Source organism: Haliotis rubra, unplaced genomic scaffold (assembly GCF_003918875.1).
Source record: "Haliotis rubra isolate DU_JTF1 unplaced genomic scaffold, ASM391887v1 Scf58, whole genome shotgun sequence".
Lineage (NCBI taxonomy): Eukaryota > Metazoa > Mollusca > Gastropoda > Lepetellida > Haliotidae > Haliotis > Haliotis rubra.
In genome coordinates, this window is record NW_025767279.1 from 35,529 (window position 1) to 107,617 (window position 72,089).

Genomic DNA, 72,089 nt, shown 5'->3' on the forward strand with positions numbered 1-72,089 from the left:
CCTTTATCCAGATGTCTGCTTTCTGCGTGATCTGGAACAACTGGAATGTGAGCTGCAATAGGCTTGGCGATCTTGTGGATCCTTGCCGATTTATGGAGAACGCCACTGTGGAGTTGTCTGTGTGGATCATCAACATCTTGTTGTTCAGCAAGCTCGACCATAGTTGTACGGCGTTGATCACTGCTTTCATCTCTAGTAGATTGATGTGGAGCTTTTGTTCTGTATGGGACCACTTTCCCGACGCTACTTGATCGTTGAGATGCGCCCCCCATCCTTGCAACGAGGCATCTGCGTAGAGGTGTGTCTCGAAGGCCGGCTCTTGTAAATAGACTCCTTCGCAGACGTTCGACCTGTGACCAGATGCTTTATGACGAACCGTTGTAGCGGTCTTAGCTGTAACCTTCCTATGTGCGTCAGGACTTGCGCCGAGGTTAGTAGACCGAGTAGAACTTGCCATGATCGTAGTGTTAACGGAGAGGTGACTGCTGGCGGAATCATGGCTTGTATCTTGACCCAGCGATCCTCTGGGATGACGATTCGATTCTCTGTAGTGATGAATCTTATCCCCAGGAATTGTAGATCTTGTTTTGGTTCCAATTCTGACTTCCTTAGGTTCACCAACCATCCTAGTTGAGTAAGCAACTTGATCGTGAAGTTCAGTTGTAGTCTGAGTAGACTGGCATCTTGGTGGACCTGAATCCCGTCGTCCAAGTAGAAGGCATTGCGTAGACCTCGTTGATGAAGGTATGCGACTATTGGCTTGGTTATTCGTGTGAATAGCCACGGGGCCGAAGATATTCTAAGCGGTAGAACGTTCTATTGGTAGTGCTGCCCTCTGAACAGGAATCGTAGATATTTTCTTGATTCTTGATGTATCGGGATGTGCAGGTACGCATCCTGTAAGTCTATGCTGGCCATGTAATCTGCTGGACGGACGAGTTGTTTCAGTTGAGGTAGGTGGATCATGCTTAACCTCTCTGGTTTCAGTAAGTAGTCTCTGTTGAATTTGTGCATGTTGTAAATCTGTCTGAACTTCTCTAAGGAGTTCTTCTTTGGTACTAGAAATTGGGGAATAGAAGCCTGGGGTGAGATGATTCTGGTCTGTTATCTCTACTGCATCTTTCGAGAGTAGTGCTGTCTGCCTGTTCCTCTGCATACTTGAAGACCATCGGGCTGAGGGTTAGCGGAGGAGCAGCTTTCCGTTGTACTTTGTATCCTTCTCTTAGTACCTGAGAGGCGTAGTCGTCTTCTAGAATTCCCCAATTCTTCCAGTACCCTTGTAGACGTCCACCCACTGTCGATAGTTTTACAGGAACGGCTGGGGGTGGAAGACTCAGTCGTTCCGAACTCTGGCATCAATGTCTGGTACCTCTGGAAGCTCTGGGGCCGCGGCCTCTTCCTGAGTTTCCTCTGTAGTTGCCCGAAGGGCGACGAAAATAGTCCTTCCCGCCTCTGGAACTGGAGTACTTCTTGTCTTTAGCTCTCTGTATTCCGGCGTATTTAGACTTCTTGTTGTATCTCTGGGATGTATGGTGGATGACGTTGGCCAGGGTGTCTATGGTCTTGATCATCATGACCTCTCTGGAGTCTTGTGTAGCTTGTTTAGCTGCATCATCCAATAGACCTCCGAAGATGGTAGGCGCCTCCCACGGAGCTCGTAGTAGAGGCTGCGTAAATCTGTCATTCCAGGAGCAGGACGCCAGTAGACCCTGTCTGCGTATTAAGGTGATTCCCGCCGAGATCGATGTGAGGTGGTCCGACAGGAAGAACTGATCCTTCTTTTGCGTGACGAGGGCCGAGTAGATCGTGGTGGAATCTTGGAATTTCTGTATCAACGCTTCGTTGATGGCTCTAGATCTAGCCAGTCCGAAGAAGGATCTTCTAGAAGCTGTATTCAGTTGTGATATCTTCTTATCATCCACCTTATACACCTTACTCCTGGCGTCGTTTACCAGCTTGATGTTGTCATCACAAATGGTTCCATGTGATGTAGGGGAATTTCCTCTTATTAAAAGATGGTAGTTGCTGCGTCTGGTACTTGGAAGCCTTCGCGAAGGCTGTGCGAAGGTTGTCCAGTATGCTGGATATAGGCTGAGCTGTGTCTTCACTGTGTGGTGAGCTGTGTCTTCGCAAACGTCTGCGTTGAGGTTATCTTGACCTGGAGCGGCTAGACGTAGAGGCAGGCTTTTTAGAGGTTCGCAAACATGGACAACGTATCATCTGGACTATCTCATAGTATGACGGAGTCGTCCGGTTGTGGAGCCCTTCGCGGAGGAGTGTGCGTTCGCCAACGTCAACTGCAGGTGTAGCTCTGATGGGTGTAGATTCGCGCAGGCCTGGGGGTTTGCGAACAGTGTCGGTAGACTGGAGGGTCTTCCTTGATTCTTGCTGGAATCTCTGCTCCATCATAGCCATCATCTTGTTGGTGAACTGCGTCATGAACTCCCCGGGTCGAAGTTCTGCATCTGTTGACGCTGCTGCGATGCTGTTTTCTGTGCCTCAACTTCTGTCCTCGAAGTAAGAGGTCTTATGTCCGACAGCTGGCCTGCTGTGACATTCATAGGGGACGATCTCGTAGTAGTTGAGGTCGACTGCGTCATTGATGTCATCGATACCTCAGGTAGAAGTATAGGGGGGTCGTCAAACATGTCTTTCTCATTAGGCGGTACGATCTCATCGTTGAAGGATCTCTGCGTAGCAGCGGTAGCACGTGTAGATTTGCCCTCAGATCTAGTACTCGTAGACTTTTTCTGCGTAGTAGAAAAGGACACCATCTTCTTCTTAGACTGGGACGGCGTAGGCTGTGAGGTAGACGACCTTTTCTTAGCCCCCTTTGCCGCAGACTGGCTCTGTAACGTACTAGGCAACATATCACTATTATGAACATCAGCAGCAAGTAACATACGGTTTTTGGGCTGATCTCCAGATTTATCACATGTGACTAGAGATGACTTTTTCACCCGATCCATGGCATGTCTATAAACATAAGACAAATACTGATTAAACTGTAGGTCAGTTAAATCAATACAATATATACAACGCAAGGTGGATGAACATGGATCTGTACACGAAGGACATTGGGGGTGAGGATCAGCCACGGACAACCTGTGCCTACACACACAGCAGGATTTCATGAATTGTAAACAAGTTTACAACACGATGAAAACACGACTCAAAGTCAATAAATTCAAACAAATTTGTACAAATACTACATAATAATTATAGCCAAAACCATACACAGCTTAATTTAGAAGAATAGGCCTAAATAGAAACGATAAAATTGCCGTATACAGGACTCCAGTGCTCGCCCAACCATCCGCTTGGGCGAAAAGGGAGAGAGTGACAAGTCTGGGCACATCACATGGTACGTTTGCGCGGGAAAGAGGAAGGGAGGTAACTCGTGGGTGAGTATTGTACGTCCACTTCGGCAACTTCAAGGGATTCAAGTGTTCCAGTACCATTCGAAAGGGAGATAAGCAAAGATCAGTCAGGATAAGGAAACATTTTTTGTTTTACATTACAATAATTTCGTACTTTGAAGTTTACACAGATTACCGAACATTGGTTGGTTGAAAGAGCGGTCATGTGATCTAAATTTCACGGTTCATTTACCTTGAACCCTTCAAATCGTTCATATGTGTGTAAACATCGTTCATACGTGTGTGAACATTTTCGAGCCGATCTGGGTCATGTGAACTTTTGCCGGAACTACTTTCCGGGTTTTCCCCAGGATACTCGCTGTCCAGCTTGACGTAAACAAAGAAATAATTTGCATTCACACCTCCTTTTAATTTATACATATCACTTACTTGTTTTGTATGTAAACAAAAGCACCAACTGAGCACCGTTTTGCAAAAATCTGACCGACAAAGCGTCCCAGCCAGTGCGACCTACTTTTAAAATTTCTGCTACGGTTTCAAGGAATCCCAATGATCTTGCTGCATTTGGTGATGACAATTTAGCGAGCAATCCTGTTTCAAGTCACCCCAATTTTGGCAATGTCGTTTCTTCACGACCAAACGGATTTCAATTGCCGCACATTGTTCCTTATCATAAGAGCTTAATCTCTCGCGGTTTGCGGGTTCTGCCCCGTGATCTGTTTAAAACTGCTCATTAAATTTCACAATAAACAATCACAAATAAATAGAATACACCAACGAAATATGCTTCCAATTCGCCACGCCGCACAACTTCGAAGTCGGTCAGTGTATTATTACGCGGTCAAACGAATCCGTCATTGTTTTATAGGTACAATGACAGTTTGTTAAAATGATATTGTTATTGATATTTGTTTCTGTTTGATAATTTTATTGATGTTATGCTTATTAAAGCAGTAAGCTCGCTTGTTCACACGAGTTTGAACAACGCTTTGACATCGTTCATTTTTTCAGTGCAAACACACAAAGTGACATTCAATTCTTAATTGAATGTGCTTCATAATTTGAACTAAATATGTTTATACATTTCCCAAACTGTTAACAGTTTGACAATTGTACTGAAAAATAGAACAAAAAGTACACATGTTTTCGACTGTATAGTAGTGATTGGAATCGGTTAAAATCTCATAATTGATGATTAGTTCTTTAATCATCGAACATAATTGGTTATTGTCTGTTATCAGATTTTCCTGTTATGGTTGTTAATGCACAAAGAAATAAACATGTATTTCAGGGTATTTCTTTTGCAAACTGCACAAAATGCCTTTGCAAATTCCACATCTTTATAGGATAGCTAGTGTGTTAGGAGTGAGTGAGGGAGTATGGCTTAACGCCACTTTTAGCAATATTCCAGCAATATCACGGCGGGGACACCAGAAATGGATTATGTTAGGAACATATATTTCCTTAAGTCTTTAAGACAAACTGAATCATGACTTGGAACAAGCTTGTAGTGCTTATGAAATGTAAATTTAATTACAGACAAAATCAACCTTGACAAAAATATTGTTTGCAAACAAGTGTTCCAAAATTGTTTGTGTTTGATTATGAGAAAAGAGGATTATAATTGCTTGGTCGTTTAGTCACTGCAGCCAATCATCGATTATTTAAATTAATCATACCAACACTACTGCTTAGATGATATTACTGTGAAGATATGTACCAGTTCTAAAGATGCAGATTTTGTGGCGTATTTCCAGTACAGATCTGTGGCAGTTATATTCATTCACTTCCCAGTTTGCGATTGTTTCATCATCAGACTGGCATTTTGAAACACTCGTAAAATGAAAACGAGTTTATATATTTACTTGCCGAGGATATTTTCACTTTTAGCAACGCGTGTTGATATATTTGATATCAGAAGACATGACGGTGAGATTCTATTTATCATAAAAAAATCACTCTTCTTTAGTTCTCAGTGAAAATGTACATCTCTGAACACGGTTCTGCCATTAGACTTGCAGTGCAGTGATGCCATAGCATTGTGACATCATCAAGTTGATGACATTGTCAGGGCATTGTACAAAATCTACTGTCAAAATTATATCTCCTTGGAGATATCGTTTGATCTCACACAAGAAATATTTTCTGTGGAACACAGTTTGTCTACAGGCTGATATTCGAAGATAGGTGGAAAATCAAAGGAGCTAGGGTTAGAGGTAAAAGAATTAGTAGCAAAGTTATACGAAGAAGGCAAAAGTCACTATTTAATAGCAGAATTCTTAGTTAAATAATTACACAAAACCTGATCAGTTGAAAACATCACGCGAAAGACCAAATGAAAATCCTTATCTGACCATGATCAAACATCTTGGCTTAGACTGACTGACTGACTGACTGAGTTTGGTTTTACGCCGCTTTTAGCAATATTCCAGCAATATCACGGCGGGGACACCAGAAATGGGCTTCACACATACATTGTACCCATGTGGGGATTCGAACCCGGGTCTTAGGCGTGACGATTGCTTAGACTGACTCAGAGCAATCCATAGGAACCTTTGAAGGATCCCACCTCAAAATTGAATGAAAATAGTTACTCAAAAGTGTCCAAACAGAGGGAATAACATGATGAGGGATTTTCTACAAATATTGGTGATAAGATATGTTGTGATAGAGAAAAGTAGTTGTGGTTTTATTTGGAGGAAAGGCGACGAGAAATTTCAACCCAAATGCGTTTGTTCACCTCAGAACAAGACACTATCAATTATGGTTTGGGGATGTGTAATATACCATGGTATTGGAACTTTAAGGGAATATAATGTTGCTCAGTACACTGGCACACAAGACACACGTCAGGAGCCTGTTACAGTGCAGCATTTGGCTGGTCACAAAGTCCACTGGGCAAATGTTGTGAATGTATGCTCATGAAAATGAAATCAACATCATGGAGTGACCAGCACAATCTCCCAACCTCAATGTCATTGGAAAAATATGGTTGAAAATTAAAAGGGACATGGAAAACACAATCGTAAACACAACTACCAATGGCGATCTTTTCAAACAGGTATCATAACTCATGAGGACTGTGTTGGAAAACATCAGCGTAGATAACATCAAGGATTGTAAATACGTATTCCAAGACGTTTACGAGAATTACGTAGTATCTGTATAAGACAACTTGTGTAACCTTAATGCACTAGAAGTCATGAGGGTTTGGGATTCCTGAACGTAACATCCATTCCAGTAGTAAACCCCATATTGCTGAGGTCACATTTCATACTCTGTGTCAATGATTACGGTCGTAAGAGAAGAAAAATCCCAAGATACTACAGATTACATGCTTAGTTTACATCATTGCACAGTAGTGTTGGGAATTGGTTAAAATCTCATAACTGATGATTGTTTCATTACAGCCGATCAATCATCGAAAAAATTGGTTAGCATCATTTTTCAGATGTTTCTATTCGGGTTGTTATTGCAGATATGTATAACATGATGCAACTTGCTACTTTAATATGATAACTGATATATCATGAAGAAAAACTTCCTGGAGTCTTCAAGAAATATTCAGTCATTACTTTTCAGTTAGTCAAGTGAGTTTTCTAACAATTAAACGCATTTTTAGATGTTCCGTCGTCAAGTGTTTCAAACATTAAACGAGTAGTTGCAAAATCATTTGTGTTCGATTTTGAGAAAATGTGATCGATTGCTTGGTCGTTTGGTCACTGCGACCAATCTTCGATTATTTCAATTAATCGGAACACCACTATCGCACAGAATGCAATGTTAAGATGTTAAAAAATCTCTGAATAAAAAAATATGCACTGTAAATTACATCTCAATTTTAAATAAAACTACAGATTTGACTATTTTGCCACCCAAATGCATTCAGTTTGAAATCCTAGATACATATCTGGGTGGCAACATAAAACTGAAGGCATACCTCAAGGACCAGAGTATTAGAGGAAAAAAATGCCAAAATTCAGACAGAATATTTTGTTATATGATTGACAGTTCAATCATAATGAGTAGCTTAATATACAGGAAAATCACAGAAATAATCAATTTCATTCTCTTCAGACAAATTTTTTATGCAATAATCTACAAGTACCACATCATGGATAACAGACTTCTGTCATCAGAATTTTCTTCCTTTTCAACTTCTCACAGACATATTTCCAGCCAGTATTTGACTGACACAGAGGTCATCTCAACTGGACTAACATTCTATAATGGCATCAACACTGAGAGAGTTTTAATTTTTATTGGATACAGTCAGCTCTCGTTAATAAGACACTCATTACTCCGACAATCACGTTAATCCGACAAAAAATTAGGGAACCATTTAAAACAGTGATAATTACTCTCGTTAATCCGACATTCTCGCATTCCGACTCCGACGCAACTGATTATTGTAAATACATTGTAAAACATTCGTTAATCCGAAATCAATACAGCCGGTTGGATGATCCGACTGTATACAAACAATGTGTGTGCCTTACTGGCTGCTTGACACTGACGTCGGTGAACATCACACTTGTTAATTAGGAACACAGGATAATTAATTGAGACGATTTAATCAAGAAATAACAGTAGAGCGAGCTGTATAAAATGTTTACAACCGACATGAGTTTTCATGTCTGTCACGAGTACACCACCTGCTGAGCGACCCCTTGTAGAAGTTACACCATTGATAACAAGGATGTATAGTTAGTATTTTTTTATTTCTGTGAATATTTTTACATACGATGAAGATAACTAGATCTACCTGATATGCATGCAACAGTATGACGATCATGACATTTAGCAAACATTGATATTTTCACACAAATACATTAATCCGACAATTTCATTAATCCGACATTTTCTTTAATCCAACATATTTCTCTGCAACAACAAGTGTCGGATTAACGAGAGTTGACTGTACTTCATTACCTTAACCCACCTGCATACATGACCTGTCTGAATTGTTCTATAATGCTACATTCCCTATTTGTCGTTATTTTTTAGACACTGGGAATTCCCCTACAGCAGCTTGATTGACAAGATCATGTGACATGCTGACACAATCAGTATATGAATGACAGTTACCGTGACAACAAGGTCATGTGACATGCTGACACAATCAGTATATGAACGACAGTTACCATGACAACATTAGGTCATGTGACATGCTGACACAATCAGTATATGAATGACAGTTACCGTGACAAGGTCATGTGACATGCTGACACAAACAGTATATGAACGACAGTTACCGTGACAAGAAGGTCATGTGACATGCTGACACAATCAGTATATGAATGACAGTTACCGTGACAACAAGGTCATGTGACATGCTGACACAATCAGTATATGAACGACAGTTAACGTGACAGTGTTCGTCATTGTGGTGTCACTCTTTGCTGTCAGTATCACAGCACATGTGTCTGGAGTCATTTTGGCATGACAATAGGTACAGACAAAACATTATATTTTAGTACAGCAAATGTACTGAGAACAATAAATGGTCATCATGGCTGTCCAAAGTGCACAAGATCAAGAAAGAAATTATAGATATTTATATATTAACATTGCACAGAATTTGTTGTGAGTCAATATCATCTTTATATCAACAACCAATGAAATAACTCCACATAAACGTACATTCCATCTGAGACCTTGCTTAGCAAATGAAGGAATTTTAAGAATGATGAAACTTAACGTTTACCTGAAAAGAAGCTGTCTGTGATTCTGTGTCATTAAATGCAACACAATCAGCTGTGTTCTTGTGATCTCATCACACAAAAATATCATGAAAAAGCAGTGGAATAAGATAGGAATGCACTATTTTAGCATGGTTAAACACAATTGTTGAACCATATGTGTGCAAAGCCTTTGGCCTAACTATTTCTCTGCTGGTTTATGAAAGTACAAACAAAAGATTACACTACTGAAAGTAATAAATAAATTGATTTTTTACAATTTTATTTTGGTTAACAGTGTTATACAATTAGGTGAAACATAAAAAGAAAGGTGTTCTCATCTTGCTAATAAGAATAAAAAAGCATTATACAAAGGGAAAAAAACAAGCATTTGTCTTTGAGTTTCGTTTTGTAATTGTACTTCTGTAATAGCCTGACCTATGAGTTAGTTTTCCATTCAGTGCTGGCAGTACTCATCTGAAAGCTGAAAGTTTCCATCACCGACACTCAATATAAAGCAAAACCTTTGGTAAAACAACAAATGCAAGGCCTTATGTCAGTAAACATGGACAGAAGAGCTGCTAACTGACGTATCAAACAAGGTGCATGTGATGTTCGAGGTTATGAAGATCTGAGGCCTACCTGATGGCAGCAAACGTTCTTTGGCTCTGGCAAGTGACGGCATGAACCATTCAGGTCGCAGGTCACCAAGGCCTAAACCATTCCACAATACAGTGCCAGCTGAAAACACAAAGAGGATTCATCAGTTACAGTCAGTGAGTGAGTGGAAGCTGCTTTACGCGACAATTTCGCGACATCATGAGTTACAAGCACTGTAGGTATTACTAGAGTGAGTGAGTTTAGTTTTACATTGCACTCAGCAATATTCCAGCTATATGGCGGTGGTGTGTAAATAAGAGAGTCTGGACCAGACAATCCAGTGATCAACAGCATGAGCATCGATCTACGTATTTGGGAACCGATGACATGTGTCAACCAAGTCATCGAGCCTGACCACCCGATCCCGTTAGTCGCCTCTTACGACAAGCATGGTTACTGAAGACCACGAGACGCTTCAGTTACAGCATGCTGGAGTCAAAACCGCACATATATCAAAATGTTTGTCAGTTTTAGTTACATGCTTTTTCAAAATAAGGTATGAGTCTATCACCACACATGAAGTAAAACTGATAGCACTGTGCTGCCAAATAGACTTGCAGGAAGATATTTGATAAAAATTCAATGTTGAAGTGAGAGACTGAGTGAGCAAGGTTTTAGAACACTCCTAGCAATAATTAGGGGATAACTGTACTGTGTTTGACGAATTGGGGACGTATACCGGTGTATATACGTCCCCAATTCGTCAAACACAATTACTCTGAATATCCCCATTCTAATTCAACTCGTTTTACGCTGTGTTTTCGTGAAAGAAATTCATTATTTAAACCAGGTCAAAGTTCCTCTAGGTCAAAGGTTAATCATATCACTCCTTCAACTTACACCATCGCCAGAGAAAGTAGTTCCCTTTTCAAACTACACACGTTTATTATGTGCACACAGACTAAATTTGACAATGATGAATAGATCATAGTATTATAGATAAAATGGACGGAATTATGATGAAACCGCCCTCTAGTTACAGAAATGAGCGGCCCGCTGATTCCTCAACTACGGGCCATTATCAGTTCTGTTGTCAAATGAATGACATAATGACGTCATAAACCTTGTTTCATGATCTAACAGTGTTGGGTCAACAGCCCGTTGCGAATAAGTTGTTCGAACTTAAAATTAAATTTATGATACTGTTTTGTCTTTTTTAACACAAATTCCACCCATTTTAGCTGGATAGGGGAGTTAATTGACCAATGGCTTCTGCAAATGACAATGTCCTGCGAAACAGCATTACCCCAATAGTGTGGGATACATTCAAAGGTATCGGTGAATCGGTTTTCAAATTGCGACCGTATATGCTGATTATACGGTCGGAAATTTATAGCATTGACCAATCAGAACTTGTGTTACATACTAAGTTGAATTAGAATCCAGCAATATCCAGAAGGAACGGGGAAATTTGTGGATGTCAACTTCTAAGTGAAGGAAGACAAGATTTGGGAGTATATTCTTACTCCATCAGGTAAATGGAGTAATAAGTATATTCTCCAAAACAACATCCGAAACCTTATAATAAAGAAGTTGACATCTAGAAATCTCCCTCTTTATGTGTGTCACTTATAATCGCCATTAAAGGGCTTTCAGCAATATCAAGTCAGTGACATCGGGAATGGGCGTCGGTTTTTGGACATGTTGAGCAATGATCCACTCAGTTGTGAATCAAACCAGGGACTTTGGTGTAACAAACAAACACTTTACCATTAAGCTATCTACCACACCCAAATCACATCAGGACAAACTGGACAGAGAACCATGTCTGAGAATCATGTCTACCTGACATCAGACTGAAAGTACAGCGAGTATAAAGGGAAATAACTCTGTAGAAAAATCTTGTTAGCTTGAGGTGAGCCAGGCAGAGTGATATCAATCCATTTTTTTTTAAAACAGAGGTATGGTTTTAAGTTTCAAGATAACAAGTTTTCCTCTACTGGAAGAAATAGTGTTCTGGTGCTGGAAGGTGAGCCAAGGTCAGAACACCCCAAAACAGGTCTATACGTGTGCCTACTCATACCGAAGATCACATACCAGTCAGTTCCACAAATGTCAAACCAGACTTAAGCTCTTGTGATGAAAGTGATGTTCTAACAAGACACAAAAGAATTCTCATTCTTATTTGCTTTGGTACTTTCTTCCAAAATTTCTTAAATCAGCATTCATGATTTTCTGACCTGCATAAGAAGATGTTGAATATGTATCCATTTCAGGTGCAGAAAGTAAGAGAAATATATTTTCTCATGAAAACCTTGATTACTGCAAACTCAAATCTCCCTCATTGCAAATTTGGTGGTTGAAAGCCCTCAGGTCATCTTGTGAGAAGAGCCTGTATATGATATTGTCTTTTTCCTGAACAAAATGTGAAATTTATCATCATTATCATTCCCACTTTACAAGAGGTTATTTCCATAGATACCACAGCTGATAGAAGAATCTGGAGACTAGAAGAGGAACAGACCGTCTTTGTCTTGTCCGATATGAGCCAACAGCATCCCTGTGATGTTGTGTTGATCATTGGCAAGGCTCCGATTGAGGGAAGTCTGGACATCCGTGACGCACTGAGGATGATAAAGATTTAGTTTGATAACTTGTATTATGATTCAAGACCATCTTATCCATTAGGTTGCCAACAACTACAAGCAGATGGTGCAATATTCCAGCTATATGGCAGCAGTCTGTAAATAATCGAGTCTTGACCAGACAATCCAGTGATCAACAGCATGAACATCAATCTATGCACCTGGGACACAATGGCATGTCAACCAAGTCAGCAAGCCTTACCACCTGATTCCATTAGTCGCCTCTTAAGACAAGCATTGGTTACTGAAGATCAATATTCTAATCCGGATCTTCACGGGTGCCTTGATGGAATAGCATTCTCATTGTACCAACATGTATTACTGTGACCTTGTTATCTAGGTGTGGTGTTATCTAGATAACATATCTGTCAGTTTCACTAAGTTCAAATTAGACTTATGCTTCTGTGATAAAAGTGACGTTCCCAAAGGTCAAAAAATGAATTCTTATTTCTATTTGCAATGTCATCTTGAGGAAATGCAGATTATTCCTGAACCAAATGTGAAATCTATCTTCATGATCATTCCCTTTTTGCAAGAGGTTATTTCCTTAGACACAGCAGCTTATCGAAGAATTTGGAGACTAGAAGAGGAAAAGACAGTCTTTGTCTTGTTCGCATTCTCACTGTACTAACATATATTACTGTGACCTCGTTATCTAGGTATGGTATCCTGATTGCTGCAGCAACAGAGAATGTTGGATAATGAACTGACCTGCTGCAGGAGATACTGCACCATCTTCTCATCTCCGTTTTCAACAGCATGGTACAGTGGTGTGCCTTGACCTTGACCTGTGTTGACGTCTGCTCCAATCACCATCAGACATTCCACACCCTGGATTCAATGTAAATATAACAAACATGCTGTTCAGCTCTGTCTTTCATTGAAAACACATCTCCATTTCTTTAAAAGTGCAAGAATTGTGAAATTGCTACAAACTATAGATGTTTCTCCATGTGCATCTTGCATTGTGAACAAGAGAGAGAATTTCTCACATGTGAATCATTAACAAGGATGATTCTTGGTCCCAATCTTATTTACAAAAGTACAAAACTATCTTGGATTCTTCAGACTGGGAGAGTCTTACATTTGTATTTTGAAATCAGACTTACAGCTAGGAAGCCATTTTTGCAAGCACACAGCAACATTCTTGACTTGAAGTTCTGGACACAGCCAATGACATACAGGCACTCACTGGCCAGATCATGTAGACCTGTAAGTACAATGTCAAAAGCTTCCACTTGTCAAAGCATACAAATAAGTCACAAGAGTATAATTACAACTCAGAACGTCTCAGGAGTTTCTCAAAGAGAGCTTTAGGTCAACCAGAAGAGTACTCCAATAGAGGAATAAGTGTGTGAGTGACTATGGTTTTATGCTGCTTTCAGCAATATTCCAACAATATCACAGCAGGGGATACCAGAAATGGGCTTCACACATTGTACCCATGTAGGGAATCGAACCTGGGTCTTCGGCGTGACGAGCGACCACTTTAACTATTAGGCTACCTCGCCACCCCATAGGAACAAGAGTTGGACCAAAGGCATTGAGAATCATGATAATAGAAGTAAAGCTCCAAACATACTGCTGCATAATATAAGTGTGTTGGTTTACTTTTGCACAACTTTTAGCAATATTCCAGCAATATCACCACGGGGACACCAGAAATGGGCTTTGTGCCCATGAGAGGAATCAAACAGGGATCTTCGTTGGAAAAGCTTTAACCACTAGACTACCCACTAGACTACCCAATGTCGCTCAAATCCAGACAAATCACTGGTGCAGGCAGAGCTCACTGTATGATTCTGACCACCTTCATCTTTCTGTTTCTTACTGTTATATAGGAAGTGCAGAAGTTGTTACATGGCCTAATACTATGCCTCATCTTGGTATATTTCAGAATCTTAGATACTGAATCTCTTATGATTGGGGGACTCATTTCTTATATTGGTCATTTGTGAATATTTTGAAAAAAAGAAAGTTCTCCGAAAGGCTGAAATAAAACAAATTATAGCTGTCACTAAACATGATGCGCTGGAAAAATAATGAGTCTCTCCAAAACATGTTTGACTTCTTTCAGCACTGGCATTATTTCAGCTTTCATAAAAATATATTTGAATGTCTCATAGCTGGGGCTGAGCAAGAACATAAACATTGTGTTTGTTTCTTACCTTGGTCAGCATCAAAGTTCTCGAGAATGCAAAATAGCACTTCATGACAGTCTTTGTTGACAAGGACTTCACTCATACGCTGGCTTTTCTCTGCCAGAATGTGCATGGCAACCACAGCCTGTGGAACACAGGATACGGATTAGTAACAAGCATCGGTACAAGGAACATGTTCCATTGTTCTCATTGTGTTATACAATAAACAAGAAGTTGCCACCCATATACTTGTCTTGTATGTTCCACACCTGTTGCCATGAAGTAAATAGAGTTGGGTGGGTATGATTTAACATTTATTTCTAATTAGTTATTTTGCCTTTTCTTTATATACTGGACAAAAATAGTTAGGGATATATGTAAATTTTGAATTATGAATAATGATCTATTTATTCATTGACACACTAATAAAATATCAATCATAAAAACACCAATATCCCTAACTTATTTTGTCCAGTATATATATATTTTTTAGTTGCATCTGAAATGTTCTGAGCCCAAACTTGTTGCCATGGAGACAAAAAAATATTTTATTCAGAATTCCAAATCTACCAAAAGGCCCCAATTCACCACGAGACCTATCTATGTGCCAAGTTTGGTGAATAAATATTGAACGTTTTTAAAGTTCTGCTCTGGAAAAGACGAATGTGCACGGACGGACGCACGGAACGAGTCAGTTTAAATACCCCCCGCAAAATGAGTTCCATATTAAATCATTTGAAAATACACTGTCATAGGGTCTGATAGTCAACAAATTCTAGGGCGCCATTTTAAAACCAATTTTCCAATACATTTACAAGTTACTTTCTGTGGTAGATGTTCAAGGTGGTCACCAATACAGGATTCACCATGAGGCCTAACTGATGTGGACATCTAAGGATAACACTTATCTCGCTGTCTCATCACACCTATCAGCCAGGAATTTTACTAATATCAAAGATTTTCATACTACACATTTGACTATTTACAGGTTGACAAGCTTCATCTGCAATATTGTAGACTACAAATTAAAAACAACCCAGACAAATCAGGGTTACAGAAATTTACCCTCATGAAGATATATATTCGAATTTATCTTCAGTAACCCATGCTTGTCATAAGATTCGACTAACATGATCAGGTGGTAAGGCTTGCTGACTTTGTATAAGATATGTCATTGTTTCCAAATTGCACAGATCAAAGCTCATGATGTTAATCATTGGAATGTTCGGTCCACACTAAAATGGTTACAGACAGCTGACTGCAATGTGCGAAGATACACAACAAACTAAACTAGTATGAATATTGAGCAGTTGTAGCCCAACTAATCAGGTTGTAAGGGTACCTCTCTCTGGATGCTGATGTTGTTTGGGTGTCCTGCCATAACGTTGCTGATGGCGTCCGCCAACATGTCGCACGTCACTAGGGATGACACCAGTTTGGTGTCCGCCAAGATCTGAACCAAGATGAGCGCCTTCTTCTGGATATCTGGAACCATGGATAAGGAAGGTCACATCATCCTCATTTATCCAGGGTATTTTCCCAGTCTGTTAGGATAAATACCCTCCACCCTAGACTTACTCTTAGATTCTGAATAGACATAGTTTTGACAGAAAGGCGCCCAAATGGTGAAAGAAGACAAAGTCATCAAAATCCCCCACAATGGCAAAATACTCTTCATGATAATGTCTACGAGTTATGATTATGTCAAATATTTAGGTGTGTATATAGAAAAGTGGAAGGAGAGTATTGAAAGGTTTTTAAAGTTCTGCTCCAGAAGGAGCACAATCACCAATTTCAGTCTATGTCAAACCTGTTGCCATGGAAATGCCAAAAATATTTTATTCAGAAATCCAAAACTACCAAAAGGCACCAGTACACCACCAAATCTATGTATGTGCCAAGTTTGGTGAAGAAACTTTGAACAGTTTTAGAGTTCTGCTCCGGAAAAGTGCACTACCACTAATTTCTGTTTTAGTCAAACTTGTTGCCATGGAAACGCCAAATATATTTTATTCAGAATTCCAAAACTACCAAAAAGGAACCAGTATACCACCAGACAAATCTATGTGTCAAGTTTGGGGAAGAAATACAGAACGGTTTTAGAGTTCTGCTCCGGAAAAGAGCACTACCACTAATTTCAGGCTAAGTCAAACTTGTTGCCATGGAAATGCCAAAAATATTTTATTCAGAATTCCAAAACAACCAAAAGGCACCAGTACATCACCAGACCAATCTATGTGCCAAGTTTGGTGAAGAAATATAGAACGGTTTTAGAGTTCTGCTCCGGAAAAGACAAATGTGCACGGACGGAGTCCATTTTAATACCCCCCGCAAAACGCATTGCAGGGGATAAAAAGAGATACTGATTCTGAGGAAATCTAGACTTGCTTCATTTAGGGCTTAAGCACTCCAGAAAGGGCTGGGTGGAATGGAAAATAATACGGTTCTGGGACTGTGAGACAGATTACCTCATCCATGGATGAGGTCACATCATCCTTATTTATGCAGGGTATTTTCTCCAGTCCACTAGGATAAATATCCTCAACCAATGGATGAGGAAGATCACGGCATGCAACTCCTCATCATCCTCGATTAACAAGGGTAGTTTTTCTCCAATGTAATAGGAAATACCATGGACTCATGAATCACTATGCTCTTTGATATCCAAAATAGTCATCCAATCAAAAAAGCCTCAGGATGCTTATAACATTATTACTGTAGAAGTTAGTCAGGGTTGTACAACGAAGGAGACTGACTGAGTTGGGTTTCACGCCGCATCAAGAAATACTTAAGCAAGGGGACACAAGGAATTGGTTTCACATATTGTACCCATGTGGGGAATCGAACCTGGGTCATGGGCATGACAAGTAGACACTTTGACCACTTAGGACCCTAATTGACTGATTAATATGGAGAATACAGTAACTATGATTTTGGATGTGCTCCAGCTATCGCTGAATTCCTGGATTAAAACAATGGACATCCTGATCACAAGCTGGACACTTGTCCAAAACCCCTTACTGATTTACCATTGGAAGTATTTTCCTTTCAAAATATTATGTACATTTCTAAATAAACCATATATTTATATATTATAAAGAAACATGAAGCAAAATATGAACTTACTGTCATTGTTGGAGTATTTCTGGAGGCTGCGGACCACCTTCTGCACGACATCCATAGAATTCAGGATCTCAGCTCCGTTCACTGGAAATGAGAAAACAAACAATACTCACAAACAAATAAACGTAACAAGTACTTACAAACTGAATATACTTCATGGCATTCAAAATATCGGAAACATTTCTTTGTCAGAAATTAAGATTCTTGGGGGTTTATTTTCATTTATTTTTTATATATCTGATATTTGCATAGTGCTGAGTTCCAACTGAACTGCTCAAAGGTGCTTAATTTTTCCCTCGATCGCCGGATGTCAATCTGAACGGTACATCGTATTATCAATCTCAACTCCCTGGGGAGAATACAACTCTTGCAGCCATTTTGGCACACCAATATAATGTGGCTTTCCCATCCTTATGAGGTACCCATTCACAGCTGGGTGGACTGGGACACATAGTCACTGGGGGTTCATAACTTAGATAAAATACTTTCCCTCTGGTTACAGATTGAGGTTTTAAATCTCAATAAACACTTGGGCGTGTTTTGTCCTACACATATGGCTGTATGTTGGCCTTCTTGTCTATGATACCAGTACCAGAACTCCAGAAAACCTCACTACAAACTGCTTCCATCTTGTGTACAAGGAGATGGCTGGGTAGCCTTGTGGTCAAAGCATTCGCTTTTCCTGCAGATGATCTAGGTTCGATTCCCCACATGGGTACAATGTGTGAAGCCCATTTCTGGTGTCCTCTGCCATGATATCGCTGGAATATTGCTAAAAGCAGCGTAAACCATACTCACTCATTCTTGTGTACAAGGAGAGAAATCTAGAGAGAGCATGGCTCCCAGGAGGGTAAGGCCGTTTCCAGACTGTTTAAAGTGGAATGTGTAGAACAGGTGCCTGGTTATGTGACAACATACCTGCTCCACCCAGAACTGCCAGTGCTTCAATGCCAGCCTCTTGGAGGATTTCATTATCAGGAAACACTTCCATGGCAACAAGGATTTTTTTGTGGATTTTTTTTACAAAACAAAGATGTCGAAATACATCTGAAACAAAAACAGAATCACTAATGATTCTCAATAGTATTACAACTACACAAGAAATTTTATTTTTTTTGCCAATTGAGTATTTTCTCTTGAGGTATTCAACATAGTTGTACTCACATTGGTATTTTCAAACCAGAGTAGAAATCTGCTTAAAGAAGTTTCCACTTAAAATTCTGCTTTCACATGACTCACATCAATTAAGCACATGAGAGCAATGTGTACTACTCCAAGCATTTAAAGAAAACTCACATATGGAAGGCAATATCAGCTAGCCAAGACATAAACTATAGTGAAAACTTAGGTCTTCGTTAACTTCTTTTGCGTAGCAAAGATGTCTCGATTACAACCGATGTGGTGGGGTAGCCCAGTGGTTAAAGCATTTACTTGTCACACTGAAGACCCGAGATCGATTCCCACATGAGTACAATGTGTGACGCCCATTTCTGGTGTCCTCTACCATGACACTGCAGGAATATCACTCAAAATGGTGTAGAACCTTACCCACTCAATCAGTTACAAGCCAGGGCCATAAAGCTATCGTAGTGCTACGACTGCCGTAAGTCTTTGTTTCAGTATGCTGGTTTATACATTTTCCAAAGTGACCAGTATATAGTCATCAACATAACACCAACCATCAAAATGTCTGGGTATGACTTAATGACTCACAGGACATATACAACAGCTGGAATACTGCCAATTTCTGTTTTTTTTCAACTAACAAAACATGGACAGATAAGTTTGAATACTCACCCACATCTGCTAAACAAGCTACAGTGCTAATTGCTTCACTCTGAACATTTGTGTCATTTTGAAAAGTCCGGAGGATTTCAGTTAAATAAATGAGTGTCTTGTCTTGTTCTGATACGGCTTGTTTGTGCTCATCACTGTAACAAATATTCACAACCAATATGAATAAAGTACTTTAGGCCAGACCAATTTTATTTCTTGTTTTACGTATTTTGGTCCTCAGAAAACCTAAAGGCAGGAGGGAAAAAATTTAAAAAAAATAAAATCACCTGTCAAAGTAATATTCCTTCCTTCTAAATACTATTTTACTTTTGGCAATTTATGAAGTGTATATGGGGCAAAACACATCTAAAAAACATTTTTCTTGTAAGTTTACATTTTTGGCCAATAAAAACATCAGGATTTTATTTTTTGAGCAGGGAAAATTAATTTTTTATTGTTTTTCATATTCTTGAAAAAATAAGACAGGCCGATCCAGAAAAAAACAAGCAATAAAATTAGTCTGGCCTTATCTTAAAAATACATCCATTCCAAACATATACAATCAACAGAGAGTGAATGAGTACGGTTTTATGCTGCTTTTAGCAATATCCCAGCAACATCACAGAGGGGACACCAGAAATGGGCTTCACTCATTGTACCAATGTGGGGATTTGAACCTGGGTCTTCGACATGACGAATGAACACCTTAACCACTGAGCTATCCACTGCCCTTATATAATCAAGACTGTACTGTAGCACTAACTGAAGGTGTTACTGAACTCATAACAGCAGTGGGGTAGCCTGGTGGTTAAAGCAGTCGCTCGTCATGGGGGGTTCAATTCCCCCATGGGTACAATGAAGCCCATTTCTGGTGTCCCCCACCGTGATATTGCTGGAGTACTACTAAAAGTTGACTAAAACCATACACTCACTTATTTTCTCATAAAACGCAGATGTTAATGCCAACTACCACGTCTGACGTACATTTCAGGAACTCTGACCGACCAATAAAATGACTCACAAGTCGACATTAGCTAATCAGAACGCAGCTTCCTCAACCTTTAAGGCCCCAGTTTCAAGCTGCAACTTCTGTACCAGACTACACTTTGAAGAATATTTTGAAAAAGGTCTCAATTAAATTTGAAAACTGAAAAATATACATTATGGAACGTCTAAAAGATGGATGAGAATGTGTTTCAGTACTTCTCATGGACTACTAAAGTGTCTTCCTTTTCAGATATTTATCCCAGAGAAGCAAGAGACACACAGACATAATGAGGGAATCCATCATATAGCCTGTAGCTGACATTCAAAATGTCTATGTTAATATTTTTAAATTTGAATGATTAGAAAACACATTTGTCCTGTCTCTTCTTTCATCTGAGAAGCAATACTCTGATTGGTCAGAGGAAAGGTCATTCAGATGTGACCTCTAGTGGGATATCCTCAGATCTTGGTGAAATGTTAACAAGCAATAACGTCTGATAATGATGTTCATGGCTAGGGTCGGATAATGATCTTCATGGCTAGGGTGTGATAATGATATTTAATGACTAAGGTCTAATAATGATCTCCATGGCTAGGATCTGATGATCTTCATGACTAGGGTCTGATAATGATCTTCATGGCTAGGGTCTGATAATGATCTTCATAGCTAGGGTCTGATGATGATCTTCATGGCTAGGGACTGAGAATAATCTTCATAGCTAGGGTCTGATGATGATCTTCATGGCTAGGGACTCAGAATGATCTTCATGAATAAGGACAGATAATGATCTTCATGAATAAGGACAGATAATGATGTCAATTGCTAGGGTCTGATAATGATCTTCATTACTTGGGTCTAATAATGATCTTAATGGCTAGGGTCTGATAATGATCTTCATGGCTAGTGTCTGATAATGATCTTCATGGCTAGGGTCTGATAATGATCTTCATGATTAAGGACATAAAATGATGTCAATTGCTAGGATCTGATAATGATCTTCATTACTTGGGTCTAATAATGATCTTAATGGCTAGGGTCTGATAATGATCTTCATGGCTAGTGTTTGATAATGATCTTCATGGCTAGGGTCTGATAATGATCTTCATGATTAAGGACATATAATGATGTCAATTGCTAGGGTCTGATAATGATCTTCATTACTTGGGTCTGATAATGATCTTCATGGCTAGGGTCTGATAATGATGTCAGTGACTAAGGTCTGATAATGATGTCAATGACTATGATCTGATTCTGATGTTAATAACTTGGGTCTCATAACGATCTTTATCACTTGGGTCTGGTCTGATAATGATATTGCTATGTTGCTGACATACTGGAAGATACTGAGTCCACGTAATGCACGACAAGCGGCAGCCATGGCAGCAGCATCTGTGACATGGGCAGCTACACCCTCCAGGACAGCGATGTGGGCGTTCTTCTCCATCAGACACTTGCACAGTCCGTCTGGAAGATAGACCACATATTTCACATATAGACAGCCCTGTACATCTGACAACAAATACGCGGTTGAAGAATAGGATCAGCTGATATTTCCGTTGCAGGATCTACCTACTCTTCCTACAAATCATAACATGCAGTAGGACGTGTTGTTTCATACTGGTAGCACTAACGTAATTATGAGTGAGTTTAGTTTTACGCTGCACTCAGCAATATTCCAGCATTATGGCAGCAGTCTGTAAATAATCCAGTCTGGACCAGACAATCCAGTCATCAACAGCATGAGCATCGATCTACGCAATTGGGTTACGATGACATGTGTCAACCAAGTCAGCGAGCCTGACCACCCGATCCTGTTAGTCGCCTCTTACGACAAGCATAGGTTACTGAAGATCAATTCTAACCGGATCTTCACGGTCAGGTAATTATGTGTAAGGCAGCTGATGGTGTGTCATCACCCAAGGAGAAGACCGTTACTCATTCTATCAGCTAGGACTGCACAGTATTACCGCTATACCGGTATACCACAATATGCTCTTCAAACGATACGTATTGTAATATTTCTTTTCTGAGAACCGGTATACTGGGTAAAAAACATAGGTGAAGTTTTTGTGATGATCATTTAAATTGAAATCTACCCAGACATTCATTCACAACACATGTTTTACTTTGTTTCAATGACCAAACGGCACACTGTAATAAAAAAGAAAACAGAATCCCTGACAATGCAACCTGAGTTTAAGATTGCCCTTATCAGAACCATAACATATATGTTTAGGGACTTATAATATAGAAAATAGGATCGACATGTACAGTTAATGTCACCTACTGTCAAACACCTAAGTTCCATATATAACGCATTGTGTATCACAACACAGGGTACCTGAATCGCAATATATTGCAATACAATCTATTTGCCAATACACAGCCCTACTATCAACCAGTGGAAATTGTCACTTGGTGCAGTGAGGTGAATATTAATAATAATAATCAATGATATGGTAAACATAATCACCATTATCAGCAGTAAGGTGATAGAAGGCGTTACATGCTGCAGTGAAGACAGCCAGCTCCCTCCTCCCCATCAACATGGCTCCCAGACACAGGGTGTGCAGGGGGTCCCTGAAACAGTCAAACACAGTTCACACACCAGCTCCCACCTCCCAATCAACACAGCTCCCAGACACAGGGTGTGCAGGGGGTCCCTGAAACAGTCAAACACAGTTCACACACCAGCTCCCTCCTCCCCATCAACACGGCTCCCAGACACAGGTGTGCAGGGGGTCCCTGAAACAGTCAAACACAGTTCACACACCAGCTCCCTCCTCCCCATCAACACAGCTCCCAGACACAGGGTGTGCAGGGGGTCCCTGAAACAGTCAAACACAGTTCACACACCAGCTCCCTCCTCCCCATCAACACCCTGCTCCCAGACACAGGGTGTGCAGGGGGTCCCTGAAACAGTCAAACACAGTTCACACACCAGCTCCCACCTCCCCATCAACACGGCTCCCAGACACACAGTGGGTGTGCAGGGGTCCCTGAAACAGTCAAACACAGTTCACACACCAGCTCACACCCAGCTCCCCCTCCCCATCAACACAGCTCCCAGACACAGAGTGTGCAGGGGGTCCCTGAAACAGTCAAACACAGTTCACACACCAGCTCCCACCTCCCGATCAACACGGCTCCCAGACACACAGTGTGCAGGGGGTGAAACAGTCAAACACAGTTCACACACCAGCTCCCTCCCTCCCGATCAACACGGCTCCCAGACACACAGTGTGCAGAGGGTCCCTGAAACAGTCAAACTTAGTTCACACACCAGCTCCCACCTCCCGATCAACACGGCTCCCAGACACACAGTGTGCAGGGGGTCCCTGAAACAGTCAAACACAGTTCACACACCAGCTCCCACCTCCCGATCAACACAGCTCCCAGACACAGAGTGTGCAGGGGGTCCCTGAAACAGTCAAACACAGTTCACACACCAGCTCCCTCCTCCCCATCAACACAGCTCCCAGACACAGAGTGTGCAGGGGGTCCCTGAAACAGTCAAACACAGATCACACACCAGCTCCCACCTCCCGATCAACACAGATCCCAGACACAGGGTGTGCAGGGGGTCCCTGAAACAGTCAAACACAGATCACACACCAGCTCCCGCCTCCCCATCAACACAGCTCCCAGACACAGAGTGTGCGGTGGGGTCCCTGAAACAGTCAAACACAGTTCACATCCCACCATCCTCTCTTCACCATCCTCTCACATTCTGAGTTTTGTAAGGCAATACAATGCACTGTACATGTGTATCATCTCATAGGTCTGAACGTGAAACTGCAGATCAGAATCCCAGTTTCAGACTGATAATATTTCTTGGTTTGTTCGCCATTTGATACTGTTTGGGCTACTCACTGTTTGAGTTCCGAGCTCTCTCCAATCCACATGTAGGCTTCTGACTTACACGCCAAGAGCTCACACAGCGCCAGACAACCAGCTTCCTGGAGAAATACACAGGGTGGCATATTTCATGAAAAATCTCTTACACCAAAACTTCAGAAATCTTCCTTCCTTGTTATGTTAGTAGGTAGTGCTATGGTATTTTACATTTTTATTTCTCATGGAATTCGTTTTGACGTTTTTCTCTCTCTCAGAAATCTACAGTCAAGGTCAGCCCAGGGTCAAGTGCTATTTTCTGAGCCATAAGATTTCCATTCATGGATCTATATATGATAGTCATTGAAATATTACTTGGAAAAAAGTTTTTCTTTTAAAAGTGTATATATTATTGACAACAGGTGTAACAATATGGTTCGACCATAATATTAGGGGTGAAATGGTATACTACGGTATTGGTAGAACCGCAGTATTATGCCTTTGCTTTGAGTATCCCAAAATTCTGTATTTTTGGTTTTCATACCGTCATTTAATAAACCTTTTAAAACCTTTTGTAAAATATCTTGAAATCAAATCATTTTGTCAAAATCTATCTAGGTTTGGTTCTTGTCAATTTTCTGCATTATGATCATATCTCACATATCAAACCGAACTGGACCGAACCGAAGGCCTTGTACCGCAATATGTACCATACTGTGGTAAGAGCGTACCGTTTCACCCCTACACAATATCTATGCAATATGATTTGTATCCACATACAGAACTTTCATTTCATAAATTCATATTCTCTCCCGTTTGGCAGGTGAATCACAACCCACAATCAAGTTTCTATAAATTTCACACAGCAAACATGGGATATTGTATGGGAGAAACATAACCTTCGGCGCACTGTGTTAAGATTCTGTTATTTGTAGACAACCAGAAAATACATGTACTAAAGAATCTGCATAAACTGGTTCTTGAACAGTTTCTGTAATTTTCAGATGTTTTACATCCAAATAACTTGTGTGAGAGAGACGGTACTGTGTGCTTCTACTGACCTGAACTGCTGGACAGTCCATGAGTTTGGACATGGCCATATAGATGACCTTCAGCCACTGGAAGGCCATGTCCATCGTGGAGTGGTCCTCGAACAAGGCCATGGCTGAAATTACACATTACCACATTAGAATGTATAACATTTTTATAAAACTAAATTAACTGATAATGCAGATCATATAAATATAAAAGCACCCTTATGATCCATGACCTTTGTTTCTGGTGTCCCCCGCCGTGATGTTGCTGGAATATTGCTAAAAGCGGCGTAAAACCAAACTCAGTCAGTCAGTCCATGACCTTTGTTTCTAGTGTGTCCCCCGCCGTGATGTTGCTGGAATATTGCTAAAAGCGGCGTAAAACCAAACTCAGTCAGTCAGTCCATGACCTTTGTTTCTGGTGTCCCCCGCCGTGATGTTGCTGGAATATTGCTAAAAGCAGCGTAAAACCAAACTCAGTCAGTCAGTCCATGACCTTTGTTTCTGGTGTCCCCCGCCGTGATGTTGCTGGAATATTGCTAAAAGCGGCGTAAAACCAAACTCAGTCAGTCAGTCCATGACCTTTGTTTCTGGTGTCCCACGCCGTGATGTTGCTGGAATATTGCTAAAAGCGGCGTAAAACCAAACTCAGTCAGTCAGTCCATGACCTTTGTTTCTGATTATTATCAATAATTAGTTGCACCCACCTGACATGCTGAACATGTGCAGTCCCGACACCTGGATGGTCTCATTGGCTGGCTTCCCCAGCATCACCGGAACCAGGGAGTCTTTGATGAACCCTGTCTCCACTGCCGACGCCACCACTTTGGCTGGTAAGGAAAAAAACGGTATCTTAGTGACAGAACACTGGTGGTCAGAATACAACAGAGTATGAGCCTGTGCCTTCACAGATTCCCTATTGACACCAGTAAAACAGGGTTTTTTTTGGATATAATTTTCCAGGGTTATTATGGAAATAATTTTCCATACAACATCACTGAGATAAATGACTGTCTACTCTTGGTTTTATGCTTGGAGTTCTGAAAGTGGCGAAATAAACTTCTTGATAGTCTTTTGTGAAGTAGCAAAATGAAATCCATGTAATGCAATTGTGTGCCATGTGAAAATATCAAACTTATCTTGTCAGTCTTGCAGTTCAGCACATTTGTTCCTTGTCAAACAAGACTGTATCTAGTTGAATAAACAGTGTTCTTCAGATAATGATTCCTTGTGCTTTTTACACTGTTTATGGCAATCTTAGCCCTGTATTGCACAAGGACATTAAACATTCATGTATTCATGGGAAATATCACAATATCTACTGCCTGAATATTCTGGAATCACATGACAAGGTTGCCTTCGTTACCATCATTGAACATCAGGTGCAGCAGCTGGAGGCTGGCCTCCAGGATGTCCTCGTTGCCGATGTCGATCTTCACATACGGCATGATCTTCATGTGGATCAGGTCCTCCTCCAGCATGTCACACAGGCGATCTGGAGCAGACAGAAGGACCTAGCTGCACAGAAGACTGGACCATGTTATTTAGAGGACTGAACCATGTCACGCAGAGGAAGGGGCGTGTGACATAGAGGACAGGACCATGTGACATAGAGGACTAGACCATGTGACATAGAGGAGTGGACCATGTTATTTAGAGGACTGGACCATATGACATATGTGACATAGAGGACTGGACCATGTTATTTAGAGGACTGGACCATGTCATTTAGAGGACTGGACCACGAAGAGGAAGGGGCGTGTGACATAGAGGATAGGACCATGTGACATAGAGGACTGGACCATGTGACATAGAGGACTGGACCATGTGACATAGAGGACTGGACCATGTGACATGGACATGGACATGGGTTACACTGACAGGAATAAATGTAACACAGGACAAGGAAGATGTTACATACAGGACAGGAGGACCAGAGGACGATGTACCCAGGAGATGTGGAACAATGTTCCATACAGGACCAGCAAGTGTTGTACAGACGGGGAACAGGTGAAATACAGGACAGGTCTATCAAAAATTACATGAAATAAAATAGAATAACCTGGTTTGCTCTGTCAAAACACTCAAATTCACAACATGATGAGTCTGTACACAAATTGCTTACAATTTCTGCATCTTCATTTCAGTTAGAATGTGGATGAAGAATGTGCATTAAATAAGATAGAGAACTTGTGACAGTAATGCTTGTTGATATATGGCAACCAAACTCTGATATCTTTAAAACACACTGTTGCTTGAATTGTCTGCAGACAAAGGCTTGCGCCTGATAGAGAAGCTTCAAGGATCCTGGGTGCCAAGCAATCTCAAGCTTCACAATGAAGGACAGAGACACACATAGAGAGCATGGAGTACATGGACATGTAGAACACACACGATTCAAGGACATATTCTGTATCAACATAAAATCCCAGCTAGCGCTGTGTGCCACAAAGGAAATTAACAAATGAAACACCTGAATGCTAAACTCCAGGGCCTAGAGTTTCGAAGCTCTCTTAGCGCTAAGATAGTCGTAAGTGCCATACATAAACATTAACTTACGACTCTCTTAGCGCTAAGAGAGCCTCGAAAATATAGGCCCTGATTCTCATGCCAACCAATATTTTATTTTCTTTGCTTCATCACTTATTCATAATTGTAGCATGAGTCAGCCAGTGAGTTTGGTTAGCACCGATTTGGACAGTATTCCAGTCCATATCACTGCATGTCACATCAACACGTGAAGAGAGCCCTAAGTGATGCAGGGTTACCACTTTGGTGAAATTCACAAGCACTGGTATGGTGCTGTCAGACCCATAGTGAGTGAGTGAGATAAGTTTTAGGCCGCTTTTAGCAATATTCCAGCATTATTATGAGGGACATCAGAAAAGGGTTCACACATTGTACCCATGTGGGGAATCGAACCCGGGTCTTGAGCGTGACGGGTGAAGGCTTTAACCACTAGACTACCCCACCAGCCGTCAGACCTGTAGAAATAATAACTGGGACATGAACCCTCGTTCACAGGTTTCTGGCCTGAAAAAGTTTGTATGTCTACGTGTTGTTTAGCACAGCACAGCAATATTCTAGCTATATGGTGGCAGTCTGAACATAATCGAGCGGGACAGGTGAGGTGAGGTGAGGTGAAATTGGGTTTAACGTCGTGCCTGAGAATATTTCGCTCATATGACGACGTGCATGTGTGTGTATGTGTATGTTCGGCTGCTTGTACTAGCCCAGACTTAAGCTGGTTTTATAGTGCTAGCCCACTGACATACCATGCCGCAGTGAAGCATGAATATCCCACTCAGACACATTATACTGACTCCGAGCCGACCAGTCCACAAGCATAGGCGGATCCAGAGGGGGGTGCAGGGGTGCGCATCCCCCCCCCCCTTTGTCCTGAAAGTTTATTAAATGACCATTGAAACTTGGGTGAAAATGAAGTGTGCACCCCTCCTTTTCTCAATAGTGTGCACCCCCCCTTTCTCAAAAAGCTGTATCCCCCCCTGAACAAGTACCATAGTTTAACGTCTTTTGGTATGACGCGGCCGGGGATCGAACCCGCGACCTTCCGCTCTCTGGGCGGACGCTCTAACCACTACACCATGGAGGCGGTCTTGAGCGGGACAGACGATCCAGTGATCAACAGTACTAGCATTGATCTATGCAATTGGGATACGGTGACAAATGTCAAACAAGTCAGCAAGCCTAACCACCCGATCTTGTTTGTCACCTCTTACGACAAGCATGGGTTACTGAAGATAATTTCTAACCCAGATCTTCACGGGTTCAAATTGATGGTCACATATATACTTGTCAGGTTGGTCTGATCTTTATTACCAGTTGTCCCACTTCCATTTTGTGAAAGCTGCAGTGGCTGAGTGGGTTAGATCACTGACTTTGTGTGCTGAGGTGATGACAAATTACTCTTAGTACAAGGAGACTTGTGTCATGACTTCAATTTATATCAAAGTCTAAATTGATGAAACAGATCATACCCTAATTTTTTTTGCACATTTTTCAATTTGGTTTCTTTGGTGTATACCTCTTCACAGAAAATGATGTCACTAAAAACTCCTGAATAAATCCTGACTTTACAGCATGAAGCAGAATAGTATGTGGGCTATGGGCAAAATTGTGGACACTTTTCCAGACAACAAAGGCTTTGTTCGCAGTGTAAGAGTGAAAACCATGTCGGTTGAACTGGTTTGTCTTATTGACAAACTGTGTTTGCTTTTGGAAGCAGATAATGCCTTAAATGAATGTTAAAGGCAATGATCATTGTGACATTAAGGTGACTCTTATATGGAGAGTTACCTCAAATGGACATCCTTGTGTATTTATTGACTGTTTGTCATAGTAATAGTACCATGATAATAATTAATCTTGAAAGTGTTACAGTCCAGGTTTCAATTCATCTTCAGTAACCCATGCTTGTCGTGAGAGGCAACTACCGGGATCGGGTGGTCAGGCTCGCTGGCTCAGTTGACACCTGTCATCGTGTCCCGGTTGCGTGGATCGATGCTCACGCTGTTGATCATTGGATTGTCTGGTCCAGACTCAATTATTTGCAGACCACCACCATATAGCTGGAATATTGCTGAGTGCGGTGTGAATCTTAACTTACTCAGTCACTTGAAGGTGTTACACATTAACTTGTGGCATCATACAGAGAACAACTGTAATCAGGACTAACATGTCAGTGTACAGTTGGCTACCGAGGTAACATGGTGTCAAGTGAGATATATTTATAGAAAAATGAAGAGTTTCATGTGGATGTATCAGCAGCATTTCTGCAATTTGAAGTAATGATATTTGTGCCCAGGGCGTTTCCCACAAGGTCCACAAATTTTGGTGTCTTTTCAATACTGTTTGCTGCATTCAAAACTCGTTCGCTTTGCACGAGTTCTAAAAAGAGATTTCTCAGATTTTCGTTTGTTAAGGCTTTCACAGTCATTAATTTAACAAGTAATAAGAGTTATTTACTGAAATAGTAGTCATGTAAGTTACTGTAACATTATTTATCGCTGCAGGTGGTAAGAAATGTAAAACTTTGTCAAAAGTGTATCTTTATTGATGAAGTTGAAAATGTTAATGTTGCGATACTGATAACATTATATGGAACTACAGATTCCATATTTCTTTATTGCAGTCAATCTATAGCAAGGACACTTGCATTGAATTGACCCGAATCTGCTTTCAAACTACAAATATTGACGATTCAATATGAATATGATGAACTTGGAAGAAAAGAATAAAAGCAATTCTTTGAACTACAACTATTGACCTTTCAATATGAATATGAACTTGAGAGAGAGAGAAATGAATGAAACTGATTCTTTGAACTACAGACATGTATTTCACATTATATGTTTTTAAATGTCTACAAAATACATACTAGGATTTATTAATGTTGCAAACTTCTACCTTAACTCTAAAACATGTTACAGGTTCTTAGTCAAGTACAGATTCTAGTACTTTTGTTGGGTTGAGTCTAATCCGGGATTCAAACCCACACCCTCAGAGTCAGGCACCTAATTGCCAGCACACAAAGTCAGACGCCTAACCCACTCAGCCACTGAGACTTCAACAACAATGGAAGTCGGACAACTGGTAGAATTGTGGCAAGCACAAGGGAGGCAACTCTGCACATTTACCTGAGATAGCTTACACAAACAGTCCATCCCTGCTGCTGATCACACTAAGCATCAAATCGGTAGTGACTGTTTGGACCGAAAGACGCAACAAAATACTGTGAAAGGCATTGCATGTGATGCTCCAGGTGAGGTAGGTAACATAAGCACACACATGTGACTGGAAGGGGGGACCACGTCAAAGGGGGTTAGGGGGGTGAACGTGTGTGACTCACGGTCCTGAGCTATTGTGTAAAATACATCCAAAGTCTTGCACACCACACTTGATACATCTTGATTCAGGTGCAGGGTTTCCATGACGACTGGCACGTAATTACGAATGAACATCTCAGCCAAGTACTTATCTTGAAACAGGAATGAAATTTTGTAGTTATAATCAAAGATCATACTTAAATTCCCCAACAATATTGTACAGTTTATATTTAAAGAAAAAGGCCCATAATTTTTTAATATTTTTAAAGATAATGTTATAATGATGTATAAATCATCCTACCTCAGAAATGCAATAAAGCTGTGTTAATATTGCATTAAATGATTCAACACTATGTTGCTGTTTGATGTACAAACTGTTGATAAAGCCGGCTTACAACTTTAACAATAGTAGAGGAACACTTTTTATGGATAGACAACTTCTTTGTTGCAGTAGTAGTTGCGATGTTTCGGTGTAGATCCTAACACCGTTATCAAGCAAATGATACACAACATTTGCACAAGGAGAAATATATACATGGCGTGTAAGACCTGAGCCTGACCACCCGATCCCGTTAGTCGCCTCTTACGACACGCATGGGTTACTGAAGATCAGTTATAACCCAGATCTTCACAGGTTAAATCATCAATGGGGGCACATGCAATTAAGTGGAAGGTTGGACCTACACTGGCCAAGGACCTGTTCCGTCCCAGGAGAATGGTACACAAGCTTCCACAGATTATACACCAGTTCTCTTTGCAGACCCCTAACACCACAACCTATCAAGGGTTTTTCGTCACACTACTACTTGGACACACTCCCAGACTAATCCTTCACCTCTGCTCATGTGGAAAGCTTTACATGACGTCATGTACAGATAATTTGTCTAATGGTCCGCATCAATATATTCAAGCCCCTTGGCAATATCTCTGTACATTGTAAAGTTTCAGCAGTGAATCTGCACAAAAATTGACCAACAAGTTTCCCAGTCCTTATTTTCATCATAAGCTATAACTGTAGCTACAGCTTGGTAGAAATCTCCTGGTCCTCACTGATAACAGGTCCAATAAAGAGCAAGATATATTCATGATCAATTAAACATTAATGTATTGAACGGAGTGTTAGAATATCTCTGATTTAGAAAGTACAAGTATAAACAAAATATCAATTGCTTTCCCGAAGTTGATATTTTCGTATACTTGGTAAGTCCCTGTTAACTGTGTACTTTAAACAAACAAATCCAACAAGACAACAAAGGGGGATAACTCCTGTCAGTCTACAAACCTTCTTGAAGAATATGGCGGAGGCAGGTCAAGGCATGGACTTGAATCTCAGCATCTTCCTGGAAGTTGGAGATGGCACGGAAAAGGTAACTGATGACGTCGTTCAGGAGGTTGGTGGACGTCAGGTCAACACGGATGTATCCTTCAGGGGGGAAACAAGGGAAGAGTGAGTGAGTGAGTGAGTGAGTGAGTGAGTGAGTGAGTGAGCTTACTTTTACGCTGCTTTTCGCAATATTCTGGGGGGACACCAGATATGGGATTTGCACATTGCACCCATTTGGGGAATCGAACCTGGGTCTTCCGTGTGACAAGCAAGCACTTTAACCACTGGGCAACCCCATATACACAAGAAAGCAGGTAAGGAGTGAGTGAATGCATTTAGTGCTGCATTATTATACCAGTATTTCAAGTTATTTCGCTCTATGTCAGCTTGATGTGGGAGGAATGCCAGAAGAAATGCCGGTCTCAGACTATAAATATCTTGGGGAAACCAGCAAGTGTGGGTGTGCTGCTGACACATGAAACAAAATTAGGGCAAACTTGGGTTTATTAAGAAATTCATTTAAAACATCAACAAAACTAACTAACAATACTATGACTAACTGATTGACTGACTCAGTATGGTTTTACACCATATTAGCAATATATCAAGGCAGGGGACACCAGAATTGGGCTTCCCACATTGTACCCATGTGGGGAATCGAACCCAGGCCTTCGCGTGACGGGCGAACGCTTTACCAATAAGGCTACCCCACTGCCCCCACAATACTAGTACTAGGAATATCTTCAATAAATGTTGAAATATACAAATATATTTCAGAAACTGGCACTGTGACATTTTTCAACATGTTCCTCTAGTCTATTTTCTATCAAACTTTCTAATACAATAACAAGGAACAGAATTTCACAATGTCATGTTTTGTGAATGTTTCCAAAAAATACAGTAATAAACAGTTTTGGTTTTGTGAAGGATGGATGCAACAAAAACTTTCTAGAATTATTCACTGATATAATCGACCAGTATACATCATCATATGTCTGTTAATGAAAGACATGTGGGGCCAATAACATAAACTGGTTCTTTCAATATATATATAATCAGGGTTTTTCCTTGACACACAAACATGGGGGACCACCAATTATGAGGTGAGGTGAGGTGAAATTGGGTTTAACATCATGCTTGAGAATATTTCGCTCATATGACGACGTGCATGCGCGTGTATGTGTATGTGTGGCTGCTTGTACTAGCCCAGACTTAAGCTGGTTTTATAGTGCTAGCCCACTGAGATACCATGCCGCAGTGAAGCATGAATACCCCACTCAGACACATTATACTGGCACCGAGCCGACCAGTCCTTGTTGTACCCATTAATGCCGAACGCCAGGCAGGCACCAACAAGTACCATATTTTAACGTCTTTTGGTATGACGCGGCCGGGGGATCAAACCCGCGACCTTCCGCTCTCCGGGCGGACGCTCTAACCACTGCACCATGGAGGCGGTCCACCAATTATTAGGGCAATACGAGGTTCCTGCAACAGTGTAAAGAACTGTATGTTTTGATAATTTCTTCAGAGCCTGGAATGAATCATTGATCATATGGACTGATGGATGAAATGATTTCCAAAACTGCTCTGAAAAAACCCCAGCCAAACACTTAGCTAAGTCATAGATGTGTTGTGGGTACAGTGAATAATACTGTACATCCCTCAGGACACAGTGAACTTTTCTTCTGCATCCATTCTGCATCCATGTACTGGATGCACATTTGCATGTCGTGTAAAACCCTCTATAATGTTTATGATGACTGACTGACTGACTGACTGAGTTTAGTTTTACGCCGCTTTTAGCAATATTCCAGCAATATCACTGCGGGGGACACCAGAAATGGGCTTAACACATTGTACCCATGTGGGGAATCGAACCCGGTTGGTGTTGTTTTTGTCCTTGTCACTTGCTGTATATTTTAGTTAGAATGTGTGTAACGAATTATAATTAGTGGTCCCTTTTAGGTTCTCATACCCATGGTTAACTGTGCGACTTATGTTAAAAATGTTAAAAATGTTAAAATGTTAAAATGTTAAAATGTTAAAAATGTTAAAGTGTTAAAAATGTTAAAAATGTTAAAATGTTAAAATGTTAAAATGTTAAAAATGTTAAAATGTTAAAATGTTAAAAATGTTAAAAATGTTAAAATGTTAAAAATGTTAAAATGAAAAAGTTTTCAAAAGACAGTGCACATAAGTCCCTGTATTAAGTGGAGGAAGTTTCATTTAGTGTCTTTATTGTGGCAGAATTCTGGAGAACTAAACATTCTGGAGAACTAAACATCAAAGTGTAGAACGTGAACTGACTTGATTCAAAGAGACACGCCAACAGCTTCATCCCACACCGATGGATGGGGATTTCGGAGATGTTCTCATTCAGCACCTTCAATACGTGTCTGTAACAGTAGTAATACATATCATATAACTACAGGTACTGAAGCTCATCTCACATATTCTGGATGAACAACGAGGAGAGTTCTATGGATATACAACTTCTTTAATATAATATGAGCGACGTTTCGGTGTAGCTACTAACACCGTTATCAAGCAAATGATTCTGGATGGTTTCACATTAGTGGGAGGACCAATGATATAATTTTCGTACACATTTTCTTATGGTCTAATTATAAGATTTCAGGTCTTAGTGTGTGAGTGAGTTTAGTTTTACGCCGCGCTCAGCAATATTCCAGCTATATGACGGCTTTCAGGTCTTAAATGAAGTGACCCTTGAAGATCCAGGGTAGAATCGGTCTTCAGCAACCCATGCTTGACTCAAAAGGCGACTATGCTTGTCGTAAAAGGCGACTAAAGGGATCGGGTGGTTAGGCTCGCTGACTTGGTTGACACATGTCATCGGTTCCCAATTGCGCAGATGGATGCTCATGCTGTTGATCACTGGATTGTCTGGTCCAGACTCGATTACTTACAGACCGCCGCCATATAGCTGGAATATTGCTGAGTGTGGTGTAAAACTAAACTCACTCACTCACTCACTTAAATGAAGTTAAATAAACCTGGACACAAAAACAAAAGTATCTGCATGACTGGTTTCTTCTACCTTACTGGTTTTACTTAAAAAGAATTTACCAAGGATATGACTTTCTTACACCTTTTTTTTTGTATATTTGTAAGATTTCAGGTCTTAAATGAAGTTTGATAAATCTTGACACAAACACAAAAGTATCTGTTTCACTGTTGTTTTTTTACTTGACCTGTTTTACTTAGAAACTCTATTGGCTCTAGAGTCTTACATCTGGGATTTAGAAGCAGAGAATACCAGAAATGTCCAGACATGTCACTAAACCGGAATCAATGTGAATAACTACTTGCCTGTGAACATGTTCATTCTTGAGACTTTTCTCCAAGGCAAGGCTTTCATCTATGAACTGACACAGCAGCTGAAGACCAATCTGTAAAAAGATTATATCATATGTCCATTTGTATGAAAGAAATGTGGTGCTACTTTGGTAGCATCAATATATTTTTCATGAGAATATAAACAAATCAACAAAAACAATCCTACAATTTCACGAAAACAGAAACGAAAGGAAAGAATGAATGGGGCCAGAGTGAAATAATTTGACATTACAAGTTTTGAAAATTAACTTGAAATAATGTGAAAATAAGAAAAGAAAGATTTATGGATATCAATTTCTTCATTGTGAATAACACGCGTTCCAGAATGCCAAGTTATTCACAATAAAGAAGTTGACATCCATAAATCTTGCTTTTCTTATGCATTCAACTTCTAAATGCCCTTCAAATATTTGAACATGAAATTGAATGAAATTTTATGAAAAAACGTATAATTGAAATAAGGAGACACTTTTATGTAAAAATACATCAACTGTCTCTCCACCCTTAGAGTCAAACTTAAACTGTTATTTTAGATGCATCATATTTTCAACATTTAACATGTGATTTATGAGAAAAGTTTGGAGCCTAACTTCCTGAACAATTTGCATATTGTTTCAACATTATTAATAGTCACAATGCCTCATTCATTACCTGCAATATTGGTAATATAACTTCAGAACAATAGTCACAAAACCAGTTTTTCGTGATTTTATGAAAATTCAACTGGCAAACAACAAACATCATTCTCTTGTCATTAGGCCATTATTTAGGGCATTGTTTAAACAACTAAAGGTAGTCCAAGACAAATGAGTGGGTTTAGTTTTACACCACTGAGGTCTTAGCAATATTCCAGCAATACCACTGCAGGGGGCACAAGAAATGGGCTTAAGACATTGTACCCATGTAGGGAATCGAACCCAAGTCTTCAGCATGATGAGCAGACACTTTAACCATTAGGCTACTCCACCACCCTTAAGGACAAATGAATATATTTGCCTTACGTCTACTACGGACTCATTTTGTATGACAAATGTTAAGTCCTAAAATTCTTAGGTCCTTTCATATCTTATGTCATATAATCCATACACAAATCTCCTACATGAGCACGCTTCTCAAAGCAGTCTCAAAGAGATGCCAAAAATAATCCAGATGTTTCAAAATTATGGCAGACTTTCAAGCTGCTGTCAACTCATTTTATGACGTCTGTCAATCTTGCTTTGATGGTTAATCTCAACACAGACACTGTGTCAGTTATGTTTAATTTCAAAGTCTAGATGGAGACAGAACATGGAAATGAAGCAAGGAAGCATACAAGCCTTGACTAGACATTGCAAGTCAATATAACAGCAGTAACAGATGTTTGTTGAGCAAAGACTTGACATCTTGGTTTCACTCACCGATATATATTTTAGACAAGTACCTTAACCTTTCACACTCTGTCATTAACAAAACAAATTTCATCTTCAGCTGCTCATTTTGCTTGAAATATTTGAGAACCTGTGAAGATCAAGGTTAGAATTGGTCTTCATCAAACCATGCGATGGACACTCATGTAAATCAACTCAGCAGAATATGCTTCTTTCATCTACGAGCCATTGGCAGAATACGCCATCTCATCAGTCGTGATGCAGCACACGGTCTGGTCCAGGGACTTGTTATATCAAGAATTGATTACTGTAATAGCCTCCTTTTTGGTAGTTCTCAGAAGCTGCTATCAAACTTGCAAAATGTCCAAAATACAGCCTCCCGAATCATAAGCAGAACTTCAAAGCGCTCCCACATAACACCTGTCATGAAAAACCTCCACTGGCTGCCTGTTAAATCAAGAATTGACTTTAAAATATTGTGTTTTTGTCTACAAATGCCTCAATGGCATAAGGCCCAGAATACTTGAAAGAACTTCTTACCCCATACACTCCAGAAACACAGCTCCATTCTCAGAATCAGAACCTACTCTCTGTGCCTTGGTTCAAACTGCAAACATTTGGAAGGAAATTCTTTGCCTGCTCTGCCCCTCTACTCTGGAACTCTCTCCCTATCACCATTCAATCAGCAGTTGACTTTAATTCCTTCAAACGACTTCTCAAGACTCATCTGTTTTCACTGCATTATGACTAGCTACTATAGTCTCTCATTGTACATATGTATATGTATACTAGCTACTAGTCCCTCATTGTATATATGTATACTATCCACCCACTTTGTTAGCGCTTTGAGCATGGGCCTTGTGCATGGAAAAGGTGCATTATAAGTTCACATTTATTATTATTATTATTATTATTATGCTTGTCATTAGAGGCAACTAACGGGATCGGATGCCCGACTCGCTGACTTGGTTGATGCATGTCATTGTATTCCAATCACTGGATTGTCTGGTCGAGACTTGATTATTTACAATCTGCCGTCATGTTGTGGAATATTGTTAAGCACAAACAACCGACTATTTCAGACAAAGAAGTCACTAGTGTGATTTTACCTTATGATGTTTCTCCATCAGTGAAAATGAGAGTGAAAAGTGAGTGTTTTACCTGCTGTATGTCTGGGAAGGAACTGAGGTGCTTCATGACGTCCAACACACTAAGGTGGATCTGGTTGTCCTCCAAGAACTTCTTCACACTCACTGAACAGACAGAGTAATCACTGGTGAGTAAATATATACACAGATATATCAGCTTCCTTAATAACACTTCCTGACAAAATAAGTGTCTTCCTAAACGGCTGGTGACAACACAAATTATCTTAAATTACTCTTCAGTGAGTGAGTGAGTGAGTGAGTGAGTAGCACAGTTTTGGTTTGGGTGAGTGAGTGAGAGTGGCATGGTTTGGCTTTGGTGAGTGAGTGAATGGAAGGGTTTGGGTGAGTGAGTGGGTGTTAGGGTTTGCGTGAGTGAGTAAGTGATTGAGTTTAGATGAGTGAGTGGGTATAAATACATGCACGTTTACATGAGACGAGTGAGAGAAGTACATGTGAGTTTGAGTGATCTTGTTTCAGTGAGAAAGGTTTCAATAACAAATATATACCAAATTTTGACTGAGTTAGAATCAGTGAGTGAGGTGAGGGATGTGAGATGACATGATGTGAAGCCAGGTGATGTGAAGCCAGGTGATGTGAGGCCAGGTGATGTGAGGTCAGGTGGGGTAAAATCAGGTGATGTGAGGCCAGGTGATGAGAGGCCAGGTGATGTGAGGCCAGGTGATGTGAGGCCAGGTGATGTGAGGTCAGGTGATGTGAGGTCAGGTGATGTGAGGTCAGGTGATGTTAGGCCAGGTGATGTGAAGCCAGGTGATGTGAGGCCAGGGTGTGAGGCAAGGCCAGGTGATGTGAGGCCAGGTGATGTGAGGTCAGGTGATGTGAAGCCAGGTGATGCGAGGCCAGGTGATGTGAGGCCAGGTGATGTGAAGCCAGGTGATGTGAGGCCAGGTACACAGGCTTTCAACAATAAACTATGAAATAAGGATCAAACTCAATGGTTTAACAAGTGAACCTTTTTCCACTTGAATATTTCCAGCTCCTTACCATTTTTGAAGAGTGTCTGTAGCCTTATCAGTGACTCTTTCAGCCGCTGGGGATCATATGTATCCTGAAGGACGTGCAAGATGCAGTCCGCTTCCTTGATGTCATTGATTGTAGACTTGCTGTCGACAAACTGGTAGTCATCACTCGCCGTAACCGGGGAGCAACGACCACTGTCGCAGTCATCTGAGGAAGCCATCATGCTCTGGCGGCATATGCCAAGACTCCCCCACTTCATATGAAAATGTTGAGATGTGTTGTGTTTGAAAACTGAAACAAGAAAACATAACTGATTAGGATCAATTTTATTTTACATTCAGTATTTGTTTTTTCCTTTCATGGTGCTCTCAGCAATCCTCAAGTTGCAGGATGTCGGACTGTACATGAATGTATTCGAGTTTGGACCAGACAATCTAGTGACTGACATCAAGAGCAACTGGAATATGGTGACATACATCAAAGAAACACATAGCACAAATATATTCAGCATCCTTAGAAGCTCTATAGTCGTTTAACTATCTGTGTGTTTTGGGCATTCAGTTTTGGCAAATACATGTTTGTTTGACACATATTCGGTCAGAGTTGACAGATTTCCAGTTGCCCTGTATTCTGATGTTACTCTCTGTGGGAATATGATCCCTGTCATGAAAATGAATAATAATCATGGAAAAATCTGTAATTTGCGATGACAAATCCTGAAACTTAGTTCCTTGGTAGTTGCAAGTAAGTGAGTGAGTGAGTGAGTGAATATGGTTTTATGTCCCTTTTAGCAATATTCCAGCAACATCACAACGGGGGACTGCAGAATTGGGCTTCCCACATTGTACCCATGAGGGGAATCGGAGCCAGGCCTTCGGCGTGACGAGCGAACGTTTTAACCACTAGAGTTAGTTGAAGGGTACAAACAGCATATATCAGGCTTTCATCATCTATTAACATTATGACTCAGGCAAATTAATCCACTGAAAACAAGTGCCAAAAGTAAAGTTGACAGACAGCTTCTTCGCCATTACACTTTTATCTCTTTCCTTAACTTTCATCGCACGTTCATGTTTTTACTAGTAACAAGGTGGTTGCCTCTTGCGATGTCCAAAGAGTGAGTGAGTGAGTATGGTTTTATGCCCCTTTTTTGCAATATTCCAGCAATATCACGCCGGGGGACACCAGAAATGGGCTTCACACATAGTACTCACGTGGGAATTGATCCCGAGTCTTCGGCATTAAAAGCGAACGCTTTAACATCAAGACTACCACCCCATCACCCCCAATGTCCAAGACAGAGGTTTTTACAGGACAAGACAGAGTTTTCTACAGGACAAGACAGAGGTTTCTACAGGACAAGACAGAGATTTCTACAGGACAAGACAGAAGCAGGGGTGGAAATAACTTTAAAATTGGTAGTGTACTCCGGAACAGTGGCACATGTAAAATCACTTGCCCTGATAATTTTTCCACTATACCGGCCGTTTTCTTCTTGATTTTTTAAATAAACAACATAATTAACATTGGAAAGTCAACTGGACACCGGTACAGTGTGATATACAAATTTGCTTGCCCGACAGAAAAAAACACTGGACTCGGACGTCGGGCAATGGGTTATTTCCACCCCTGCAGAGGTTTCTACAGGACAAGACAGAGGTTTCTACAGGACAAGACAGAGGTTTCTACTGACAAGACAGAGGTTTCTACAGGACAAGACAGAGGTTTCTACTGACAAGACAGAGGTTTCTACAGGACAAGACAGAGGTTTCTACTGACAAGACAGAGGTTTCTACAGGACAAGACAGAGGTTTCTACAGGACAAGACAGAGGTTTCCACAGGATAAGACAGAGGTTTCTACAGGACAAGACAGAGGTTTCCACAGGACAAGACAGAGGTTTCTACAGGACAAGACAGAGGTTTCTACTGACAAGACAGAGGTTTCTACAGGACAAGACAGAGGTTTCTACTGACAAGACAGAGGTTTCTACAGGACAAGACAGAGGTTTCTACTGACAAGACAGAGGTTTCTACTGACAAGACAGAGGTTTCTACAGGACAAGACAGAGGTTTCTACTGACAAGACAGAGGTTTCTACAGGACAAGACAGAGGTTTCTACTGACAAGACAGAGGTTTCTACAGGACAAGACAGAGGTTTCTACTGACAAGACAGAGGTTTCTACTGGACAAGACAGAGGTTTCTACTGACAAACAGAGGTTTCTACAGGACAAGACAGAGGTTTCTACTGACAAGACAGAGGTTTCTACAGGACAAGACAGAGGTTTCTACTGGACAAGACAGAGGTTTCTACAGGACAAGACAGAGGTTTCGATGCTCATCCTGTTGATCACTGGACTGTCTGGCCCAGACTTGATTATTTACAGACCGCTGCCATATAATTGGAATATTGCTGAGTGCGGCGCTAAACAACCAAGAAGCCAAACAATCACAACAGCAAGCCAGGACACATGGCTGACCCATCTCCGGCACCGGCCCCCGACTGCGGTGACCACTGCTCAGACCATCAGAGATCAGATTCTCGGACCAGCGGCAATTTCATTCCAACAACATCACTGCCCAGGATTGACATTCCAACAGGATAATGCCCATCCTCTCATAGCATGGCTTTTCTTCAACAGTTCTTGGCCTGCAAAGTTCACCAGATATCTCTCCTATAGAATATGTGTGAGATGAATTTGTGAGAATCAGCCAGATAATATTTGAGATTTGGCAGCAGAGTTGCAAATTGAGAATTGCCACAAGAATTCCATGTCCTTTTAACAAACTCTATGCAATGGCAATGCACTGCTGTTGTTGCAGTGCAGTTCGTGAGATTGCTTGGCCCCTACCCTGCATTTGGTGAGTGAGTAAGTGGGTGAGTGAGTTTGGCTTAACATTTAGATTTTGTGTGGCAAACACATTGTTAGGTGAAGACACAAAGGCTGTATTCCAAGTTTTGGGACAACTGTGAGCATGTTCAGTTTCAAGTTTCCTGCATGGTTCAACATGGAAGCCCAGCTCTATGTACAGGACGAAGTATGTTTATCTCCAAACTCACATCTAAACCTAGTCTAATCTACTCTCCTCCTCCACTGCTGATGCAGCAGCAATCACTTGCTCCCTAATCAGAGCAGCATGCTGAAGGCCCGGGTTCGATTCCCCACATGGGTACAATGTGTGAAGTCTATTTCTGGTGTCCCCTGTCATGATATTGCTGGAATATTGCTAAAAGCGGCATAAAACCATACTCACTCACTCACTCCTTAATCTCTTTGAAAAGAGGGGTGATGGGATATTACAGTGGTGAAAGCATTTGCTCATCCTGACGAAGACCAAGGTTTCAAAGCCTCACATGGGTACAATGTGTGAAGCCCATTTATTGGGTCCTGTAATGTAATATTGCCAGAATATTCTTGAAAGCTATGTAAAACAATACTCACTCTTCCAAAAGACTGTTGTCAGGTCTGTGGGTACACGTAATAATTAAAACCTTGTAGGTCTTTAAAAAATAAGATTAACAATGGCTGTCAGCATGACATGACACCCACCATTATATATGTATGTAATCTTCTTGCCCACGTGTAAATTTGAGAGTTTCCCAACAGTCATACTTATTACGTAAACATGAATAGACTTCCTATTAACACTTCCTGACATAATATATGGCTTGTGACAACCAAACTATCATAGATTACTCAACATCCTCTTCAGTTATCAAATAAGGGTGAGTGAGTGAGTGAGTGAGTGAGTGTCACACATCATACGAATGTGTGGAATCAAACCTGGATCTTCAGTGTGACGGGCAAATGCTTGAACCACTGGCCTACCCCACCATCCCAATTATCAAGTGCAAATCACAACCATTCTATTTTACATTTAACTCATTGTCCACCTTACCTTGTGTTGAGTCTTAATGTTTTATATAAACACAGCCAAACCAATTGTACTTTTATTTCATTGTGCAAGTAGATGCCAAAGTATCAGTTTTTTTACCCTGAATGTCAGAAGTGGGTAAAAGATTTCAATGCCTGTGAAGTGACATGACTATATATGTATGTCACCTCCATGTCGGAAGTTGAAATCTGATTTGTGTCATCTTGATAAAATACTACTGGCAATAAATTCTGAAAAAGAATATATTCCTGTCAGGAGGAAAACACTGCACAGCGATTTATGAGCAGGACAATACATCATGTGCATCTCATTACCATGGGAAACCTGCATGTGTTTTTTACAAGTCAATAAGACTGGGAGGACGAGTAAACATCAGCTCAGTCCAACAGCTGTGCACTGTCTATTTTCTCTTTTATAATCCTTTCACAATGACAGATTTAAAAATGTAGGCAACATATACACATGGGTGAGTGAGTGTGTATCGTTTTACGCCGCTTTTAGCAATATTCCAGCAATATCACGGCAGGGAACACCAGAAATGGGCTTCACACATTGTTCCCAATATTCACATGAAAAAAAATATCGCAACATTTTCCATATATCGCCATTAACCACAGCAAAGCAACTAGTCCAAACCTGAATTTAACTTACTCTCTGTATAAAATTACCCTGAAAGAATAATTAAATGGCTAATCTAAATGCAAAAAGAATGAAAATCTGCAGTTTATTCAGAGCATCAAGCATCGCTAAAAATTTGGCAAACAAGCATCTTTATTATTCTGCTGCTAATATTTCCTGTGACAGTTTAACAACGTTTAAATAGAAATATAATACAAATAGAAAAACTCTCTTCTATTTGAATACAGCCCACCACAAATACAATATATTTGCAAATACACAACCCTTACTGTTAAGCCATAATTGTCATTTGAGAGGTCACTGTCTGTCTGCTGTTGATGAAAACAGGACATGAGGCAGGTGAGGACATAGTTGTACAATCGCTCCACAACATCAGCTAAGTCTGTGAGTGGGATAATTTACGCTGATTTGACCGATATTCCAGCAATTTCACATAAATGGGATTCATACATTGCATCTACGTTGGTCTGTGAGTTGATGTAGTGGACACAGAAGCAGTGTTCCCTTTCTGTCCTGCCATATTCCAGCAACCCCAGTCTTGGCATCATCACTTCTGTTGTACAACTATGCATGCACATTCTACCAAGATTTCAAAGAACACATCCTATGCCCTTCCCAAACACAAGTTGTTACAACAATGTTACAACTATCAAGACCTCATTAAAGCTTTCAAAAAGTTTTACGAAGCACATTTCTAAACTTGACACATCTGTGACCAAAATACAATTCCCTGTTTTGAAACATACCGAAAGTTGCAGTGTGTATTTCCAGGGAGCAATTGACTTGCCCTTGCATGTGTTTGTGATGGGAGCCACTATTGTGGCCCACGATATGATCACCCTTTCATGAATAACCCATGAAGATCAAGGTTAGAACTGGCCTTCAGCAAACCATGCTTGTCGTAAGAGGCGACTGACGGGATCGGGTTGTCAGGCTCGCTGCTTGGTTGACACTTGTCATAGTATCCCAGTTCTGGAGATCGATGCTCATGCTATTGACCACTGGATTGTCAGGTCCAGACTTGATTATTTACAGACTGCCACCATATAGCGGGAATATTGCTGGGTGTGGCGTTAAACAACAAACCAACCAACTTCATGACCTGTTTGTATCCATATATACCAAACTGGGAGGTAATCCATCCATACCGAACTGGAGGTAATCCATATATACCCAACTGTGGATCCATACATACCTAACTGGAAGGTAATCCATATATCATACCAAACTGGGAGGTAATCCATGGTATACCTAACCCCTAGTGTAATCCATATATACAACCCTGAGGTAATCCATATAACTGGAAGGTAATCCATATACAACTGGGAGGTAATCCATATATACCAAATATCCATATACCTAACTGGGAGGTAATCCATATATACCTAACTGGGAGGTAATCCATATATACCTAACTGGGAGGTAATCCATATATATACCTAACTGGGAGGTAATCCATATATACCTAACTGGAAGGTAATCCATATATATACCAAAAGGTAATCCATATATACCAAACTGGGAGGTAATCCATATATACCTAACTGGAAGGTAATCCATATATACCTAACTGGGAGGTAATCCATATATACCTAACTGGGAGGTAATCCATATATACCTAACTGGGAGGTAATCCATATATACCTAACTGGAAGGTAATCCATATATACCAAACTGGAAGGTAATCCATATATACCAAACTGGGAGGTAATCCATATATACCAAACTGGGAGGTAATCCATATATACCTAACTGGGAGGTAATCCATATATACCAAACTGGGAGGTAATCCATATATACCAAACTGGGAGGTAATCCATATATACCAAACTGGAAGGTAATCCATATATACCAAACTGGAAGGTAATCCATATATACCTAAAGGTAATCCATATATACCTAACTGGAAGGTAATCCATATATACCTAACTGGAAGGTAATCCATATATACCAAACTGGAAGGTAATCCATATATACCTAACTGGGAGGTAATCCATATATACCTAACTGGGAGGTAATCCATATATACCTAACTGGGAGGTAATCCATATATACCATAACTGGGAGGTAATCCATATAGGTTGGCTACACATGAAAACAAAACAACTAAAAATAACATTGAAACATAACTACATCTTTACATAACATAACATCTTGCATAACATAACATAAATTACATCGGCTTGAAAAAGTCTTAGATTGATGACTGTTGACGGACAGAGTTGTTATTCGCTGCTTGGATTTTTAACAACAGCTCCAGGTTTGTGAGGTCGCCGACATTTTCAAATCCATTGCATCCATTGGCTGAATGTGTGTGGTTGTGTTGGGTGGCAGGAAATGGACAGTCACGCTGGACAGTTTCAGATTTTTACAGTTGTGACAAGCCGCACTGTCAACAAGAAAAATGACCCGCCTTACACGTGACCTCATCTGTCGATCAAAAGACAATCGCAGCCAATCACGAAACAGCTCTGCTGTCATCCACGCCTTTGTGTTGTTTCTATATCTTGCATACACCTCCGTCTTTATTTACGCTTACTCAATCAACGATTCGAATCAGTGTCAACTCAATGTCAAACTTGAATTGTTTCATCTCTAATTAACCTACACGCCCTGTGATAAATATTCAATAAACAATGAATTAACTAGCAGCCAGCACAATGTTTTGACAAGCAGTAGACATGATAGCACTGTTGAGGAGCGGTAAACATCAGATTTCTTGCCGACGACGGCCTTGGTGTTCGGATATACGAGGCAAATTTGTACATGTTTTGCTGTTTCGTTACCAAAATTGGCTGTTCGGATACGGAAACCGAACATTCGGATATACGAGGTAAATTGTAACTAGAAAATTGCGTTCTTTGTGAAGAATGTTCGGAAACGGAGGTATTCGGATATCTGAAGTTCGGATATACGAGGCCTGACTGTATACCAAACTGGGAGGTAATCCATATATACCTAACTGGAAGGTAATCCATATATACCTAACTGGAATGTAATCTATATATACCTAATCAAACCTTGCCTAGAGGTAATCCACTTACATATTGACAGGAGATAATCCATCACACACATTGATTTGAGATAATCCATCCATACCTTTCATGGACATAATCCCTTCATATTTTCAAAGACATAACCCATTAACACTTTTCAAGGATGCTATCCTTCAACAGATTTTGTGGACGTAATCCATCAATACCTTTCGAGGACATAATCCATCAATACATTTTGTGGACGAATCCATCAATACCTTTCATGGACATAATCCATCAATCAACAGGTTTTGTGGATGTAATCCATTAATACCATTTGAATCCATCAATACCTTTCATGGACACGATATTCTTCAACAGGTTTTGTGGTTGAATCCATCAATACCTTTCATGGACGTAATTGTGGTTCAATCAATCCATCATGGATGTAATCCATGAATATCATTTGTGGACATAATCCATCAACCTTTTGTGGTTGAATCCATCAATACCTTTCATGGACGTAATCCATCAATTTTTGTGGATGTAATCCATCAATACCTTTGGTGGAATCCATCAATCAATACCTTTCATGGATGTAATCTATGAATATAATTTAATGGACATAATCCATCAATAAATTTTGTGGTTGAATCCATCAATACCTTTCATGGACACAATCCATCAACACCTTTTGTGGTTGAATCCATCAATACCTTTCATGGACACAATCCATCAACACCTTTTGTGGTTGAATCCATCAATACCTTTCATGGTCACAATCCATCAATACCTTTCATGGACACAATCCATCAACACCTTTTGTGGTTGAATCCATCAATACCTTTCATGGACACAATCCATCAACACCTTTCAATCCATCAATCTTTAGTGGTTGAATCCATCAACACCTTTTGTGGTTGAATCCATCAATACCTTTCATGGACACAATCCATCAACACCTTTTGTGGTTGAATCCATCAATACCTTTCATGGACACAATCCATCAATACCTTTTGTGGTTGAATCCATCAATACCTTTTGTGGTTGAATCCATCAATACCTTTCATGGACATAATCCATCAATACCTTTTGTGGACATGAATCCATCAATACCCTTTGTGGTTGAATCCATCAATACCTTTCATGGACACAATCCATCAACACCTTTTGAGGTTGAATCAATCAATACATTTCCTTGTTTGAGTGACATTTAGAAGTTGGTGTGATGAACAACGAGGAGAGTTCCAATCTTTAATATATAAATGAGCGACGTTTCGGTGTAGCTACTAACACCGTTGTTTGATAAGCAACCGTAGCTACACCGAATCGTCACTCATATCATATTAAAGAAGTTGTATATCCATAGAACTCTTCTTGTTGTGCACCTTTCATGGACACAATCCATCAACACCTTTTGTGGTTGAATCCATCAATACCTTCATGTGGAAGTAATCCATCAATAACTTTCTGTGGTTGAATCCATCAATACCTTTCATGGAAGTAATCCATCAACACCTTCCGTGGAAGTAATCCATCAACACCTTCCGTGGAAGTAAATCAACACCTTCAATCAACCTTTCATGGACACAATCCATCAACACCTTTTGTGGTTGAATCCATCAACACCTTTCATGACACAATCCGTAATCCATCAATACCTTTCGTGGAACATAATCCATCAATACCTTTGAATCCATCAAACCTTCGGTTGACACTCCATTACCGTGGACACAATCCATCAATACCTTCCATTGGACACAATCCATCAATACCTTCTGGACACAATCCATCAATACCTTTCATGGACACAATCCATCAACACCTTTTGTGGTTGAATCCATCAATACCTTTCATGGACACAATCCATCAACACCTTTTGTGGTTGAATCCATCAATACCTTTCATGGACACAATCCATCAATACCTTCTGGTTGAATGAATCCATCAACACCTTTCATGGACACAATCCATCAACACCTTTCGTGGACACAATCCATCAATACCTTTCATGGACACAATCCATCAATACCTTTTGTGGTTGAAATCCATCAATACCTTTCATTGACACAAATCCATCAATACCTTTCATGTGGTTGAATCCATCAATAACTTTCGTGGTTGAATCCATCAACACCTTTCATGGACGTACTCCATCAATACCTTTCGTGGACACAATCCATCAATACCTTTCGTGGACACAATCCATCATTACCATTCAATTATGAAATCCATTGATACCTGTGACACATAATCTATTCACACCTTTTGTGGACATAATCTATTCACACCTTTCATGGACATAATCTGCACACACCTGGACGTAATCCTTTGACACTACTAGTGTAATATATTGCTATCTAGAGGCCATAAAATGTTCCAGCACGGGATGTGAGCCATGAACCACTTTTTCTGAAGAGGCTAACCGCATCAGGGTCTTAATGTCCTATATGTAGTGGCTTGTTGTCACACACTAGAAAGCTAACACCAACAATTAATGAACAAGCTGAACACAAAACATTCACGTTTCTTCATCAACTAGACAATGTTTCACCATCACCCACAGCCCAGGGAGTTGAACATATATTAAACTGGTAAAACTGCAAAACAAGAGCCTCCTGAAAGATCGACTCACAATGAATTTTTATTTTTACCAGATAATGCTACCATGGAGTTTGAAATATCTATATTTAGGGTCCATTGTGTTGCCGTAATCAAAAGGAGCAGGTACGCACATCAAACAGTGAAACTATTTCACTAGCTGTTACAGTCACTGTGTACAGTGTGATTCACTCTGGCAATATTTTACAAATTAATTGAAAAATCTGTCGACTAACCTGACAGACTGAAAAGCAACATATTTCATATAATTGGGATTACAATTTCTCTGCTTGGTACCTTATTCTAATATTTTTAGACTGAGTGGCTTTGTCAGTTTTATATTTTCTGAGGGCGACACAAATTGTGATCTAGACTACCAGTTGTAAGTGGCAAGTGGATTACATCACTCACTTTGAAGTGCTGGTGATCAGGTTCCATGATGGTACTGTATATAACTTATGGCAGGATGTGTGTGTGTGTGTGTGTGTGTTGTTGTGTGTGTGTGTGTGTGTGTGTGTGTGTGTGTGAGAGAGAGTGAGAGAGAGTGAGAGAGAGAGAGAGAGATATGATTTTTGGGGGTCACCCATCTTCAGGGGGTGGGGTTGTGCATTGATATTGTACACATGCACTTGAGGGGTCAGCAATTTTGTACATAAAAATATTTAAAAATAAGCACAAAATATAAACGATCCCTTAGGTTGAGTTCTAATATATAATAATGACTACAATTTTGGTTGTTTAAAAAATTGCGCGAGAGACAATTTCAGTCATTTTACAAACCATATCTGATTGTACACAATAGCATACTAGGCTTACACAACATGCACACACAATTAATGAGTTAATCGTCCCTGACACTTTGTACCACGGATATTACCCAAAACGTATCAAATATTACAATCGTAACGCAATATTCATTGTATTTCATGATTGTCCTTATCTCCATATGACGTAAAGTCTCGAAAGGCATGAGTCCTCGATCGTATTCAAGTCGGCCCTGAATATGACCCGTGTCAACTCTACTGTTACTAACTGGGTCGGAACAAACTTATTCATAGTCAAAGTTCATCTAATTTCTCATGGTCGCTATAATTACCAACTTACAGGCTTAACGACAGACATATACACTTAATAACAGGTACATTTGCTCTAGTCGTACTCACTAGCTGGCCGAATCGACATCCCTTTGTCAATCAGCTTGTCCCAGATGAAACTCGTGGGTGACAGGTGATAGGTACACACTTGAAACAGCGGGCGCGTGCGGATGGCAACGATCAACAGGTATCCCTCTCCTCTGTACATTCACACCACAACGCGGAACAATAACGCCGTGTCTTAGAATATACCACTTACATGTGTGACAGCGGTAACGCCGAACATCAATCAGAGGAAATCACAAAGAAGATACTTCCGCCGTAAATCACGTGCAGGAAAAACGTAAACACAAATCACGTGACACACTGGTTTACCACATAAAGGACGGGGAAATGGTGTCTGTCGTGCCTCTAATAGGTGTACATTTAGTCTAAAATTAGATAAATCAACAGTTTAATCCTCGACTAAAATTAGAGTCGGGAATATAACCGGCGCGGAAATTGTTGCCGAAACAGCTGATGTCATTTTCCGTATATGGACTACACCCATATCTGAAGGCGTTTAAACAATCTCATAAAGTCTCGGGACTATGGTGTATTTGCAAGGGTAGTCTTCCGACCCGAATGAATTAAACTGTTACATAAAAACACATATTTTTTTAGGTTTTAATATACTTTGCAAATTAAAGGCAACAGAAAACGCGAATATTGTTTTTATGTCCCATAAGCTTGCATACCCTCCCTAAGATTGAATTATTTGATGAACATTGCTCGCAGTTAACTCGCATATTCAAACTTAAGTAGTCCGTGTCACAGTCCCTGAACCGCATTAATTCCCTTCCGTCCAGGCCTTTCTGCAATGCTAAAGTTCTAAATGGAGCAAGTCTAGATTCCTCACGTTCAGGTTCCTAATCTCCCATCTCACTGGGGCTCCTTTTCAATTTATAAGTAATTATTTGTTTCTGTCAAAATTATATACATATTTTACATGAAAAACAGTTGCTGAATTACCTTCATAAAAGATAACAAATGGAGCTCAACGACTTTCTTCATTTTCAGAAAACTGAAGCTGTGGAAATCTAGACTTGCTACATATTCTGGGCTTTCATGGACTGCATTTGGTATCCTACATGTATATTTGTTTCCGAGTCTGTATGACCAGGGAGACTATATAACGTAGATTATCCCTTGTATGACCGACTACTTGGACCCCAAAGATCGACAGCATGAGTAGCCAGCTGATAACTGAACATAGGATTAAGGGATTAGGGCTGATTGGCTACAGTCAGTTTCTGAAGTATTATCACCAAGAGTGAGTGAGTATGGTTTTACGCCGCTTTTAGCGATATTCCAGCAATATCGCGGTGGGGGACACCAGAAATGGGCTTCACGCATTGTACCCATGTGGGGAATCAAGCCCGGGTCTTCAGCGTGACGAGCGGACACTTTAGCCATTAGGCTACCCCGCTGCCCCTGTTTACAAAGAACTGAGAATGCTGAATATATCAGAACAAAACTTGTTTAATTGCAGTAAACTATGCTTACCACTTAACTAAACGGAATACTTAACGTTTCTTGAATGTTAAATTGAGAATCTCACCCAAGTGTCTACTGATATCAATTATATCAACACGAGTTGACAAAGTAACACATGTTACTTTTATCAACGAGTGGGGACATATTTGATATCAGAAGACACGCGGGTGAGATTCTATTTATCATCCAAAATCACTCTTCATTAGTTTTCAATGAGAAATGTACATCTCTGAACACGGTACTGTCATTAGACTTGCAGTGCAGTGATGCCATAGCATTGTGACGTCATCACGTTTTTGACGTCATAGCATTGTGAGTCATGTAATTGATGATGTCAGGACATTGTACAAAATCTACTTTCATAGAGAATACTACACGAGGTCTCATTACATACGAATTATACGAAACTCGTGACCGTCCTATGGTATCTGACCTCGCTTTCGCTCGGTCATATAGCATAGAAAGGACACTCGTTTCGTATAATTCGTATGTAATGAGACCGAGTGTGGTATTTTATTTATTACCCACGTCTTACATGCATTAAATTGACAAAATAGCGTATTTTTGATATTTTTATGGTTTCAAACCGAAACCGGTTTCGTAAAGAGGTTGCGGAAGAGTTTTGTCCTGTAGTACAATATTTGCATGACGTCACACAGTAATGACGTCGGTGCCTTGGTAACCGACGTCACGATGCATGTCAGTTGTCATCGCCTCGTACAGCCACCTACAGTAAACTACAGCGGGTGGCCACAATATTACGTACATTGATGGCGGCCGAGTGCGACGCCTCCTGTCAGCGCGGTTTATTCAAATGGTGATAGAGCATGAAATAAAGGGTGACTTACCTCAATACTTGGTCATATGACCCTTGTTCCTCAGAATTTTCACTATTCTCCGTGGAATTGATCTGTACAAGTTCTGTATGTAGTTAACCGGCGTGTTTTGCCAGATATCCCTGATTTCTCTCTCGAGATCAGCTGCCGACTGAATATGTTGTCGGCGTGCGGCCAACTTGTTTTTCAACATCAACCAACAATTTTCACTTATATTTGCATCCGGTGATTGTGCAGGCCATACCATGCCATTTATGCCATTGTTTTGTCTATAGTTCTGTACAATTCGGGCCCGATGCACAGGGGCATTGTCGTCTTGGAAGATATAATTATTTCCAGGAAAATGACGTGCTACAACAGGCCAGAGGTGAGAATCAGTTATGTCTATATATTTCTGGGCATTTATATTGCCGTTAACAACAGTCAAAGTTCCGACACCATGCCAAGTAAAGCAAGCCCATATCATCAAACCCACTCGAAGCTGCCGACCTGGACACAGGCATTCGGGTAGGTACTCTTCGCCGGGCTGTCTCCAAATATAGACACGATTATTTTCTCCAAGAATAACCTTGCATTCATCACTGAATATTACTCTATTCCAGTAATTATCCACAGTTTTGTACCTTTGCCCTCTTGCCCATGCGAGACGTTTTCTGATGTTGTTCTCTCGAATTCTTATTTTCTTTCTAACGATAGGCCTGTGAAATTTATTCTCATGTAAAACCCGTCTAATTGTCCTCCGTGAGACAGGGGAATTTCTACCCCTATTAAAAATGTTGGTAATTTCATGTAAAGGTGCGATGCGATTGTCTTTCACGATCCGAAACTACTGTCTCCTACCTTTCCGTGACACCTTGGCAGCACGACCTGTTCGATGGCGATTCTCAATCGAGCCTCTTCGTTGAAAACGGTTTACACAAGAATAAACAGTACTTCTGGGCAAGCCGAAATGTCTTGCAATAGCTGAACAATTTTGGCCATCCTGATATCGTTCTACAATAATAGTTTTAATGGCCGAAGGCAAGTCTTGAGATTTCCCCATGTCGACGAAAATAGCAGACGGAAGCGAGCAGACGACTTTTTTCAGTCGCGTGAATGTCACGTGACGATAGGGCGTGTTCGGTTCTACTATTTCGCTAAGATTGGTTACGTTTAGAGAGTTAGTTTTCAAACGCGATTGTTTCAAAGTAAGATTAATTTCTAAACTTACTAAAAAATATGGATAATGTACGTAATATTGTGGCCACCCGCTGTACTCCGTAGCACCCCGTTTCTTGGTTTGCAGTTGCTTCATTCGGCTAACATCACTGGTGGAAACATTGCGTTTATGTTTTTCGACGGATATAATGTCTCAGTTCGACTCAGAATTAAACAGCGACACGGCAACATTCGCAATGTTTACATTCCCACAATGCATTTAAGTTGTAGAATGAATGAATTCACGTGTTTGTTATGAATGAAAGAATAGTTACGTCAGAATGTGACCTAATTGAGAGGTCATCGGTTATCCAATCAAATCGTTATAATCTCAGGTCAAGTCGTTACGACACAGGTCAACGCGATACGACACTCGTGTGACGTACGAGATTAGTATGCACCTACCCATACGTTGACCACGTGGGTAATAAAAAAAACATATCTCCTAGGAGATATCGTTTGATCTGACACAAGCAATATCTGTGGTGTCACACAGTTTTCGATGATAAAGCAAAATCCTTCAATGTAAATTTGCAGTAAACACAAATGATGTGTATAAAGCATGGTCCTGAAGTTGTGAGATAGCATTAATGTTATTCCTGTTTCTTTGTTTGTTTCTTATCGTAAAATATCAACTGATACATCCCCAATAAAATGGCTTAGATATGTTTATATTTAATTTCCTAAAATTAGTAAATAGTACAACATTTTTTCACAACTGGACTACAGCCCTGTAGTTAATCCTTATATATATATTTTCTATTTTTCTATTTATTATCTATGCGTATTTTTTATATTAATTTGTTTTATTTCATTGTTTTTATTTCTTTATTTTATTATGATTATTCTTTTTTTATATTTTATTTACCGTATTCTTTTTAAGGGGGTAGGGGGTTGGGGTTCTTTACCTATTATATCTTAATCTGTACTGTTAATATAAAATTAATTGCATTAACCCCCCGGTCCCGTCAATGAAGTTGGTTAGAAGTTGACTTAAAACACGAAAACTGAACTGAATTTGAGACAGCAGAAACCATGGTTCATGTGAAATTCATACCACTGAGTCGTATACTAAGTTAATGATGCATGGTGTACACAAAGAAGAACAGCCCAAATGACACAACCTATTGGCGCTGTAAGGGTCACCACGTCACCACACCGTTCCCCCTCGATCTTAATTGTTCTGTTTCCGTCACCATTCAGCGACTGTCACGGTACGTTTGACTGTTTTGTGAGAGAATTGGTGACCCGTAACTCTTCTTTTGTGGCGAGATAATGGCGCACTTTTGTTATGTATGTAGATTTTATCTCATAAATGTTTGCTACTTTATTCATGGATACACAATGTCATTTAGACAGTGGGATTACACTTTCTCATCAAAGTACCGATTCTAGTATCGTTAGGGGTGAGATAGACCAACAACCAGTCTCTGAAAGGAACATATTTACAGAAAAAGGCTCATAGTAAGAAAAAAAATATAATAAAAAGGAGCCCTGAAACTTTCTTCCTGAAACTGTGGAAATCTAGACTTGCCACATTTTCTAGACTTGCATGGTATTTCTTGGATATATTTGCTTCAGGGTCTGTATGACAGACTAGGGTTGAGAATCCGTGATTCGAATCTTAATTCTTAGAGTCAGGCATCTTCCCGCCAGTACACGAAGTCAGCAATCTAACCCACTCAGCCACCTGATAAATCAGTTAATTTCGTTGTTGATAAGCTAAGACGAAGACTCCTCAAATGACATCTGGTCAAAGATGGCTATTGAGAGATGTTCATCCAGAAAACATCAACAAACTGATGATGTTGCGGACGTCAGCATTCAAGTGAACTCCTAGGGATAATGCAGCCCTTTTCAGAATCACAAGACTTCACCCTTTCACGAGCGGCTTCCACATTTGAGCAGCAGAACGGTCCGAAAGTGCCGAAATGTGGGTGTGGGAGTGGAAGCGGGAGTGGGCGTGAGAGCGGGAGTGGGACAGGTCGTGGGAGCGGGAGTGGGCGAGGGTGTTGGTGTTGGTGTGGGTGTGGGTGTGGGTGTGGGTGTGGGTGTGGGTGTGGGAGTGGGTGTGGGAGTGGGCGAGGGTGTTGGTGTGGGTGTGGGAGTGGTTGTGGGAGTGGGGGTGGGTGTGGGAGTTGGGTGTGGGGGGGCGGGAGTGGGTTGTGGTGTGTGGGATGTGGGTGTGGGTGTGGGTGTGGGTGGGTGTGGGTGTGGGTGTGGGTGTGGGTGTGGGTGTTGGTGTTGGTGTGTGGGAGGTGGGTGTGGGAGCGGGGCATGAACGGTGTGGGAGCGAGAGTGGGTGTGGGAGCGGAAGTAAGAGGAGTGGGAGTGGGGTGGGGGTGGGGTGTGGGGATGGGTGGGGTGTGGGTGTGTAGTGGGGAGGGTGTGGAGTGTGAGTGGGTGGGGGTGGTGGTGTGTGTGTGTGTCTATGTCTGTGTGTGTGTGTGACTGATGATGTGGGCGTCGCTCTCACATGATGTTGTGACGATGTTGTGACGATCAGACAAAACTGAATGGACAGTGGTACACCACTGACATCCTCTGCAGAGTTATTGCTGCATATCTCAATGACCATTCTCTGAACACAAGGCCAGCCTTCATGAATGTCAATCCTAGACCACATTGTGGACGTACCGTTTTTGATTTGCCCATTCTGAAGGGCAGGGCAGGCTTACCCTTTTCACGAATACCTGGTGTCGTTACTTATGTTCAGTGATCCATTTATATACAGTTTCCCGTATATTCCAGACAGAATGATTTTTGTTTGCGAGGATTGCCAAGACTGGATATTCTTTTGTTCCGACGTTCTATATTTACGTCAAGAGGCGGAAGCAACTCCATTTTGGCCCGTCAGGAGTCCCGATCTCAGTTGAGAGCCTCTTTAATTTGGGACATTATAGGACGCAGAATACGCCAGAGAGATCCTCCAGAACAAACTCTCCACCCCCTCGTCAAGAATGGAACGCAATGCTTCAACGTCAAATTCAGCGTCTGATACAGTCAATGAGGAGGAAGGTCAGGGATGTTGTTGCAGTTGGTTAAGGTTACACCAGATTCTTCAGGAGTTTCTACGGCAACAGTAACACTATGTCGACACCTCCTTTAAGAATTATTGACTGAGAATACACATTGTGATTAAAGGAGTTAATGTTCTATTCATACAAGAAATGCATATGTCACAAGCAGGTATACCATATCAACTTTGAACCTAGATCTAGCCTGTCATGAGCTTAAAAGGATAACGGCACATTAGTCGTAGCCTGTCAGGTTATAAACAGTGATTATTAGTCAAGAGTGTTTACATGTTGTAAAGGATTTTGAAATTATATCTTGCTAGTCTTAGGAAGCCATAAAACATATCCTTTATTCCTAATTTTTTCTATTCAGGTAACATAAATATACTGTGGCAATAATACATTTATCACATGTCGTACTTTTTAAATTAATTGAAGTTTATAACTTCCCTCGCGCTTAAAAACAGCGGTAACCTTATTGCAAGCATTAACTCGCCAGGTTAACGCAGGTATTTCTTTTTAACAGCAACGCATAGATGAATAGTACGGAAAACTCTGTTTAAGCAATGGGAAGGTTAGTCAATAGGTTTTGAGAAAGATTCCTGCAGGGCAACCAAATTAGCATGATAGTAAGTTTATCTGATTGGGACAGTGCATCGATCAATTTATAACACTAGACATTTATATATGTAGTAATAATTGAATTTATAGCTTAACCGATCGACAGTTAAATACCAGCGTATTTTCTAAAACTCTCCACAGCAATTCCTAAATTTGGATACAGACTTAAATGATATCGGGGTGAAATAATGTATGGTATACAAAATGGACGAACTATCAATCTCAGTGATCCATACATGTATGCTTGATGTGTGCATTTGGGGGTAGAAATTAAACGAATAGGTGTGCTTTCTACAGACTTTAAACCAATGCACTTCACACAAATTGTCCACGTTCTTGGGGGAATTGTGTTTTATGCCGCCTTTAGAGGTATTCCCGTCATATCACGACAGGGTCACCAACCACGGGGTTCAAACATTGCGACCCGCAAAGATTCGGGTGAGAATTGGTCTTCAGCAACCTATGCTTGTCGTAAGAGGCGACTAACGGGATCGGGTTGGTCAGGCGTACTGACTTGGCTGACATATGTCATCGTATCCCAATTACGTATATCTATGCTTATACTGCTGATCACTGGATTATCTGGTCCAGACTCGATTATTTATAGACCGCCGCCATTTAGCTGGAATATTGCTGAGTGCGGCGTAAAAGCAAACTCACACACTCACTCAAACATTGCTCCCGTGTATAAATTTACCACTTGTTTGTCTGATTGTATCGAGGACGCAGTGTTATCGCTGAGGTATGAGTGAATGGAACGTTAAACAACAAATAAACACAAACAAACAAACAAACAAACCAAGACATTCGTTTCTGCAAGCCGAGATCTTTATCAACACGATTACCAGATCTCCTTTGGCCCGGAGCTGTGTATAAGGTAATCAGCGAGCAGGATCTACAGAGAGAACAATGATGTATATATCAACAGCAGGACCTCATGTAGACGGTTTCAAAGTTGAACAGTATCGGTTAACAATAATGTTCTTTGCTGTAAACAAACCAGTTGGTAATTCAGCGTCATGTTGGTGTATCGCAATCTCTTAAAACACTCTGCGCATAATTGTATTTACAGTTCAAGAATCTCACACATAACGACTCGGGTGAAATTTAATTTCCATATTCTGACTTAAACCATGGGTTCCCTGTGGGTTTTTTAAAATGACTTGACCTGGCTTTGCATGTGTTTGTGGCGGTGCCACAGTTGCGGAAGGATTCGTACATCTGTTCGTGAACACCTGTTTGATGCGGACGGTGGGGTAGCCTAATGGTTAAAGCGTTCGCTTGTCACGCCGAAGACCCGAGTTCGATTCCCCACATGGGCACAATGTATGAAGCCCATTTCTGGTTTCCCCCGCCGTGATATTGGTGGAATATTGTTAAAAGTGGTGCAAAACTAAACACACTCACTCATTGTTTGATAGTGGCTCATAAACACACCGACGTTCATGATACAATTGTGATTTCTTGTGGCTATGAATATTTTTCTGTCTTTATCAGTGTGATGTTCAAACAACTTGACTTTCGGAGCATTTACATCACAACATTGATTAAATTCGTTCGTGATATCAGTGAAACTGCACCTACCGCGTGACGAGTTTGCACCGAATTGTCACCATGTTTTGTAATGGCCATATATACACGATGGCCGAACTCGGGCAAACTTGCAGTGGAAAATATGTCAGTAGATAACATGCTGAAACCTCCATCTGATAATGTTATACCGAGTTATCACCACGGCCACAATCAGCTTGAATACAGTCATCGGGACATTTAGAGCTGAATGAGTGAATCAGGTTTTATCTGGTTTCAACCCCGTTCAGGTATTTCAGGGTGTGTCTTTGACTAATATCTAGTCTCTGAAATGAATATATTTTACAGAAAATACTGTTCATTAAATTAATCATAACATATAATGAAAAGGAGCCCTTTGGCTTTCTTCATTTCAACCTGAAACGGTATAAATCTAGACTTGCCACATATTCTAGACTTGCATGGGCTTTCTTGGATATATTTGGTACATGGTCTGTATGACAGACTAGGTGTCTGTCAGACATGTGGAGCCACATATTGGCACCCATTTTTAGCACGCAGCATACAGCTCTGTTTTTTGTGTGAGAAACCGTGGCAGATGAATTTTTCCTGTGTTTTGTACGCCCCTTAGATGAGCTTGGACATCATTATCCCACTCCCTAGTTTTTATAGAGAAGGTGGGGGTTAAAGGTCAACGAATAAATTGCATCAACAGCACTTTATTTCAGTTCGTGTCCACCCATTTCACATAGAAAGTCTATAAACAGCCAGGTGTACATACAGCCAGAGGGATAGAGATAGATATTTCTCTCGATAATTCAAGTACCAATATTTGATGTGTGTTATGCTTTGTATTCTGACATCGTTATGACGTCATCAAACAACTGAAAAGTGCTGATTGTACAATTGTTGCTTAACCTTTGATGAAATTAGCACGTCAGTATATACTTTAATCTCAACATACTTTCAATAAATGCCAAAGGGTGGGGCTGATTTATTGATGTGTACAGTTGACAGAAATGATATTCCTTTTGACAAAAGGAACAACGGCATGAATAGGCGGCATGATACGATCAGTCAGAGAGAGAGCGAGAGAGGATATTTTTCTTTTCATATGAAATGACATCTCATCACAAATCATATCTGAAAATGTTGACATTTTCACTCATCACTGTTGAATTTTTTCATTCATTGTTGTTGCTGACATTTTCATTCATTGCTGTTGACATTTTCATTCATTGTTGTTGACATTTTCACTCAGCATCGTTGACATTTTCATTCATTGCTGTTGATATTTTCACTCATTGTTGTTGACATTTTCATTCATTGTTGCTGACATTTTCACTCAGCATTGTTGACATTTTCACTCATTGTTGTTAACATTTGCACTCATTGTTGTTGACATTTTCACTCATTGCTGTTGACATTTTCACTCATTGTTGTTGACATTTTCACTCATTGCTGTTGACATTTTCACTCATTGCTGTTGACATTTTCACTAAGCGTTGTTGACATTTTCACTCATTGTTGTTGACATTTTCACTCATTGCTGTTGACATTTTCACTCAGCATCGTTGACATTTTCATTCATTGTTGTTGATATTTTCACTCATTGTTGTTGACATTTTCATTCATTCTTGCTGACATTTTCACTCAGCATTGTTGACATTTTCACTCATTGCTGTTGACATTTTCACTCATTGCTGTTGACATTTTCATTCATTGTTGTTGACATTTTCATTCATTGCTGTTGACATCTTCACTCATTGTTGTTGACATTTTCATTCATTGTTGCTGACATTTTCACTCAGCATTGTTGACATTTTCATTCATTGCTGTTGACATTTTCACTCATTGTTGTTAACATTTGCATTCATTGTTGTTGACATTTTCACTAAGCATTGTTGACATTTTCATTCATTGTTGTTGACATTTTCATTCATTGTTGTTGACATTTTCATTCATTGTTGTTGACATTTTCACTCATTGTTGTTGACATTTTCATTCATTGCTGTTGACATTTTCACTCATTGTTGTTGACATTTTCATTCATTGTTGTTGACATTTTCACTAAGCATTGTCGGCATTTTCGCTCATTGTTGTTGACATTTTCACTCATTGCTGTTGACATTTTCACTAAGCGTTGTTGACATTTTCACTCATTGTTGTTGACATTTTCACTCATTGCTTTTGACATTTTCACTCAGCATCGTTGACATTTCAATCGTTGTTGATATTTTCACTCATTGTCATTGACATTTTCATTCATTCTTGCTGACATTTTCACTCAACATTGTTGACATTTTCATTCATTGCTGTTGACATTTTCATTCATTGCTGTTGACATTTTCATTCATTGTTGTTGACATTTTTATTCATTGTTGACATTTTGACATGTTGACACTTTCATTGTTGTTGACAATTTTCATTCATTGTTGCTGACATTTCACTCAGCATTGTTGACATTTTCATTCATTGCTGTTGACATTTTCACTCATTGTTGTTAACATTTGCATTCATTGTTGTTGACATTTTCACTAAGCATCGTTGACATTTTCATTCATTGCTGTTGATATTTTCACTCATTGTTGACATTTTCATTCATTGTTGTTGACATTTTCACTCATTATTGTTGACATTTTCATTCATTGTTGTTGACATTTTCACTCATTGTTGTTAACATTTGCATTCATTGTTGTTGACATTTTCACTAAGCATTGTTGGCATTTTCGCTCATTGTTGTTGACATTTTCACTCATTGCTGTTGACATTTTCACTAATCGTTGTTGACATTTTCACTCATTGTTGTTGACATTTTCACTCATTGCTTTTGACATTTTCACTCAGCATCGTTGACATTTCAATCGTTGTTGATATTTTCACTCATTGTCATTGACATTTTCATTCATTCTTGCTGACATTTTCACTCAACATTGTTGACATTTTCATTCATTGCTGTTGACATTTTCATTCATTGCTGTTGACATTTTCATTCATTGTTGTTGACATTTTTATTCATTGCTGTTGACATCTTCACTCATTGTTGTTGACAATTTCATTCATTGTTGCTGACATTTTCACTCAGCATTGTTGACATTTTCATTCATTGCTGTTGACATTTTCACTCATTTTTGTTAACATTTGCATTCATTGTTGTTGACATTTTCACTAAGCATCGTTGACATTGTCATTCATTGCTGTTGATATTTTCACTCATTGTTGTTGACATTTTCATTCATTGTTGCTGACATTTTCACTCAGCATTGTTGACATTTTCATTCATTGCTGTTGACATTTTCACTCATTGTTGTTAACATTTGCATTCATTGTTGTTGACATTTTCACTAAGCATTGTCGGCATTTTCGCTCATTGTTGTTGACATTTCCAATCATTGCTGTTGACATTTTCACTCATTGCTGTTGACATTTTCACTAAGCGTTGTTGACATTTTCACTCATTGTTGTTGACATTTTCACTCATTGCTTTTGACATTTTCACTCAGCATCGTTGACATTTCAATAATTGTTGTTGATGTTTTCACTCATTGTTATTGACATTTTCATTCATTCTTGCTGACATTTTCACTCAACATTGTTGACATTTTCACTCATTGCTGTTGACATTTTCATTCATTGTTGTTGACATTTTCATTCATTGCTGTTGATGTTTTCACTCATTGTTATTGACATTTTCATTCATTCTTGCTGACATTTTCACTCAACATTGTTGACATTTTCACTCATTGCTGTTGACATTTTCATTCATTGTTGTTGACATTTTCATTCATTGCTGTTGACATTTTCACTCATTGTTGTTGACATTTTATTCATTGTTGCTGACATTTTCACTCAGCATTGTTGACATTTTCATTCATTGCTGTTGACATTTTCACTCATTTTGTTAACATTTGCATTCATTGTTGTTGACATTTTCACTAAGCATCGTTGACATTGTCATTCATTGCTGTTGATATTTTCACTCATTGTTGTTGACATTTTCATTCATTGTTGCTGACATTTTCACTCAGCATTGTTGACATTTTCATTCATTGCTGTTGACATTTTCACTCATTGTTGTTAACATTTGCATTCATTGTTGTTGACATTTTCACTAAGCATTGTCGGCATTTTCGCTCATTGTTGTTGACATTTCCAATCATTGCTGTTGACATTTTCACTCATTGCTGTTGACATTTTCACTAAGCGTTGTTGACATTTTCACTCATTGTTGTTGACATTTTCACTCATTCATTGCTTTGACATTTTCACGCCTCAGCATCGTTGACATTTCAATAATTGTTGTTGTTTTCACTCATTGTTATTGATATTTTTCATTCATTCTTGCTGACATTTTCACTCAACATTGTTGACATTTTCACTCATTGCTGTTGACACATTTTCATTCATTGTCATTCGCATTGACATTCATTGCTGACGATGACATCTTCTTCATTGTTGATTGACAATTTCATTCATTGTTGCGTTGACATTTTCACTCCAGAGAGCATTGTTGACATTTTCATTCATTGCTGTATGACATTTCACTCATTTTGTTAACATTTGCATTCATTGTTGTTGACATTTTCACTAAGCATCGTTGACGTTTCATTGTCATTCATTGCTGTTGATGTTTTCACATTGTTGTTCATTGCTGTTGACATTTTCATTCATTGTTGCTGACATTTTCACTCAGCATTGTTGACATTTTCATTCATTGCTGGTGATAAATTTTCACTCGTTGTTGTGTAACATTTGCATTTCATTGTTGACATTTTCACTAAGCATTGTCGGCATTTTCGCTCATTGTTGTTGACATTTCCAATCATTGCTGTTGACATTTTCACTCATTGCTGTTGACATTTTCACTAAGCGTTGTTGACATTTTCACTCATTGTTGTTGACATTTTCACTCATTGCTTTTGACATTTTCACTCAGCATCGTTGACATTTCAATAATTGTTGTTGATGTTTTCACTCATTGTTATTGACATTTTCATTCATTCTTGCTGACATTTTCACTCAACATTGTTGACATTTTCACTCATTGCTGTTGACATTTTCATTCATTGTTGTTGACATTTTCATTCATTGCTGTTGACATCTTCACTCATTGTTGTTGACAATTTCATTCATTTTCACTAAGCATTGTCGGCATTTTCAATCATTGCTGTTGACATTTCCACTCCTTGTTGTTGACATTTTCATTCATTTTTGCTGACATTTTCAGTTATTGCTGCTGACATTTTCATTCATTGTTGTTGACATTTTCACTAAGCGTCGTTGGCATTTTCATTCATTGTTGTTGACATTTTCAGTAAGCGTTGTTGACATTTTCATTCATTGCTGCTGACATTTTTATTTATTGTTGTTGACATTTTCACTCATTGTAGTTGACATTTACATTAATTGTTGTTGACATTTTCACTAAGCGTTGTTGACATTTCATTCATTGTTGTTGACATTTTCACTCAGTGATGTAGACATTTTGCTGCTGACATTTTCATTCATTGTTCCTGACATTTTCATTTTTGTTGACATTTTCACTCATTGTTGCTGATATTCTGACTCATTTTCACTCACTGTTGCTGTCAATTTCATTCAATGTTGCTGACATTTTCATTTTTGTTGACATTTTCACTCATTGTTGTTGACATTTTCACTCATTGTTGTTGACCTTTTCACTCATAGTTTACATTTTCACTCATTGTTGTTGACATTTATTTTCATTCATTGTTGTTGGCATTTTCATTCATTTTTGTTGACATTTTCATTTTGGTGACATTTTGATTAACTGTTGTTGACATTTTTTCTCTTTGTTGTTGACATTTTCATTCATTGCTGTTCACATTTTAATTTTTTGTTGTTGACAGTTTCACTCACTGTTGTTGACATTTTCATTATTGTTGTTGACATTTTCACTCATTGTTGTTGACATTTTCATTCATTGCTGCTGACATTTTGAGTCATTGTTGTTTACATTTTCACCCATAGTTGTTGATATTTTCACTCATTGTTGTTGACATTTTCATTCATTGGTGTTGACATTTAACTTATTGTTCTTGACATTTTCATTCATTGTTGTTGACATTTTCATTCATTGTTGCTGACATTTTGACTCATTTTCACTCATTGTTGATGACATTTTTGTTCATTGTTGCTGACATTTTCGTTCATTGTTGTTGACATTTTAACCCATTGTTGCTGACATTTTCAGTCATTGTTGTTGACATTTTCATTTTTTTTGGTTAACATTTTCATTCATTGTTGACATTTTCATTCATTATTACTGACGTTTTCATTCATTGTTGTTGACATTTTAACCCATTGTTGCTGACATTTTCAGTCATTGTTGTCGACATTTTCATTTTTTGTTGTTAACATTTTCATTCATTGTTGACATTTTCATTCATTATTACGGACATTTTCATTCATTGTTGTTGACATTTTAACCCAATATTGCTGATATTTTCATTCATTGTTGTTGTCATTTTTATTTATTGTTGTTGGTGTTGACATTTTAACTCATTGTTGCTGACATTTTCACTCATTGGTGTTGATATTTTCAGTCATTGTTGTTGACATTTTCATTCATTGTTGCTGACGTTTTCTTTTTTTGTTGTTAACATATTCATTCATTGTTTTGACATTTTCAGTCATTGTTGTTGACATTTTCATTTTTTACTGTTAACATATTCATTCATTGTTGACATTTTCATTCATTGTTGTTGACATTTTAACCCATTGTTGCTGACATTTCATTCATTGTTGTTGACATTTTCACTCAGTGATGTAGACATTTTGCTGCTGACATTTTCATTCATTGTTGACATTTTCATTCATTATTACTGACGTTTTCATTCATTGTTGTTGACATTTTAACCCATTGTTGCTGACATTTTCAGTCATTGTTGTCGACATTTTCATTTTTTGTTGTTAACATTTTCATTCATTGTTGACATTTTCATTCATTATTACGGACATTTTCATTCATTGTTGTTGACATTTTAACCCAATATTGCTGATATTTTCATTCATTGTTGTTGTCATTTTTATTTATTGTTGTTGGTGTTGACATTTTAACTCATTGTTGCTGACATTTTCACTCATTGGTGTTGATATTTTCAGTCATTGTTGTTGACATTTTCATTCATTGTTGCTGACGTTTTCTTTTTTTGTTGTTAACATATTCATTCATTGTTTTGACATTTTCAGTCATTGTTGTTGACATTTTCATTTTTTACTGTTAACATATTCATTCATTGTTGACATTTTCATTCATTGTTGTTGACATTTTAACCCATTGTTGCTGACATTTCATTCATTGTTGTTGACATTTTCACTCAGTGATGTAGACATTTTGCTGCTGACATTTTCATTCATTGTTCCTGACATTTTCATTTTTGTTGACATTTTCACTCATTGTTGTTGACATTTTCACTCATTGTTGCTGATATTCTGACTCATTTTCACTCACTGTTGCTGTCAATTTCATTCAATGTTGCTGACATTTTCATTTTTGTTGACATTTTCACTCATTGTTGTTGACATTTATTTTCATTCATTGTTGTTGACATTTTCACTCATAGTTTACATTTTCACTCATTGTTGTTGACATTTATTTTCATTCATTGTTGTTGGCATTTTCATTCATTTTTGTTGACATTTTCATTTTGGTGACATTTTGATTAACTGTTGTTGACATTTTTTCTCTTTGTTGTTGACATTTTCATTTATTGCTGCTCACATTTTAATTTTTTGTTGTTGACAGTTTCACTCACTGTTGTTGACATTTTCATTATTGTTGTTGACATTTTCACTCATTGTTGTTGACATTTTCATTCATTGCTGCTGACATTTTGAGTCATTGTTGTTTACATTTTCACCCATAGTTGTTGATATTTTCACTCATTGTTGTTGACATTTTCATTCATTGGTGTTGACATTTAACTTATTGTTCTTGACATTTTCATTCATTGTTGTTGACATTTTCATTCATTGTTGCTGACATTTTGACTCATTTTGACTCATTGTTGTTGACATTTTTGTTCATTGTTGCTGACATTTTCATTCATTGTTGTTGACATTTTAACCCATTGTTGCTGACATTTTCAGTCATTGTTGTTGACATTTTCATTTTTTTTTGTTAACATTTTCATTCATTGTTGACATTTTCATTCATTATTACTGACGTTTTCATTCATTGTTGTTGACATTTTAACCCATTGTTGCTGACATTTTCAGTCATTGTTGTCGACATTTTCATTTTTTGTTGTTAACATTTTCATTCATTGTTGACATTTTCATTCATTATTACTGACATTTTCATTCATTGTTGTTGACATTTTAACCCAATATTGCTGATATTTTCATTCATTGTTGTTGTCATTTTATTTATTGTTGTTGGTGTTGACATTTTAACTCATTGTTGCTGACATTTTCACTCATTGGTGTTGATATTTTCAGTCATTGTTGTTGACATTTTCATTCATTGTTGCTGACGTTTTCATTTTTTGTTGTTAACATATTCATTCATTGTTGACATTTTCGTTCATTGTTTTTGACATTTTAACCCATTGTTGCTGACATTTTCATTTATTGTTGTTCTGACATTTTCATTCATTGTTTTGACATTTTCAGTCATTGTTGTTGACATTTTCATTTTTTACTGTTAACATATTCATTCATTGTTGACATTTTCATTCATTGTTGTTGACATTTTAACCCATTGTTGCTGACATTTCATTCATTGTTGTTCACATTTTCATTTTTTGTTGTTAACATATTCATTCATTGTTGACATTTTCAGTCATTGGTGTTGACATTTAACTCATTGTTCTTGATATTTCCATTCATTGTTGACATTTCCATTTATAATTGTTGACATTTTCATTCATTGTTGTTGACATCTTCATTCATTGTTGACATGTTTGCTCTTTATTGATCACAATTTCCCTCTTTGATGTTTCGCTCATGAATATATAAATAATACAGGCCATGAGACAGGAAGAACATGGTACTTAAAAAAGTCCAATTTCAGCAAATATTTCCTTTTTACAGATCGAGCATGTCTAGCGGAAACCATTGTGCAATGAGGCAGATTGAATGTAGTTTTGACAATAATTTCACTTGAGTGAAATATTGATTTTACATATACAGGCACAATTAATGATCCATGTGAGACACGGAGATCCATCCAATTAAGCCCACCTGCCGCAAATCGTATTCACAAAGTGCATTCATGCATGTGTAACCCCCTTCAGTGATGATATTTAGACCCCTCAGGATTTGCAGGAATAGTAATATAATCTCTGCTTACATACGTTGCTACATTAATTAACTAGCAGCTGTAACTTACTGATGTGAAAGAGATCAAGACAACTGAAATCCGTTACTTGTGTAGTGAGATTAATTAACTATTACACGTAATATACTGACGTTAAAAAGAAAGTACACGCCTGGTGTTTGGGAATATATTTCCAAAAAGATAAATTAAAGACTGTTTTCAAACGTGTTTTGATTGTAAGTCACAATGAAAACACAAAATAAAGTCTATTTTCAACGGTGTTATATTGTGATTTACAAACCGCAGACATTGTGTGCATGCTGCCGAAACGCCACGGCTATCCTTTGCAACGCTGTGAGCGAAATATCATGATTTTGATGAATTGCACGTGCATGTTATGCTTCAAAAGCATAAAACACAATCAACTGAAAATGTTAGTGGTATACCTGTTAAAGGCAACGTCAAAATGGCATGATTATGAGAAGTGGACTTCTCTTATGGCTAATGGAATGGCACGGATTGGGGCTTCCAACAGTCTGTACAAGGCAGATGATCATCAGACACATCAAGCAGGCTGGCCAGACACCTGACAGACGCTGAACTGTAAGACCGAGAGGGACCACCCCCATACGATGACCATTCTCCGGATTCTTACAGTGGTGTCATCACCAACGAGCTTACAATTTCACGTTGTCACAACGTTATGCTTTCGTTGTGTGTACAACGTTATTCTGTGGACTCCCACAGTGCACAGTTCATTTTCATCGGTTTTCACGGGAGTTTCAATGGTGATTAAATAAACTTGCGAAAACGTTGTGTGCTGGCAGGGCATCGACAGCTCGTCGTCACGCCTCAGGGGTTTGAACATCTGTCAACTGTGGTTGTATTGTATATATGTTTATATCTGTATATTGAATCGCTCTTTATAAACGAAGAGCACATTTATGAAATATATGGTGACAGTGATTGATAAATATTGATAAATATACATACACAGAACGAAAGTAATCTGCATACAATGTATCCATGGTTTAACATCGGATTGTCCGATCTAGACTCGAATATTTACAGAGTGCTGTCATATGGCTGGATTATTGCTGAGTGTGGCGTAAAACTAAACTCACTCACTCACTCCATATATTTATGAACACCCCAACCCCTTGCTATTGCAGATGATTATGTGTGCGATGTATCATGAATTCTTGTAACTCTTATGCAAATCATATGACAGAATTGTAATATCTGCACCTTCATTTGATAACCGTGCTTCTCAGTCCTGCTTACATAGATGTTCGGCGGTTCGGTTAAACTACATGGTCGAGGCAGCAGGCAAAATGTAGAACATTGTTTTTACGGCAGTTATTGCGACTATTTAGTTGATTTTTACCCGTTTTCACAAGAGTTTCAATAGTCATGTAATAAACTTTCCGGACAAATTGGGTGCGCACTCTGCACCCCCCATCTGAATCCGCTTATGGGAGGTTTTTGCCTATTATAACCGTTCATGTTCACTCACTCAACTCAACACACAGGTAACTGATACCACAACAAACCACAAAGCAACTCAAGCCGCTGTCACAGAGTTTATACATCAAGGGATTGTGCATTACATGTGACACAGTTTTGTATTCAGTGAGTATCTCTGTACACATGGTTTCCAATGTAGAAAACTGTATATTTTATCCAAAGATGCCTTTGTACCTGTAAGCTCTGTTTAGCGAGTGTACTCAAGCTGTTACCATGCTATACGTGATCATTCATCCCACCCTAGTCATGACCGCCAATGTAATCATGATAATAGACACTGCACAACGGTGTCAGGTAACCAGAATGTACTCGGATATCATCAGGCGCAGCTTTTCGCTGTGAAGAGTTATGTCCCTTCCATCCGTGTCGGATATCTCGAAGCATTCTAAATAATTTATAGCAGTACTGTTTTTGTGCAAACAGCGATATTCACGAATAAAACGAGCGCTCCCGTTTCGTAATCCCACGAGGAATAAAAATGTCTGGGGTGACTGACCTTAAATACGAATTAAAGATAGAGTAACTGGCATTGTGGTTCGCATGCATAATATACAAGCTTTTAACAAGCTTAGTGACGCTTCAATTCCTCAGCATACCGGGTGTGGTTGGTTTAAAAGGCTTCAGAGGGAAAAATGGCTTCTGCAGCAATGTCCGGGGCACTGACATGCCAAAACTCATATATTCCTTTAAGTTATCTTTTGCACAAAGTTCAGCATCGTGTGCTTTGTTGTTTTTGAGAATGACCTGTTTAAAATAGAACGACACGAAAGCTATATTGCGGCTGAATCAGTCTCGCGGTTTCATAAGAGAAGATATACTCCAAACCATCTAAAGGCTGATGCTGCTATTTAGATGTAAAATGACAATGCGAGGTCAAATCATTTTTACTTACTCACGTTTAGCTGATTATGATGCACAAATATGTAAGACATCGGAGTATAAGCGCAAGTAAAGCATAAATACGACCTCCTCGGTATCTTTGCTGAAGCCGTAACCTTCGTTCCTCTCTTAATCGTTTATATATGCCAATCAATTCTGGAGGTCGGGGTTTGATTAATGTGGAGGCTCTTCATAAGAATTGTATTGTGTACTTTTGCACATATTTATTTATCGGATGACCCTCTGGTGATGCATGTCAAGACTCATGATGAGAGCAAGGAATTCCACAGCTATTTTAAGCGTGCTAAGGTTGTTGGACAAAATCTGATATTTGAGGTTGATTTTGCTGATGACAATGTACTGCTAGACGTAGTCTCTCGTACAGACCCTGAAGCAAATATATCCAAGAAAGCCCATGCAAGTCTAGAAAATGTGACAAGTCTAGATTTCCTCAGCTCAGAGAGTGAATGAAATTATCTGTAGCACAGTTTAGAGCTCATTTTCTTCAGACTTGCTGAAATCCAAGTTTGGATGTCTTCCATGTCTAGTGATGTTAATGGATCTCTCAAGTTTGGAAAGTGATCATGAACTCTGTCATCATTGTTAAATACATTTCCAACAGAGTGTAGTTGTTCAGCCAGTTGTAGAATGTCCTCTGACACATCGGGTTTCTTGTGCTTCCCAGAACTTCGTCTTAAATTAGACACATTATCAAACTTCTTGCAAATGCTGTCAGTGACAAGTGCACTCCTGCTAACCCTCAGGATAGTTTTCTGAGTGTATTTTCCCCTGTATGTATGAACATCTTCCTTAAATACTTTGTTGCAATGCTCAAGGTCAAGATCATTGGGATGGTTGGTGTCTATTTCTCCCTGATAGTTGACGGTCCTGTTCCACACAAATCTTTCTGCCTGTCTCTCTGAAAGAAGACCATGCGCTTGTGCAGTAGTCTCAAGAAGGGCTAATGCATATTTAGGGCACTTTCCACTTTTGTAATATAAACAAAAGAATTGTGCTATTCGTAACAGCCTCTCGCCATCCCCATACTTGATGGCATCATTGTGATTGAGTCTCAGCAATCCTAGTGTCAGGCACAGCTTTGTGTAGTCATACACAGTGGACTTTGTAGATGTGGAGGATGCTTCGACAGAAGGGCTGATATCAGGCCGCTGATTAAACTTTGGATCAGGATATCCATGTATCCGAGCTTCATGTATTCTTAGTGACATTGG

General features: G+C 39.4%; 1 protein-coding gene across 1 annotated transcript; it reads right to left on the reverse strand.

Moving 5' to 3' along the window:
- Positions 1-8,229: 8,229 nt before the first annotated feature.
- LOC124254689 (leucine-rich repeat serine/threonine-protein kinase 2-like) lies at positions 8,230-50,742 on the reverse strand. Its single transcript, XM_046688535.1, has 23 exons — positions 50,501-50,742; positions 39,250-39,516; positions 38,261-38,352; positions 35,706-35,785; positions 34,683-34,771; positions 32,331-32,471; positions 31,072-31,200; positions 26,569-26,697; positions 25,910-26,032; positions 25,230-25,333; positions 24,208-24,293; positions 22,808-22,914; positions 21,669-21,798; positions 19,368-19,501; positions 18,489-18,617; positions 17,574-17,654; positions 15,790-15,932; positions 14,475-14,592; positions 13,416-13,516; positions 13,018-13,137; positions 12,186-12,285; positions 9,704-9,802; positions 8,230-8,264 (listed from the first exon to the last, which is right to left on the reverse strand). Exons 1-23 carry the CDS (start codon positions 50,637-50,639, stop codon positions 8,230-8,232), a joined length of 2,676 nt encoding a protein of 891 aa, XP_046544491.1. The 5' UTR covers positions 50,640-50,742.
- Between the last annotated feature and the right edge of the window lie 21,347 nt (positions 50,743-72,089).

Coding starts and splice junctions, on each gene's coding strand:
- LOC124254689 (XM_046688535.1), bottom strand. CDS start 50,639: ATGTACAGAGGAGAGGGATACCTGTTGATCGTTGCCATCCGCACGCGC. Junction 31,201..32,330: donor CCGCCATATTCTTCAAGAAG/GTTTGTAGACTG, acceptor TCCTGTTTCAAG/ATAAGTACTTGGCTGAGATG. Junction 25,334..25,909: donor GCACATGTTCAGCATGTCAG/GTGGGTGCAACT, acceptor GTGTAATTTCAG/CCATGGCCTTGTTCGAGGAC.